The sequence below is a fragment of the Mobula birostris genome, chromosome 2 (genome assembly GCF_030028105.1).
Source record: "Mobula birostris isolate sMobBir1 chromosome 2, sMobBir1.hap1, whole genome shotgun sequence".
NCBI lineage: Eukaryota > Metazoa > Chordata > Chondrichthyes > Myliobatiformes > Myliobatidae > Mobula > Mobula birostris.
In genome coordinates, this window is record NC_092371.1 from 7,484,109 (window position 1) to 7,545,056 (window position 60,948).

The window sequence follows — 60,948 nt, forward strand, 5'->3', positions numbered from 1 at the left end:
CGTTTCAGGCCGAGACCCTTCGTCAAGACTAACTGAAGGAAGAGTGAGTAAGGGATTTGAAAGTTGGAGGGGGAGGGGGAGATCCAAAATGATAGGAGAAGACAGGGGGGGGAGGGATGGAGCCAAGAGCTGGACAGGTGATTGGCAAAGGGGATACGAGAGGGTCATGGGACAGGAGGCCCAGGAAGAAAGACAAGGGGGGAGGGGACCCAGAGGATGGGCAAGGGGTATATTCAGAGGGACAGAGGGAGAAAAAGGAGAGTGAGAGAAAGAATGTGTGTATAAAAATAAGTAACAGATGGGGTACGAGGGGGAGGTGGGGCATTAGCGGAAGTTAGAGAAGTCGATGTTCATGCCATCAGGTTGGAGGCTACCCAGACGGAATATAAGGTGTTGTTCCTCCAACCTGAGTGTGGCTTCATCTTACAGTAGAGGAGGCCGTGGATCGACATGTCAGAATGGGAATGGGATGTGGAATTAAAATATGTGGCCACTGATTGTGGATGATCAGCCATGATCACAGTGAATGGCGGTGCTGGCTCAAAGGGCCGAATGGCCTACTCCTGCACCTATTGTCTGTTGCCCACAACTCACTGACCCTAACAGTACGTTTTTGGTGGGGAAGGGTTCGGGAACATCGGGAGAAAACCCACACTACCATGGGGAGGATGTACAACTCCAAACTCCTTACAGACAGCCGCAGGAACTGAACCTCCATCATCGGCACTGTAAACCACTACACTCTCGTGTAACCCTGTGCCGGGAAGCTCGGTAACTGGGGGACAAGGGTTTTAAAGGACAAGTACAGTATTTGACAACTGCCTAGAAAGATGATATAGGGCAGGCAGTTTGGGATCCATAGATACAGGAGCAAAATTAGACCTGTTGGCCATTGAGTGTGCTCCACCATTCAACAGCTGCCATTTTTTTCTCCACTTCATTCACCCACCTTCGCTCCTAACCCAATCTCAACCCATCAACCTCTGCTCCAATACACCGAGTGACTTGCCCTCTGCAGCCATCTCCAGCAATGAATTCCACAGATTCACCACCCTCACCTCCCCTTTACTCTGAGCCTGTGTTTGCAGATCCTAGACTCACTTACAGATGGAAACCTCCTCACTATATCCACTCTAACCAGGCCTTTCGATGTTGTTATGTGTTTTATTCTGCAAGGTGTGTATAATTTATGTTAATAAAATTTATGTCATCATGTTTGTCATGTCTGTAATGTACTGTCAGCTGCTGCAGAAAGCTAACTTTCACAACACTTAATCCTGTGTATATAGCAATATAACCATATAACAATTACAGCACGGAAACAGGCCATCTCGGCCTTTCTAGTCCGTGCCAAACTCTTACTCTCACCTAGTCCCACCGACCTGCACTCAGCCCATAACCCTCCATTCCTTTCCTGTCCATATATCTATCCAATTTAACTTTAAACGACAACATAGAACCTGCCTCAACCACTTCTGCTGGAAGCTCATTCCACACAGCTACCACTCCCTGAGTAAAGAAGTTCCCCCTCATGTTACCCCTAAACTTTTGTCCTCTAATTCTCAACCCATGCCCTCTTGTTTGAATCTCCTCCACTCTCAATGGAAAAAGCCTATCCACGTCAACTCTATCTATCCCCCTCATAATTTTAAATACCTCTATCAAGTCCCCCCTCAATCTTCTACGCTCCAAAGAATAAAGACCCAACTTGTTCAACCTTTCTCTGTAACTTAGGAGATGAAACCCAGGCAACATTTTAGTAAATCTCCTCTGTACTCTCTCAATTTTGTTGACATCTTTCCTATAATTCGGTGACCAGAACTGCACACAATACTCCAAATTTGGCCTCACCAATGCCTTATACAATTTCAGCATTACATCCCAACTCCTATACTCAAAGGTTCAATCGTTAGGCATTAATATCGAAGTAGTAAAATGGATTCAGCAGTGGCTGGATGGGAGACGCCAGAGAGTAGTGGTGGATAACTGTGTGTCAGATTGGAGGACGGTGTGTAGCGGTGTGCCACAGGGATCTGTACAGGGTCCAATGTTGTTTGTCATATATATTATTGATCTGGATGATGGGGTGGTAAATTGGATGAGTAAGTATGCAGATGATACTAAGATAGGTGGCGTTGTGGATAATGAAGTAGGTTTTCAAAGCTTGCAGAGAGATTTAGGCCAGTTAGAAGAGTGTGCTGAAAGATGGCAGATGGAGTTTAATGCTGAAAAATGTGAGGTGCTACATTTCGGTAGGACTAATCAAAATAGGACATACATGGTAAATGGTAGGGCATTGAAGAATGCAGTAGAACAGAGGGATCTAGGAATAATGGTGCATAGTCCCCTGAAGGTGGAATCTCATGTGGATAGGGTGGTGAAGAACTGACTCCACACTCTACGGACTCACTTTCAAGGACTCTTTACAACTCATGCTCTCGATATTATTTTGTTCTCACTTGCACAATTTGCCTTCTTTTGCACATTGGTTCTTTATTGATCTTCACTTGTATAGTTTTTCTGAAGTTCTATTGCATTTTTTTTTAAACTTTCCTCTAAATGCCTGCAAGAAAACAAATCTCAAGGTAGCATATGGTGACATACAGGGCCGAATTAACCTAGTAGCAAAAGTAGCATATGCTACGGGCCCCACCCGCACTAAATGCTTGCAACCTGCAGTCTGGTGAAATCGGCATCTCGCCGTATTCTCACAACTGTTAGAGTGAGTTTTGGGTAGACGATTCATTTACACTTAAATAAATGACTTCAGTCTTCTGTTCTTTGACCAAGTACTGAGGACTGAGTTCATAACAATGCGTTTCCTAAGAGCTCTGAACCCAGTTTCATTTGTAACAATGCATCTCTGGTGCCTCTGAGACAAGAATGCTAAGTTTACAGGTAGTTGCAAAGACACCATATCTATGCTTCTTGAATATGAATTGTCCTCTATGTTAGCACGTAACATACCAAATAATGTATTATGGATTTTAACTTGCATTCCTAAAGGCCATGAACGCCAGCTTAGGCATACTGGCGCTGGTAGAATGAATTTAATCAAAAGATGTGAAAACTTCAAAGAATTTGTCTGTACTTGTAACTGTGAACTGTCCTTTGTGTTTAGGAAATAAATATCGAGCCTCAATCACAAGGAAGTTAGACCTATTCTGCCAGGGGTCTCTGCCCGCTGTAACCTTGTTTTGTCGAATAAAGAAACTGCTTTGTATCTACCGGTAACGCAACGCTCTGTAATTTCATCCACGCCACAACGACGACGATCTGGCAATGCTGTTGTTTTCATGCCGGGGGAGCCGCATGCTGAATGGTACAGCATGTGTGTGCAGGCGTGTGTTGGCTCCTTGCTGTGTCATGGTACAAATGCTCATGCAAACCAAGGAAGGGGACATAAATCGTATCTATCTAAAACAACATGTGAGGAATTCATCAATCTGATTGGATCCAGCATACTGCATCACATTATCAGTGAAGTGAAGAAATACAAGTATTATTCTGTTTCATTGGATTCTAACTCCAGATATATCTAATGTGGACCAGCTGACTTTGACTGTGCACTATGTTTTGCCGTCTGGACCAGTTGAAAGATTTGTGAAGTTTTTGGACATGGAAGGTCATTGTGCTGAACAGCTTGCTCAAAGTTTACTTGACTTTTTAATGGAAAATGACATTGATATAAAAGACTGCCGTGGTCAAAGTTATGATAATGCCAGCAACATGAGTTGCAAGTATAGTGGCTTACAAGCACGAATTAAAAAGCTGAATGAGTTTGCGGATTACATTCCATGTTTTGCACATTCACTAAATTTGGTTGGAAAATGTGCTGCTGAAAGTTGCCAAGAAGCATAAATTTTCTTTCAATTTGTAGAAAGCCTGTACACATTTCTTTCTGCTTCTACTTATCGGTGGGATCTCCTTTCTGCTGCATTATCTGATGGTGGTGCTCATTTGCCCATTGTGAAAAGAATGTCAGATACCAGGTGGTCAGCTCGTGCAGATGCAGCAAAAGCACTTTTACACAGCTTTTCTGCAATAAAACAAGTCTTGGATGACATTTCAAATAACAATGATCATAAGGCAGAGTGTCGACAACAGGCTCGTGGACTACTTTCAACCATGATGAAGTTGGAAACAGGAATAATGGTCATATTGTGGGATCAAGTATTACAGCATTTTCAAATGACCAGTGCTTCTTTGCAATCTTCTGGCCAAGACCTGAACACAGCTTGTGCACTCTATGAATCCGTGCATGGATATATTCAAGCTATGTGGTCTACTTTTTCAGATATTGAGCAAAAAGCCAAGGATCTGACTAAGTGTGAAGATTATCAACAGCAAACTCGAAGAAAACACAAGCAAAATTGCACGTATGATGATTTCAGAGGTTCCAGTACTCTTGATCCACTTGTTGAACCTCAAACACCTTCTCAGAAGTTTAAAAGCCGAACATTTCTTGCCATTATTGACAGCTTGCTTTCTGCCCTGTCAACAAGGCAGAAAGCTTATCTATAGGTGAATGGTGTTTTTGGATTCCTTCATCAGTTACAGTCGTTTACACCTGAAGGGATCGTAAAGAGGTCATCAAATCTTATGAAATCATATCCCGAAGATCAGGAAGAAAGTCTTAATGAAGAATTTGTGCAGTTTACTGAACTCTTGAAAACTGATCTTGCTTCTCATATTGGCGCCAAACAAGACCTCGTAGAGTTACAGTTGTACCGTTTGATAACTGATCATTCTTTGGAGTCATGTTTTCCAAATGTATAAAATGCCTTGCGCATCTGTTTGTCACTCATGGTTACCAACTGCTCATTTTCAAAACAGAAAAGGATTAAAAAAAAAAGAGTACCATGGGTCAAAACAGATTGAACGTGAACTTGAACTTCTGCTTGAAATAGACATTTCCAGTATCATCAACAAATTTGCTCATGCTAAATCTAGAAAATCTAACTTTTAAATTGTAGTTTGTTACTTTTGACATTTGAAATTGATACCTGCACGTAAGTAATACTAGTACTGAAGTGTCAGACATTTGTCGTATTATCTGGCTGTATAGCAAATGAAAAAATTGAATTACTTTACTATGCAAGTAAATTATTTATGTTTTAATACTTCTGTGCATTTTTTAAATTTAGGGCCCCTTTATAACATACGCTACAGACCCCGCGCTAGCTTAATCAGGCCCTGGTGACATATACTGTATGTACTCTGATAACAAATTTACTTCAGCAACAAACTTGAACACTAGGCTCAACCCGAAACTCGGGGCTGTTTTCGAGGGAGAGGGCGAGGCTCTGAGGTTTAGAGAGAGAACTCCAGTGCTCTGAGGTTCAGAGAGGGAACTCCAGTGCTCGGGATCCCTCCAGCTGCAGGCTTGACCACCCACTGCCGGAGTTCAGGGAACGCAGAGATCTGGGATTCATGAAGCAGGAATAGGCTATGGATGCAAAGACAGGAGAGAGGCAGGGAGGAGGGAAATTTGAAAACCAGCCTGAGGATTTTCGGAATTGCTTAGCTGCGTGAATGGGACTCTGGAAGTGTTAGGTTTCCCTGAGCACAAACCCCCCCATCATCTAGGACATCTTCAAAGAGTGATGCCTCGAGAAGGCAACATCTAACATTAAGGACCCCCAGCACCCAGAGCATCACTAACATCAGGGAGGAGGTACAGGAGCCTGAAGACACATACTCAATGCATTAGTTTGAGCTTCTTCCCCTCCATCTGAATCGTCCATGAACCCATGAACACGACTTTAGTCTCCTTTTGCACTAATTTTTTTTATGTTTCTTACCATAGCTTACAGTAACTCTGTCTAGGTATTACACTGTACTACTGCCACAAAGCAGTGATAATAAACGTGATTTTGATTCCGATCCTTAGGACCTCAGGCAGCAGATCTTTGGACGAACAAGAGATTCTTCAGATGCTGGAAATCCAAGAGACAGAAAATGCTGGAGGAACTCAGCAAGTCAGGCAGCATCTATGCAGGAGAATAAACAGTCGGCGTACTGGGCCGAGACCCCTCCTCAGGACTGGAAAGGAAGAGGGAACAAGCCAGGCCTTAGCATGAGCTGGTGTTTACAGAGGGCAGGGAGGGTGCCAGAAAATTGTACTCTAGAATTAACAAAGCCATGGATGAGGGCTTCATCAGTGGGCGGCTCAGGTAGGGATTACGGGGGTGAAAATTGGTCGACCTGATGGCAGAGAGGAGGAGGAGTAGTGAGGTCAACGGCATACAAGGCTGGAAGGGCGGTGCGGCCAAAACCAACACAACGTGCCCAGAACTGATTCACCCTAACTGGTGTCTCTGGAATGAGGGAGGAAACCAAAGCACCCAAGGACACCCACCTGCAAACTCCTTACCGACACCAGCAAGAACTGAACCCCAATCTTACAGTTGGCACTGAGAAGCATTTCACTAACCCCCCATGCCACCGTAAATATTGTCAGCAAAGGAATGGAGGCCAAATTTTTGCCCTGATGCTACTGAGAGGGGAACACAGAGGTGGGACAAGGGGCAGATGATTGAAGGGGGTGGGGGCATCACTGACAATGGTGGACGGGAAGCCAATGGTCAGGTCATGAACAAATGGACAAGTGGTGGTGGGAGATGATTCCATTACTTTGAAACATAAAGAGGAACTGCAATATTCAGTATTGATAAAGGTTCTCAGCTCCCGTAACAATAACTGTTCCCCTTTCCACAGTTGGTATTTCTAACTATCTATGTGTCTGGAGGCTGAAGGCCCAGAGGCAGCCTGTCTTGGGGCTGGGGAGCTGTCTGTGTGGGCGAGTAGTGGAAGGGGTGTGTTTTGCTGTCGCTCTGTTGCTGCTAGTGTTGTTCTGTGAGCGTTGTGGACGCGCTACGTTGGCAACATTTGCAGGCTACCCCCGGCACATCCTTAGATCATGTAAGTTAAAAAAGTTTTAGAGATACAAAGGCTCTCTGCACCATCCAGCAACCCACATATTTAACATTACTAACCTAATCACAGAACGACTTATGATGACCAATTGACCTACTAACCAGTATGCCTTTGACTGTTAATGCAATTAATGCCTTTCACTGTATGTTTCCACATACATGTGATAAGTAAATAAATCTGATCTGACCAGACATATCCATTCCCTTCACAGACAGAGAGAGATTAGCACACCCACAGTATGCACCCAGCCATCTCCGGCCAACAACAAAGGGATGATTCCGTACATTCAGGTGATGCACAACATCTGCGCCTCATACTCCAGATATTTCACGACCACACCCTACAGGATGCAGTGCCCCGAAGGCCACTCCAATAGCAACTGAATAGTCTGACTGCTGTGACAAATGTGAAGCTGTTCACACCAGCAAGTAACCTATATGGCACACCACGGGATCTAGTGGAATAGAATCAAAATTATCTGTATTCCTCTATGAGAAATTAGGGATTTCCGGTGAGATCAGTGGACCACACCCTGATCTCCAGCAGCCAAACCTTGCCCTGATCTCCACTGATACCTAGGACATCTAGACATCTGGTGGTCCAACTCACCTGATCACCAAAGGCCCAGTGGCTCAGTGTCCTGATCTCCAGGGAAATCCAGTAGACCTCCTGATCATCCAATCTCCATGGGCACCCAGTCTCCCGCCAACCCAATCTCCAACAGGCCACTGCCCCGATCTAAACGGACATCCAGCAGCCAACCTTTCTCTGATCTCCACAGAGATCTAGTGGCCCACTGGCCTGACCTCCGTGGAGACCAGAGATGCAGCTGTCCGCCCACAGCTATCCCAGTGGAGAACCAGTGAGCAACTCTGGCCCTGATCTCCATGGAAACCAAGCTGGCTACCTGGCCATCCAGAGGCCCAACAGGCCTGACAACCACTGAGATCTGGTGGCCACTCTGCGTCGAGATTTCAGTGGCCTACCCGGCGCACCAGGGGGATCCAGGATCTGCCTGGAGATCCACTACGACAACTCCCCGAACTCCAGGCAGGCCCGGTCCTCTCGTCGCGGGAATCCAGTGGCCTAACCCGGAGACCCAGTGGCTCACGGCCCGATCGCCTTGGAGATCCGGGAACCCACCGCCCTGTTTTCCATGAAGGCCCGATGTCTGCACGACTACCCCCGACCCACCCACCACCCAGCGCGGCGAGCAGCGGCCTGACCTCCCGGTCCTTGATGCCGAGCAGCAGCACTTCCTCCATGAGCGTCAGCCGCAGCTCCTTGGCGTCGCCCGGATCCTCCTCATCCTCCAGCTGCTCGACCTGCTGCCGCTCCTCGTCGTCCGGCCCGTCCCGCCAGCGCTCGGCGTCCCGGGCCGCCGGCTCGGCCCGTCGCGACCTGCGGGTCAAGACCGACATGGCCTCAGGGCCCCCGATTCCTTGGCCACCCGAACTCGGCCCCCCGCTTTTCCGTCGCCGCCGCCGCCTGCTTCCCCCACCCGCAGCCGCTGATTGCCAACCCCTTCAGCCAATCACCGCCCTCCTCCGTCCATTTACGCCCAATCGCTGTGCGCGCAGCGGGGGGAGGGCCGCCTACGCCAGGTGAGGCCGCTTGGGTCGTCGAGCCAATCGGAAACGGTCTTTCTGCTCCCGTCGGCCGGTCGGCGTGCGTGTTGGGCAGAGGGGCGTAACCAACACTGCTGTCCCGTCCTCGGTATGACAGACAGGCCATATTGCCCAATCAGAGATGAGTATTTCTGTCTTACTGCCAGACGTAAGAGGACATCAGACGTGAGGCAATAGCCTTTGCTTTGATTGACACTTATAATTAGCCAATCGTCACCAAACTCTAGGACAGCGCCGCAAATCACAACGCGGGGTTTCTTACCCTCTCCGCCAATCGTTTTGCGGGATGGACAGGATAAGAGGCGGAGTGTAGACGCTCAGGACACGTCACCGAATTAGTTTTTGCCGGTCCATCGGTGCAAGTGCTGGTGGACTGTAGCAAGAGTTTAGTTTTAAAATGTTGTCTGGCGAAAAATTTTGGAGCACAAACAGAAATGCACAAAGTTATTTTTTAAGTGCTGAAGTAGAGGAGTGGTGATGCCCAGAGTGAAACACAAGTCTTTGAAAGCAATTAGATTCAATTCAGATTAGCAAGGACACCTCGCTGCTGGGCGAACAACACCGGGAGCATTGCCTCCTTATTCATGAGAGAAGAAAAACATCGAATCACAGAATGTTGCTGAACTGCAGGCCATTCAGCCCATTTTGTACTTGCCAGCTCATTCCAGGCACGAAGTTATACCAGAAACTGACAATGGAATCAGGGTGAGGGGTGGGGATGAGTCCGAGAGTGAGCCGTGCGGGTGCAAATGAGAGGGGGACGGTTGATGAACTTTGACCAATAACAGCTCAAATGCCATCTATAAATTTTCAGGGCAATACCGCTGTTGCTGGCGTTAGGGGAGGCGTGTAGGATTTAATGGGTCGGTTGGTTGAGCGGTGTCATAACAACAACCTTGCACTTAATGTTAGCGAGAACAGGAACTGATCCATCATTAAGGACCCGCACCCTCCGGGATATGCCCTCCTCCTCATCACTACCACCAGGAGCTGAAACCCACACTCAACGTTTCAGGGACAGCTTCTTTTCCCCTACCATCAGATTTCTGAATGATCCATACACACACCACCTTGATATTCCTCTCTTGCACTGTTTTTTTATTTATGTACTTGTTGCAAATTATCGTAAATTTTATAATAATCACAGCGCTTCACCGAGCGGCGCCTCTCCATCTGCCAAAAGTGGAACTTCCTGGTGGCCAAACGTTTTAATTCCGATTCCCATTCCAACATGTTGGTCCGTGGCCCTCTCTTGTTCCACAACGTGTTCAGGGTGGAGGAGCAACATCTTCTATTCCATCTGGGTGGCCTCCATCCTGATGGCATGAATATCGATTTCTCCTTCCAGTGAAAAATATTCCCTCCCACTCCCCACTTCTTCTTTTCCCCTCCTACCTCTTCCTTCTCTTTCTCCTTCTCCTCTCCCATCAGATTCCTTCCTCTCCGGCCCTTTACCTTTCCTACCCACCCAGCTTCACGTCTCACCTTCTAGCTAGCCTCCTTCCCCTCCACCCTTCCTTTCCAGACCTGATGAAGGGTCTCGGCCGGAACGTCGACTGTTTATTCATCTCCGTAGACGCGGCCCGACCTGCTGAGTTCCTCCGGCATTCTGTGTGGTGTTGCTCTGGAGGTCCAGCACCCGCAGATCTTCTCATGTTTATGGGCTGCCAGCCATTGCTAAAACCCCGACTGACGATGCTACAAGCTTACTACAATCTGCTTACCAACTGCTGGTGTTGTGTATCTCTGATCTCTTTCCAAAGAGAAATCGTGCAGTGGAAAGTATTGTCAAAGTCAAGTTCACTGTCACGTCCGGAAGCGCAGGTGCGATGCAGCGGCATCACGGGCACCCAGCAGCAGATAAGCAGCATTTACAAAAACAAACCGTAAATGATCATCAATAATACACAATTTTCAAAGTTCCAATTAAGTTTATCTTCTAACTATGGATATATGTCACTATACACTACCATGAAGTTAATTTTCTTCCAGGTTTTTATTGTGAAAAACGGATTTTTTGAGCCCGTGGACTCACTTTTGGAGATTCTGCAGTTCAGGTTCTCAGTATTGCTTGTTTATTTTTGTTATTATTTGCATGATTTGTCCACTTTTGCATGTCAGATGTGTGTGTGTGTGTTTTTTCGTAGATTCTGCTATATTTCTTTGTCTTCCTGTGGGTGCCTGCAAGAAAATTAATCTCGGGGTCGTATATAATGTACTTTTTCCGTAGCCCATCAGCACTACTAGACAGCAAGACCATTCCTCTTCCTGGATGAGACTTTTGGGCTTCTGCAGCTGTTTTTGTAGTGGGGGGGGGGGTTGCTCGGCTCCAGCCCAACTCTCCCCATCTCACAGCCGGGCTTGGGACCATCCATGGCGGAGTTTTATCATATAGATTATTAGAGTGACGGAGGATGAGAGGTGACCTCATAGGGTGTACAAGATAATAGTCATAGTCATATTTTATTGATCCTGGGGGAAATTGGTTTTCGTTACAGTTGCACCATAAATAATAAATAGTAATAGAACCATAAATAGTTATATAGTAATATGTAAATTATGCCAGTAAATTATGAAATAAGTCCAGGACCAGCCTATTGGCTCAGGGTGTCTGACCCTCCAAGGGAGGAGTTGTAAAGTTTGATGGCCACAGGCAGGAATGACTTCCTATGACGCTCTGTGTTGCATCTCGGTGGAATGAGTCTCTGGCTGAATGTACTCCTGTGCCCAACCAGTACATTATGTAGTGGATGGGAGACATTGACCAAGAGAGCATGCAACTTAGAGAGCAGAGGTTTTGATCATGTGGATAGTCAGAGGTTTTTCACCAGGGCTGAAATGGCTAACATGAGAGGGATAGTTGTAAGGTGCTTGGAAGTAGGTACAGAGGAGATGTCGGGGGTAAGTTTTTTTACGCAGAAAGTGATGAGGGCATGAAATGGGCTGCCGGTGGTGGAGGTGGAAACACTAAGGTCTTTTAAGAGACTCCTGGATAGGTACATGGAGCTTAGAAAAATAGAGGGCTATGGGTAACCCCAGGTAGTCCTAAGGCAGGGACATGTTGGGCACAGCTTTGTGGGCCGAAGGGCCTGTATTGTGCTGTAGGTTTTCTATGTTTCTTTGTATGTATATAATGTATGATAAACGTTAGATTAAAAAAATGTACTTTGAACTTTGAATTTCACGATACATAAAGTGACAAATAACCAATGTGCCAATGAAAAACATAATACTCATGAGAACATGAGCAATGTTTTCTTTAAGGTGTCCACGTGCGCACAAACATCTTTTGCTACCAGCACACAAAGGAATTTAAACTGTGCACAAAAAGTTGTCACCCTCTACCTCGTTGGCATGTTAATTACATTTCATGATCGTACACAATTGCATTTCCTTTTCAGTTTCTGATGCAGATGCTGTTGACAACATGCAGTTCGTGATGATTTGTCTGCAGATTTTCAAACTGGCTTATTTATACTGTTTTTATTGAAGAAACCATTCAGCTGCGCACATATAAAAGTTGCTGGTGAACGCAGCAGGCCAGGCAGCATCTCTAGGAAGAGGTGTGCACATGTTGTTGTCACTGGGCAAAAAATTGCACAGCACAAGATTTTTGTGCACACTGAACATTACAAATTAGAGGGAATGTTGGACATGAGTTGGAAAGGCTTCTTGAAAGAAAGTCAGTGGGTCGTACAGTCAGCTCAGAGTCGTGGTGTTTGAGAGTACCCAGGCAATTCAGCAGCTTTTTAAAAAAACAATAAAGTTGTATTTTTACAGAAAAGAATACAATTAGAGGAAAAATTCCTCAAAGTCCATTGTAATGCAAAGTGGTCACAGTGTTGCTGTACTGAGATGGTGATCAGGGTTGTGCCGGTTGGTTCAGGAACCGAATGGTTGAAGGGAAGTCGCTGTTCCTGAACCTGGTGGGGTGGGGCTTCAGGCTTCTGTACCTCCTGCCCGACGGGAGCTGTGAGAAGATGGCCTGGCCCGGATGGTGGGGATCTCTGATGATGGACGTTGCCTTCTTCAGGCAGCGACTCCTGTAGGTACGACCAATGGTGGGGAGGGATGTGCCCGTGATGTACTGGGCAGAGTACACTAGTCCCTGCCACTTCTTCATGGTAGTATAGTGGTTAGCGCAAGCTGTAAGACTGGGGATCGATTCCTGCTGCTCTTTGGAAGGAGTTTGAACATCCCCCACACTCTGCTCATGACCTCGCGGGTTTCCTCACACATTCCAAAGTCGTCTGGGTTCAGGTAAGTAAAGTGTGGGCATGCCAAGTTGGCACTGGAAGCATGCCAACACTTGCAAGCTGTCCCCAGCACAACCTTCGGTCTGCGTTGGTTGTTGACACAAATGATGCATTTCACTGTATGTTTCGAAGTACTGTACACATGACAAATAAATCTAATCTTTAATCTTTATCTTTTGTTTCATTCCTGTACATTCTGATTGCCATACCAGACCATGATACAACCATTCAGGACATTTTCAAAATTACCCCCATCGAAGATACACCCAGTGGCCACCTTTACACCTGCTCATTAATCAAATATCCAAACAGCCAATCACGTGGCAGCATAAAAGCATTCAGACATGGTATTGTTGTTCAGATCAAACATCAGAATGGAGAAGAATAGTGATCTAAATGACTTTGGAATGATAGTTGGTGCCAGATGGGGTGGATCGAGTATCTCAGAAATTACTGATCTCCTGGGATTTTCAAGCACAACAGTCTCTAGAGTTTATAGAGAATGGTGTGAAAAATGGCAGGAGGAGAAGATGGCGGCGCGCCTGTGCAGCCCTCTGGTGAAAAATGATATCGTATCTGTTAAATAGGGGCCGTGGACAATTCTGATTTGATGGAGAATGGACGTGAAAGCACAGAGGAACATCTGGAGAAATTTCTGAAACGCTCGTTCACTGCTGTCGTTTCTGCGTGGTCGTGAATCTTTCAGAGGGTAGGCCTCAAAATCCCCGGCCTTGCCTGCTTTTGGCAACCGAGATGGAGGTCGAATAGTTCGGACAGAGATGGCGCTCAGTACTCGGTGTCGGAGAGGTGATCAGAGCTCGAAGTTTTCGGATGACTCAGAGTCGGACTGTGGTCAGCATGGCAGGGAGAGTTTTTCTTCCTTCTCCCATCTGTGTGAGAAGTGGGACATTTGAGAGACTTTGAACTTTACTGTGCTCATGGACTGTTCTTCATCAAGTTATGGTATTGTTGCACTGTTGTAACTATATGTTATAATTATGTGGTTTTGTTAGTTTTTTCAGTCTTGGTCTGTCCTGTGTTTTGTGATATCACACCGGAGGAAACATTGTATGATTTCTTAATGCATGCATTACTAAATGACAATAAAAGAGGACTGCGTGTCCTCATAACCTAAAAACATCCAGTGAGCAGCAGTTATGCAGGTGAAAAAACCTTGTTAATGAGAGAGGACAGAGGAGAATGGCCGGAATGGTTCAAGCTGACAGGGAGGTGACAGTAACTCAAATAAAGAAGTGTTACAACTGCGGTGTGCGGAAGAGAATGACAACACACCGAACTTTGAAGTGGATGGGCTACAGCAGCAGATGTCCATGACCCCGTACACTCAATGGCCACTTTATTAGGTACAGGTGTATGATTCATGAACCACCTTGAAATAGAACAAATCTCAGGTGAACTCTGTGGGGGAAAATTCCCTTGATGTATCAGAGCCCATTTTCCCCTCCCGAAGTGCTGATATGTTCCATACAAGGGTTGCCTTAGTTGGGGCGGTGTTGAATCAGTTGAGGTTGGGTGAGGGCCAGCCAGCATGGTAACGGGATATTTCCCTTTCGGATGAGCACTTTCCAATTCTGGGATGGCAGTCATCAAAGCCGGCAGTGTGTGGGAGCAAGCTATCCAGGCTCCACCAAGAGCCAACAGATCGGAGCAGGAAACCTTCATGTTCTGATGAAAAGATTTATTTATTGATTGGTCCAGAGATAAAGATTTGAATGTGCATTTTTCCTGTCTAAACTTGGGAGTTAATTTAGTTTAAGAGTTAATATATGTTAATATATGTGTCAGAGGTTTCTGTGAAACTTAATTCTGCATTGTGTCAATGTAAATGTAATTTTTCAGATATACAGTAAAAAGAGTCTCGAAATGGAAGGATGTCCCTTTAGTATGAAGATTAAGAGGAATTTTTTTAGCCAGAGGCTAAAGCCACAGTTGGCTGTAGCAACAAATTCCACAGATTCATCACCCTATGGCTAAAGAAATTCCTCCTCATCTCCGTTCTAAATTGACTTTCCTCTATCCTGAGGTTGTGCCCTCTGGTCCTAGGCTCCCCCACCACAGAAAACATTCTCTCCACATCCTTTCCATCTGGGGCATTCATCGTTCGATGGGTTTCAATGAGATTGCCCTGCCATTTATCTAAACTGCAGACAGTGAAGGCCCAGCACCACCAATTGATTATGGGAAGCCTTTCATTCCCATAATCATTCCTGTTAACCTCCTCGGGACCCTATCCAGTGGCAGCACATCCTTTCTTAAATAAGAGCCCCCAAACTGCTCAGAATACTCCAAGTGAGACTTCACAGTGTCTTACAAAGCCTCAGCATTACATTCTTGCTTTTATATTCTATTCCTGTCGAAGTGAATGCTAACATTGCATTTGCCTTCCACACCACTGACTCAGCCTGAAAATGAACCTTTAGGGAATCCTGCATGAGGTCCTCCAACTCCCTTTGCACCTCAGATTTTTTAATTTTCTCCGTTTAGAAATAGTCTATGCTTCTATTCCTTCTACCAAAGTACATGACCATACACTTCCCAACACTGTATTCCATTTAAGCAACACACATCAGAGTTGCTGGTGAACGCAGCAGGCCAGGCAGCACCTCTAGGAAGAGGTACAGTCGACGTTTCAGGCCGAGACCCTTCATCAGGACTAACTGAAGGAAGAGTGAGTAAGAGATTTGGAAGTGGGAGGGGGAGGGGGAGATCCGAAATGATAGGAGAACAGGAGGGGGAGGGATGGAGCCAAGAGCTGGGCAGGTGATAGACAAAAGGGATATGAGAGGATCATGGGACAGGAGGCTCAGGGAGAAGGAAAACGGGGAGGGGGGAGAAAACCCAGAGGATGGGCAAGGGGTATAGTCAGAGGGACAGAGGGAGAAAAAGGAGAGTGAGAGAAAGAATGTGTGTATATACATAAATAACGGATGGGGTATGAGGGGGAGGTGGGGCATTAGCAGAAGTTGGAGAAGTCGATGTTCATGCCATCAGGTTGGAGGCTACCCAGACAGAATATAAGGTGTTGTTCCTCCAACTTGAGTGTGGCTTCATCTTTACAGTAGAGGAGGCCGTGGATAGACATATCAGAATGGGAATGGGACGTGGAATTAAAATGTGTGGCCACTGGGAGATCCTGCTTTTTCTGGTGGACAGAGCGTAGGTGTTCAGCAAAGCGGTCTCCCAGTCTGCGTCGGGTCTCACCAACATATAGAAGGCCTCATCGGGAGCACCAGACGCAGTATATCACCCCAGCCGACTCACAGGTGAAGTGTCGACTCACCTGGAAGGACTGTCTGGGGTCCTGAATGGTGGTAAGGGAGGAAGTGTAAGGGCATGTGTAGCACTTGTTCCGCTTACAAGGATAAGTGCCAGGAGGGAGATCGGTGGGAGGGGATGGGGGGGAAGAATGAACAAGGGAGTCGCATAGGGAGCGATCCCTGCGGAAAGCGGTGGGGGAAGGGAAAGATGTGCTTAGTGGTGGGATCCCGTTGGAGGTGACGGAAGTTACGGAGAATAATATGTTGGACCTGGAGGCTGGTGGGGTGGTAGGTGAGGTCAAGGGGAACCCTATTCCCAGTGGGGTGGCGGGAGGATGGAGTGAGAGCAGATGTGCGTGAAATGGGGGAGATGCGTTTGAGAGCAGAGTTGATAGTGGAGGAAGGGAAGCCCCTTTCTTTAAAAAAAGAGGACATCTCCCTCGTCCTGGAATGAAAAGCCTCATCCTGAGAGCAGATCCGGCAGAGACAGAGGAATTGCGAGAAGTGGATGGCATTTTAGCAAGAGACAGGGTGAGAAGAGGAATAGTCCAGATAGTGTGAGAGTCAGTAGGCTTATAGTAGACATCAGTGGATAAGCTGTCTCCAGAGACACAGACAGAAAGATCTAGAAAGGGGAGGGAGGTGTCGGAAATGGACCAGATAAACTTGAGGGCAGGGTGAAAGTTGGGGGCAAAGTTAATGAAGTCAACGAGCTCAGCATGCGTGCAGGAAGCAGCGCCAATGCAGTCATCGATGTAGCGAAGTCAATGTTTCTTCAACTTTTTGACCACATTTTGACTCAGACTCGCTATCACAGCCATATAGGGAGATGTCCTCCTATTTAAAAGAAAGGGGCTTCCCTTCCTCCACCATCAACTCTGCTCTCAAACGCATCTCCCCCATTTCACACACATCTGCTGTCACTCCATCCTCCCACCACCCCACTAGGAATAGGGTTCCCCTGGTCCTCACCTACCACCCCACCAGCCTCCGGGTCCAACATATTATTCTCCGTAACTTCCGCCACCTCCAACGGGATCCCACCACTAAGCACATCTTTCCCTCCCCCGCCTCTGCTTTCCGCAGGGATCTCTCCCTACATGACTCCCTTGTCCATTCATCCCCTCCCCCATCCCTCCCCACTGATCTCCCTCCTGGCACTTATCCTTGTAAGCAGAACAAGTGCTGCACATGCCCTTACACTTCCTCCCTTACCACCATTCAGGGCCCCAGACAGTCCTTCCAGGTGAGGCGACACTTCACCTGTGAGTCGGCTGGGGTGATATACTGCGTCCGGTGCTCCCGATGTGGCCTTCTATATATTGGCGAGACCTGACACAGACTGGGAGACCGCTTTGCTGAACACCTACGCTCTGTCCACCAGAGTAAGCAGGGTCTTCCAGTGGCCACACATTTTAATTCCATGTCCCATTCCCATTCTGATAAGTCTATCCACGGCCTCCTCTACTGTAAGGATGAAGCCACACTCAGGTTGGAGGAACAACACCTTATATTCCGTCTGGGTAGCCTCCAACCTGATGGCATGAACATTGACTTCTCTAACTTCCGCTAATGCCCCACCTCCCCCTCGTACCCCATCCGTTATTTATTTATATACACACATTCTTTCACTCTCTCTCCTTTTTCTCCCTCTGTCCCTCTGACTATACCCCTTGCCCATCCTCTGGGTTTCCCCCCCGCCCCATTTTCTTTCCCCCTGGGCCTCCTGTCCCATGATCCTCTCTTATCCCCTTTGCCAATCACCTGTCCAGCTCTTGGCTCCATCCCTCCCCCTCCTGTCTTCTCCTATCAATTTGGATCTCCCCCTCCCCCTCCCACTTTCAACTCTCTTACTAGCTCTTCCTTCAGTTAGTCCTGACGAAGGGTCTCGGCCTGAAACGTCGACTGTACCTCTTCCTAGAGGCGCTGCCTGGCCTGCTGTGTTCACCAGCAACTTTGATGTGTGTTGCTTGAATTTCCAGCATCTGCAGATTTCCTCGTGTTTGTTGTGTTCCATTTGCCACTTCTTTGCCCATTCTCCCAATCTGTCCATCCTTCTGCAGCCTCCCTGCTTCCACAACGCTATCTGCCCCTCCACCTACCTTTGTATTGTCTGCAAACTTGGCCACAAAGCCATCAATTCAAATCATTGACATACCATGTAAAAAGCAGTCCCAGAACTAACCCCTGTGGAACACCACCAGTCACAGGCAACCAGTCAGAAAAGGCTCCTTTTATTCCCACTCTTTGCTTCCTTCCAATCAGCCAATGCTCTATCCATGCCAGTATCTCTCCTGTAATACCATGGGCTCTTTTTGTGTTCAGGAACTTCATGAGTGGCACATTGTCAAAGGCCTTCTGAAAATCCAAGTACACAACATCCACCAACTCTCCTTTGTCTACGCTGCTTGTTATTTCTTCAAAGTATTCCAACAGATTTGTCAGGGAAGATTTTCCTTTAAGGAAACCATGCTGACTTTGACCCATTTTATAATGTGCCTCCAAGTACCTATACTGAACAATCGACTCCAACATCTTCCCGGCCACTGAGGCCAGACTAACTGGCCTGTAGTTTCCTTTCTTCTGCCCCCCCTCCCTTCTTGAAGTGTGGAGTGACATTTGCAATTTAGCAGTCCTCCAGAACCATTCCGCAACCTCGTGATTCTTGAGAGGTCATTGCTAATGCCTTCAGCCACCTCATTCAGACCCCTGGGGGTTCTGCTCCTGTGTCTTATGGCCCCAGGACCTTCGGGCCCACTCAGCCCTCGCCGCCCAATTTCACCTATGTGACCAATCAACCTCCTAACCGGTCCGTCTTTGTGATGTGGGAGGAAACCAGAGCACCCGGAGGAAACCCATGTGGCCATGGGGAGAAAGTTCAAACTCCTTGCAGGCGGCAGTGGGTCACTGGGACTGCAGTAGCTTTATGCTAACCACCACGCTACCATGCTGTCTATTTGTTATGAGTCTATGTGGAGCAAGGAGGCCCCTCACCCATCGAACCATTCCCTTAAAAATATCCACCCCCATTGCAGAATCCCCCCCACCATTTTCTCTAAAAACCCCTCCAGCCCTCTTAAATCTCGACCAGAGGTGGTGGTGGAGGCTGATACACCAGGGACATTTAAGAAACTCATAGATAGGCACATGGATGAAAGAAAAATAGAGGGCGATGTACGGGGATCCTGAGGGTAGATCAAAAGTTCAGCAGAATATTGTGGGCTGAAGGGCCTGTACTGTGCTGTAATGTTCGATAGTCCCCCAGTCACAGAAAATAAACAGTATGGAAAAAGGCCCTTCGGCCCACAATGCCTGTGCTGAACATGATGCCAAATTAAATTCTATCCCGTCTGCCTGCAAACAAACTATATCCCCGTGATTCCATTGAATATCTATGTTCAGTATAAATAGTATGTGTACTGGTCGTGGTTTAATATTGGTACGTGTAACGAGATAGCGAAAAGCTTATCCTGCACAGATCACAGTGCATTGAGCTAGAATAAGGTTAAACAAGAACAATGCAGAATCAAGTGTAAAAGCCACAGAAAGAGTGCAGTACAGGTAAATGATAAAGTGGAAGATCATAATGAGGTAGATTGTGAGGCCAAGAGTCCAGCTTGTTGTACAAAAGATCCATTCAATAGTCTGATTATAGTTGGAAAGAAGCTGTCCTTGAGCCTGGTCTATTAGGAGAGGGGAGAAGAGAGAATGTCTCCGGTGTGGGTTTTTGATTATGCTGGCTGCTTTACTGAGGCATCAAGAAGCGTAGGCAAGACTCTATTGAGTCTAAATGCTATTATCAGATCTGCTGTCATCAGTACCCACTACTCTCTGGGTGGGAAAACCTCCCTGCACAAAAACATCTCCCCTCTCAGCTTCAATGCATGCCCTCTCCTGTTTGACATTTTAACCCTGGGAAAAAGATACCAGCTGCTTACTCTACCTATTACCCCTGTTATAAGACCATTAAATGGTTCCTTAGATCGACTTTTGGCCTCACAATCGGCCTTGTTATAATCTTGTACTTTAATGTTTACCCGCACTGCACTTTCTCTGCAGCTGTTACACTTTATTCTGCATTCTCTTATTGTTTTATCTTCTTCTACCTCTTGTTGTTGGGCACGTAGCCAAGTGGTTACCTAGTGGTCTAGTTACCTCAAGGTTGCTAGTTCGAGCCTCAGCTGTGGCAGCGTATTTGTGCCCTTGAGCAAGGCACTTAATCACACATTGCTCTCATGTCTGTGCGAGGAGTGGCGCCCCACACAGACTTCCAATCTGCGCCTTGTAAGGCATGAAAATGACCGATGCAGGCCTCTCATGGTCTGAGTCGACGTTCCCTCCCCTCCCCTACCTCAATACACACTTTAATGGTCTGATCTGTAGGAAGGTTTTTCCAATTCTTTGCTTCTCAGATCTCTATCAGCCTCTCCTTGTACGACATACTGTCTAATCCAGGCAGCACCCTGGTGAACCTTTCCAAAGCCTTCACGTCCTTCCCATAACGGAGCGATTAGAACTGCACACAATCCCTCCAGTGCGACCTGTCCAGTTTTATACATTCTCCTGACTCTTGTACTCAATTCCCCAACCAATGAAGGCAAGAGAAGTGCACCTTCAATAACTCCAAAAGACTGAAGTTGGGTAAAATACTGAAAGGCTTTTATTCGCTGTCCAATACGACCTCCATATTAATATCTGCCCCCGGACTGAGGGGGAGGGGCAAGGCGAAACACCTTTATTCAGGGTCTGTGGGAGGAGCCACAGGGGCAGTCAGCAGAGAGGCGTGTCCAGACAGGTAACCCAGTTACAACATATTTCTAGTTTCCCACAGCAAGCCTCCTTTACCATCTTTTCAGGGAGCTTTGGACTTGGAGCCCGAGATCCCTCTGTACATCGACAGTTAAGTGTCTGGCCGTTAACTGCGTACGTTACCCTTACATTTCATTTTCCTAAGTGCAGTACAGATTTGCCCAGATTAAATTCCATGCACCATTTCTCCGCCAATATCTGTAACAGTTCTTTATTCTAACCCCCCCCTCCCTCCCCACGATTCCTGTTGTTCTATCATTGTCTGCCTCTTCTTCTGCTCCCTGGGCTCCGATCTCTGGAATCCTCCCTCTCACACTCAGCTGCTCCAATATATTTTGTGGCTCAGGGTCAGATAGCACTCCACCGAAGCATCTTGGGAGGTTATCCTGCAGTGCAGGCACTCTGTAAATAAAGGTGGTTGTTTAAAAGTTATTGGCAAGTAACCATCGCGTTAAACGTGGGGACAGCGTGGCTCCTGGTGCTGGCCTGTCCCCTGGTGATGATAGTCAGTGCGTAGCTCCAACTTTTCACACACGCCCTCTAGTGGGAAATCGCATATCAACAACCCTGAGGGCTGGTGGGGGGGGGGGGGGGGAGTGGAATTGGTGACAAGGACGGGAGGTTCTTGCGCGTCTCTTAATCTCTCTCCTACGTGGGTGGTGTGTTTGCGTGCCTCTCTCGTGTGTTCTGTATGTGCACAAGGATGTATGTACAGTATCTCCTGCGCACGTGTTTTTGTGCGAATGTATCTCCTACTGTGTTTTCTTCTTCTGTATTATGTATCGCATTGAACTGCTGCTGCTAAGTTAACAAATTTCACGACACATGCCGATGATAACAAACCTGATTCTGATATCTCCTATCAGCGTCTCTCTCTCTACAGCAGATTCCAGTTATTTGGGACATAGCAGGGCCAGTACATTTCGGCCCAATTAAACGGCTGCCCCAATTAGCCCGTTTCATAGGAATAGTTAAAAGGTATAAAAAAGACAAACTTCCTTTAACTGAGTTAATAAGTTAGTACCTCTACAGTACTATAAGTAGTCCTAATAGTTATCAATGGAGGAAGTTATGTGTTCTTTTGATAACTATAACTGAACAAAGTCAGCACAGACATTAGTGCAGACAATGGACTGCTGTCGTACAATGCTTTTGACGATTGCATCTTCCAAATCTTCATTTTCGTTGTAACATTTAAGGTGATTGTCAATACCTTCAAATTCTTCATAACTCCTAACTTGAAGCAGTGAAATTGTTTAATTGTCACTCCCAGTTGTCTGTGACATCCCCAAGCCTGAATGCTTGAAACCACAATGAGCAAAAGTTCTGAATTGTCTTACTGCTTATTTTTTGCCAACTCTCAGTGACAAAAATCTCTGCTTTATGAACACAAACATGTTACGTGACACTAGTTAAAAATTGTTCGCTCTGAGCATGGTGTAGTATCTAATGGCAACACAAGTACATGCAACTGACACTACGTAGAAATTGTTCGGCAAGTCTCCTGTCCAAATTACGTATCCCACGTAAATGAAGGGAATCCCGACTTTTTTCTCAATTAGTTTTTTTTTGAGTTGTCCCAAACGAGTGGCTGTCCCAATTATTCAGAATTCACTGTATCCTTGTGTGTGACTGTATGTCTCGTGCGAGTGTATCACCTGTGTGTGACGTTAATATCTCCCGTGTTGTATCACTTTATAGATTATGAGGACCCACAGTCCTCTTTTATTGTCATTTAGTAATGCATGCATTAAGAAATCATACAATGTTTTTCCAGAATGATATCACAGAAAACACATGACAAACCAAGACTGAAAAACTGACAAAAACCACATAATTATAACAACTAGTTACAACAGTGCAAAGCAATACCATAATTTGATAAGACCAGACCATGGGCATGGTAAAGTCTCAGTGTCTCTTGAAAGTCTCATCATCTCATGCAGACAGTAAACATCCAGCGTTGCAAACTTGCCGATGCAGCATCCTGGAAGCCTCCGACCAGCTCTCCGACACCGATGCAACATCTCTGCTGAGCGCTTTGACCCCGGCCCCGGCAACAGGCAAGGCCGAGGATTTGGGGCCTTCCCTCCGGAGATTCTCGATCGCGCAGTAGCAGCAGCAGCGAAGCAGGCATTCCAGAAGTTTCTCCAGATGTTCCTCCGTGCTTCTTCACATCTGTCTCTATCAAATCAGGATTGTGCACAGCATCCTACTTCACAGATACAATATCAGTTTGGAAGGGCCGCGCACGCTGCCATCTTCTCCCTGTGCACCTCTGCTCTATATCTATGTGTGTGTGTGTGTGTGTGTGTGCATCTCCCCCTCTGTATCTATCTCCTGTGTCTGTCTCTCCTGTTTTCTGGTTTTCTCCCACATTGCAAAGTTGTATGGATTGAGGTTAGTGAATTGAGACCGTGCCATGTTGGTGCTGGGTGAGTCAGTTGATAACACAAGCAACACATTTCACTGCATGTTTCAATGTACATGTGATAAATGAGTCTGAATCCAATCGTGAACGAGGTACTGCATGTTGGCAACAAGCCAGACTGAAGGGTGGGGAACACGCACAGAACGTTGGAGGAACTCGGCAAGTCAAGCTCCAGGTGCTTTCTCGAGGCTGGGACATTAAACCCAAGGTGCGGTGGGATATTATTTTCAGGAGTTAACAGGTCAGTCCTGGGCCAACACTTATCACCGGCCAATGCCAGAAATCCTGTTTAACTTAAACACGAAATACTGCAGATCCTGACCAACACACATAAAATGCTGGAGGAACTCAGCAGGTCAGGCAGCATCCATGGAGAGGAATAAACAGTTGACATTTCGGGCTGAGACCTTTCATTGGGACTGGAAATTAAGGGAGAACATGCCAGAATAAGAAAGTGGAAGGAGTACAGTTACGTGAGAGGTGGGACAGAAGCCAGAGTAACAAGGTGAGGGCGGAGGGGCAGGAGTACGAGCTGGCAGGTGAGAGGTGAGTCCAGATGAGGGGAAGGGCTTGCAGTAAGCTGGGAGGTGATAAAGATGAAAGAGGTAAAGGACTGTAGAAGGAATCTGACAGGAGAAAACAACAGACCATGAGAGAAAGGGAAGGCGGAGGGGGAACTATGGAAAGAAGGAATGAGAGAGGAACCAAAATGGGGAAGGGTGGGAGAAGCTATCTGATGTGTAGTGAGATTTTTTCTTTGTGAGGGTGTGGGATTGTGGGACCTGGGCAAGAATGCAACAGGGTTTCACATTTGGATTAGCAGTAGTCCAATGTTTCTCTGGCCAAAGGATCTGGGGCACTGGGGATGAATAACGAATAAGACAGCTGAGGAAAGCCCTGCAAAACAACACACATTCACTTTAGAAAAAAAAAATCAATCTTTATTATGAAACTCCAGGCTGTCTGCTTATACAGCAATAAATGTCTGAGCAGTACCCACACTCAACAAAACTGTTTCTCCAGGCTCTTCACACTGAAGGGTTCTTTCTTAATGACTGGCTCTTGATGTTGACGAGGTTGACTTTGTAGATAGAGTGAATGACCACACCAGTAATAAAGCACTTCCCAGCGTCTGAGCATCTAATATACAATGTGTCCAACTCAGAACAATTTTCTATGTCAAAGTCCAGTTGAAAAAAAAAGGTTTCCATAACAGTGCTGCATCACATACAAACAAAATGGGGACAGCAAAGACTATACACAGAGTGAAACTCCCTCCACACCGTCCCATCACACACTCCCGGGGTCAGACACAGAGTGAAACTCCCTCTACACTGTCCCATCACACACTGCCGGGGTCAGACACAGAGTGAAACTCCCTCTACACCGTTCCACCACACACTCCCAGGGTCAGACACAGAGTGAAACTCCCTCTACACCGTCCCATCACACACTCCCGGGATCGGACACAGAGTGAAACTCCTTCTACACCGTCCCATCACACACTCTCGGGGTCAGACACAGAGTGAAGCTCCCTCTACACCGTCCCATCACACACTCCCGGGGTCAGACACAGAGTGAAACTCCCTCTACACCGTTCCACCACACACTCCCAGGGTCAGACACAGAGTGAAACTCCCTCTACACTGTCCCATCACACACTCCCGGGGTCAGACACAGAGTGAAACTCTCTCTGTCCCATCACACACTCCCAGGGTCAGACACAGAGTGAAGCTCCCTCTACGCCATCCCATCACACACTCCCGGGGTCAGACACAGAGTGAAGCTCCCTCTACACCATCCCATCATGACACAGTTCCAGCGAATTTCCTTAGCCACCACATCCCTTTCCTCTGACATGTTCTGCACTGATGAGCTGCCAGGCAGCCGGGGGTGGGGGGGTGCCAGGCAGTATACTCCTCCCCCCCGCCCCCCACCTGAGCAGTAGCATCACTAACCCGAGTAGCAACCACAGCCAGTCTGCTAGCAAGCAACAAGCAGCAAGGATTTAGCAATGGGCGGGGAAAGATGGGGGCCATGAAGGGGAGGAGGAGGGGGGGTGTGACGGGGAGGCGGGATGGGGAGGGGGATGTGACGGGGAGGAGGAGGGGAGGGGGACGTGACGAGGAGGAGGAGGGGAGGGAGGAGGAGGAGGGGAGGGGGGACAGGGAGGGGGAGGGGAGGGAGACGTGACGGGGAGAGGGGCCGTGAAGGGAGGAGGAGGGGAGGGGCGCCGTGAAGGGAGGAGGAGGGGAGGGCGACGTGATGGGGAGGAGGAGGGGAGGGGGGCCATGAAGGGGAGGAGGTGGGGGAGGGGGGCCGTGACGGGGTGGGTAGGGGCTGTTCCAAATGTCCCTTTAACACAAGGCCCGTTTCCTGGGATGGTTCTGTATGCCAGATGTGCAGACGCAGAAAACCCACTCGTTCGACGCACAGAGCACAGTGTCACGCTGGCAGACGTTTAAATGCAGAGCAGGTGGTCGGTGCAAGGCTTGCGTTATGCACCTCAAACGTGATCGACTGGAGGCTTGCCTTACACACCCAAACACACTACACATCAGTGCAAGGCTTGAAACGCAACCCATGCAATGCCTGCATTACGCAGCCCAAACACAATCAGCACGAGACTTGAGTTACACAGCCCCTACGCGGGCAGCGCGAGCCTCGCCGAAGATATCCTGATGAACCTTCATTAGCGGCAACAACCCCTTCCTCGCCAGAATGGATCGCGACTTAAAATAAAAGGAACTCAGGCAGAGTTTATTTGGAGAGAGGGGAGGGGAGGGGAGGGACAAGGGTGAGGCGGAGGAACACGGTAGGATGCAGGGAAATTAACGTAAGTTTTAACAACTGGATCTGCCATGATCAGTGACCAGACATCGAGCTGGTGAGAAGACTGGGCTGCAGTGTTGGCAAACCAGTCCTGGAGCACGTGTACTCCACTTTCCTGACGCAGTCAGCGGGCTCTCCCTCCTGCCGGACCTCCGCAGACAGCCTGCTTTCCTTTCAACACGTACCTTCCCGGCATGCGGGAAACCTTCGTCCAGCGCGAGCGGCGTCCACCGGTGGGGAGAGCGCTGAGCTCTGTGGGCTGCTGCTCCTGCTCCATTTGAAAGCCGCCTCCCGCTGAGAATTGTCCGCATCCCCTCAGAGCCCCCCCCAGCAAACCCGCGGCAGGTGCGATGGTGCCGGGCAGCCCCCTCAGTCCTCGGTGACCTCCAGCACCGACTCGCTGATGGCCAGGTCCCAGTACTGCTCCACGCCGTGCTTTTTGAAGTGCTCGCGTGCCATGCTCTCTGTGGGGCACTGTTTAAACTTCATCTCCCCAAAGCTCCTCTCCTTCGCCGTTCCCTGGGTCACAAGTTCGGGGGAGGGTGGAGAGAGGTTTACCTGAATTAGAATCAAGGTTCCTGCGTCTCTAGAGACCACCCTCCCCCCACCCCACCACCTCAGACACCCCTCCCTACCCTTGGCATGGTCTGATTGCCCTAGGATCCCAGGGAGGAGGTGACAATGCCTAGTCTCTGCCACAGAGGCCGGGACTGCTGCCCAAGTGGAGATGGAGGATATGGGGCAGAGGGAGGAGATGGAGGCTTGTTGGAGTGAATGAACGGAGAGGGAGGGAGCTCGATAGGAGTTGGAGGGGTGGGAGAGAGGGAGGGAGACTGAGAGGAGTGGACGGGATACGGTGGGAGGAGGGTGGAGGGAGGGAGATGGAAAGCGGACAAGCATTCCAGGGTTACTTTTTGGAGTGGGGGGGAAGAGATGACAACGAAATCACTTCTTACCTCCCAGACCAGCACACACTTGTTCACCCTCTTCACCGCATCGTCATCAGACCCTTCCTCGTCTGTGAGGGAGAGACAGTAGCAGAGTCAGTGTACCAGCAGCACCTCCCCACTGCCTAGGTGAGGGGGCGATGAAGTACAAAGCTGGGATTTCTCAGCATTCCTTCCCCTCTCCCCGTTTCCATGAAGGGTCTCAGCCCAGAACTGTTCATTCTCCTCCACAGATGCTGCCTGGCCTGCATCTTGTGTGCGTTACTCAGGATCGCCAGCGTCTGCTGAACCTTGTGTTCGTGGATAAGCTGGGACTGTTTTCCCTGGAGTGGAAGGGGCTGAGGAATGACCCTGGAGAGGGGCATAATTAGTCTAACCTTTTCCCCCAGAGTAGAGAAGCTAAAACCAACAGGCACAGGTTTAAGCAAAAGGGGAGAGATTTAAAGGGGATCTGAGGGTGGTGGGTCTGTGGAACAAGCAGCCAGAGAAACTGTTTGAGCCAAAGATCAAAGAGTCCACGGCACTACAGCACAGACACAGGCCCTTCGGCCCATTTAGTCCATGCTCAACTGTTACTCTGGCTAGTCCCATCAACCATGACCCTCCATACCCCTGCCAATCATTTACTTACCCAAATTTGCCTCAAATGTTGAAATCAAACCTGCCTCCACCACTTCCGCTGGCAGCTCGTTCCACACTCTCACCATCCTCTGAGAGATCGTTTGAACAGATTGCAAAGGTGTTGATGGATTTTGGCAAATGGGGATTAGACAGGCATTTTTCTCAGTATGGCGGAGTTGGGCCAAAGGGCCTATTTCTGTGATGTACTGAATTTTATTTAGAGACAGCACAGCACAGGCCCACCCCGCCCACTGAGCTGCACCACCTACTGAACCCCAGCCTAATCACAGGACAGTTCACAATGACCAATTAACCTAGTGGTCCCCAACCACCGGGCCGGGAGGAAACGAAATGATTTGGGGATATGAGTCAGCTGCATCTTTCCTCATTCCCTGTCACAGCCACTGTTGAGCGTGAACGCACGCGAGGTCATTACCCGCGCGTCATCCATGTCAGCGCGGGAAGAAGATCAACCCCTCGAGCTTGCAAATGACAGCAGGCTGAAAAGTATGTTTGACATAACATCTCTGCCGGCATTCCGGATCAAAGTCAAGGCTAAATATCCTGAGATAGCCACGAAAGCACGGAAAACATTGCTTCCATTTCCAACATGTCTCTGCAATGAATGCAACAAAAACTAAATTGCGGAATAGACTGGACATAAGGAACCCTCTTCAAGTATCGTTGTCTCCCATCACCCCTTGATGGCACCGTCTTGTTGCAGGGAAACAAGCCCAGGGTTCCCACTGATTCAGCGATATTGGTGTGTTGCAATGATTTTATATGTTCATACGGGGAAAATACGTGCTGTGTGTTTAATATCCAAACGTTACTTAAAATGTTATGATGCTATTGACTTATATAACCATATAACAATTACAGCACGGAAACAGGCCATCTCTCCCCTTCTAGTCCGTCCCGAACACTACCCTCACCTAGTCCCACCGACCTGCACTCAGCCCATAACCCTCCATTCCTTTCCTGCCCATATACCTATCCAATTTTTCTTTAAATGATAATATCGAACCTGCCTCTACCACTTCTACTGGAAGTTCGTTCAACACTTACTTCAAGCTCCCCTGTCCTCCCCTGATAATTGACTTATCACTATATTCATGCCAGGAAAATATGCGCTGTGTGTTTAATATTAAATTCATTAGATAAACCCTTTTAGAAACGAAATTGAGTGTATTAGCCATTTATCACCTATACTCCGGTCGTGATTAACACACCCCCCCCAAAACAGAATCGCCAAAAATGATTTGAAGGAAAAAATCGGCAGGTACACGCATGTGCACTGGTGCCCGCGCAAGGCTTCATGGTCATTGTAGTCTTTTTCTGGGTAAACACAACGTATTTGACTGCTACTCTTGTCCGTTGGCAACAACCCCCCCACCCCCCCCCCCCCGCCCGGGTTGGTTAGTCCGCAAGAATATTGTCAATATGAAACCGGTCTGCGTTGCAAAAAAGATTGGTGGACCTCTGAATTAACCTACTAAATGGAACGTCTTTGGACTGTGGGATGATATTGGAGCACCCGGAGGAAACCCATGTGCTTACGGGAAGGACGCACAAACAGATGGAGTCAGAATTGAATGCCGATGCCCCGAGCTGGAAGGCCGTAAGAGACAGTTGCAGAATGAGGGCATTCAGCTCATTGAGTCAGCTCAGCCATCTCATCATGGCTGATATCTCTCTCTCTCTCAAGCACATTCTCCTGTCTTCTCTCTGTAACCGTTCACACTTGACTAATCAACAACCTATCAACCTCCGCCAAATGACCTGGCCTCCACAGCCCCCTGCGGCAACAAGTTCCACAGATTCGGCAGCCTCTGGCAAAAGCAATTTCTCATTTCTATCCTAAATGGATGTCCATCTATTCTGAGGCTGTGCCCTCTGGTTTTAGACTCCCCTACGGTAGGAAACATCCATTCTATCTAGGCTTTCCAACATTTGATAGGCTTCAATGAGATACCCCCCCCACCCCCCCATTCATTTACATTCCAGCGAGTAAAGGCCCAGAGCCATCGCGCTAACCGCTAAGCTACCGGGGTGTCCCAATGTCTCTGTGAATCACACCCCTGATTACATGCTTCCTGTGATCAATCTTCCAAACTCGGCCCAAAGTAACCTGGAGCCATCCCGGTCAGACCTGGGGAGTTACTTCTGTTCAATCTGACCGTTTAATTCTTAGACTGTTTAATCAGTGTTTTCTTTACAGTTAAACCTGTTTAAGCATTATATGCTTGTACTTTAAGCAATTCTTATATGCATAATAATTTAATATGCTTCCTAGTGGTCACAATATGTACAAGCAAATTTAGCGTGGCCCCAGCAGCTCTACCAAGTGTGACTCTGGAATTTTCTCTTGGTACTGCATTATTTCAATAATACCAATCTCATTGGTTGACTCTTATCGACAAATTTGAATGAAATGTTCTTTATCTATGGGCATAAGATAGCTGACCACAAACTAGTCCCATCTTAGTTCCTTAGTCTCTCTCTCTCTCTTTGCTTAGACCTCTATCACTGCTCGTTTCAATTTCTTGATGTTCTCTCATGGCTGAATAAAACCATCATGAAGCAACAGGTATTGTGCCTCATTGCTGACTTCTGAATGACCCTTGGATTAAAACACAAGAATCGAAAACCTTGTGAAATTGCATTGATCTAGAATCAATCCAAAAGAGTCCGGATACCACACTGGTGCTGTAACAGTGCGAGGCATCAACAGCACTGACACTCACCCAAACAGACATCCGCGCCTGGACCCTGGACACCCGCCGACCAAAACTCACCATCATCACGGGAACTGGCTGTCTGCTCCGACCACTTTATACGGTGCAGCATCAGACGCTTGAACTTCTTCTGTGCTTTCGGACCTGAGTGGACAGGAGGGGCAGCAGCTGAAACCATAACCTGGACATTCGGAACGCACAGCATCCAGATCAGTGGTAATCTCCCAGCCCAGTGAGGATTGGGGAAGGCCCACCATCCCATTACACACTCCCGAGATTCGACTCAGAGTGAAGCTCCCTGTCCACCATCCCATCACACACTCCCAGGGTCAGACACAGAGTGAAGCTCCCTTTACACCGTCCCATCACACACTCCCGGGGTCAGACACAGAGTGAAGCTCCCTCTACACCATCCCATCACACACTCCCAGGGTCACACACAGAGTGAAACTCCCTCTACACCGTCCCATCACACACTCGCGGGGTCAGACACAGAGTGAAACTCCCTCCACACCGTCCCATCACACACTCCCGGGGTCAGACACAGAGTGAAACTCCCTCTACACAGTCCCATCACACACTCCTGGGGTCAGACACAGAGTGAAGCTCCCTCTACACCGTCCCATCACACATTCCCAGGGTCAGACACAGAGTGAAACTCCCTCTACACCGTCCCATCACACACTCCCGGGGTCAGACATGGAGTGAAACCTCCCTCTACACTGTCCCATCACACACTCCTGAGGTCAGACACAGAGAGGAGCTGTGCTGACTGAGCTGGGAGAAATCGAAGGAAAACTACTGGATAAAGTTCGTGGAATACTTTGGAGGTGGCTCTAAAAGTCTCTTGGACAACTGAGTGAGTGACGGCGCTGGTGTGGAAACTCGGTGTGGAGTTTTACTGCCGGTTTGGACTGAGTTTGTTGGCGGCTGCTAACTGTGTAGCTCCCAGCTGCGGCCGCTGGCAACTCGCCAGGAAGCCGGTTCGCTCCAAAACCGGAGGCAAACGCCATCGTTCCCCCCCATTGACAGCGGGGCAACGTTCCTCCTCCATTGTTTTCCTGATTTTCGTCCGGTGTCGGTGCCGGAGCATCTGGAAGGACGTTTCGACCTCTCCCGGCCTGGGTCTCTGCAAGTCCGACGGAGCCTTTCCTGGCGCCGAGCCAGCGAGGAACTGTCGACTGCAAACTTTCCCGGCCAGTTATTCGACTCGTTCCAGGACTTCTAAACGGCACCGCTGTAGGATCCTCGGACTGGAAAAAGCGCCAGTATGCTGGACCGGTCTCCAGGGAGTCGCAGGCCTTCGGGGAGTTACGCAAGGGCGGCTGCCTCCCCGGCCTCGGATAACGCCCTGTTTCGGTCGGTGAAGGTGGAACGTGGGGTGCAATGTATTTTGCGCCCTGGAATGACACTAGAAAAGTGTGCGGAGGCAATGGAGGACCTTGTGGGGAGAGGTGGTATTCTGGCCACCGAAAAGGAGTTCGGAAAGGCGGTGTTCTATCCGGTGAATGAAGAGCTAGTGCACCGGGCCTAAGCAGGGGAGTCACAGTAGACAACATCTTTTTACCGATGGAGCTGGTGACGGCCCCCACGCAACGTATCGTGCTTGGGCGTGTTAAGCCTTTCATTCCAAATGAGGACCTGCTTCCCCCACTGGCCCGTTTAGGGCAAGTAAGGTCGAAGATTACTGCCATCCGACACAAATTTAAGAGACGCACCCTCCGCACCGTAATCTCTTTCCGGCGTCAGGTATTCATGCAGCTGGAAAGGGAGGACGATGTTGAGGGCCGGTTTACTGTCTGGCACGAGGGAGTAGATTATCAGGTGTACTGGAGCTCCGAGCGCCCGCGGTGCCATGCGTGCAGGGAGGTGGGGCACTTTCGGAGGGACTGTCCTACCACCCGGAACCCAAGGGAGCCCACTTCGGGCACCAGTGCCCCAGCTACCTCTGCCCCTGATCCTACTCCTGCGCGTGCGCTTGCGCCTGCATCTGACCCTGCCCCCGCCCCTCACCCTGCCCCTGCCCCTGTCCCTACTCCTACGGTTGGGTCGGTCCCTGCTCCTCTCCCTGTGGTTCAGGTGGGGGACGGGGTGGAGTCTGTGCGGAGTAAGAAGGCAAAGAAGAAATCCAAGCACGCTAAGAAGTTGACCTCTGAGGCTGCAGAGCTCACGCCCATTTCGCCTGAAGTGGAGCGTGGGGCTCGGGGAGGTGCGCAAGCAGACAGGGCGATGGAAACAGAAAGCGCCGCCCCATCGGTGAAGCCTGCACCTGTGTGCTCCTCCGGCGTGAAGAGGAGAAGGGAACATTCCCACAAGAGGGCAGGGGATGTAGATGCGGGGGAGTCCCAGGAAGGGGTGGGAATCCGATTAGGGGTTGGTTCTAAACCTGAGTCCCCAGATGTAGGCACCAGTCCTGGGGTAGATGGTGTGGTTGTGCAAATAGCTTGTGATAACCCTGTTTGCACAAATGAGGCAGCCCTGGAGGCCTCCACCCAGGACCTACAAGTCAGCGCCTCCCTGGAGGCAAGCGTACCGAATAGTGTAAGAGGAGACGAGACAAAGCTCTCTCATTCTCAGCACCAGGCTGCTTGTGAATCCCTTGGACCAAAGGTGCCGGGTTCCCCTCTATACCTGCCCCCTGGGGAGGACGATATTCTATGCACGTCGACCCCAGCAATAAATGACTTGCAGGGAGTCCCTGGGGATTGTCCCTCCACTGTCGCAAATGTGGATGAGGCTGATGCGACGGTGGAGGGGGCAGGTAAGAGCGAGGTGCCCGCTGCGCGGTATGGGTCACAAGCGCAGCCATCTATTGGAACATGCGGGGAGGCCGATGGGGATTCTGTCTGCAGTGACGGGTTGGAGGGGGACTCTTTCGATAGTGAAACAATGAACATCCTCACCCCTCCTGAGAAATCCCCATTGATACCTGTAGAGGAAATTAAGCATTTCATTCTCACCTCTGAGGGTGCCAAGCACCGGCCTCAACTAGCCTCGCTTCGCTGGCCCAGCATGCCGAGGTTGGTGAAGTCCCTGCGAGTCATCCTCAGATGTAAGGGAAAGGGAAAGAGGAATGCGGTGTCGGAGAACGACAGACGGCAACTAAAATCTTTCCTAGGTGACCTAGTAAGGGACATCAGAGGGAGAAGCAGCCTCGCTCCAACGGGGGATGGCGGGTCACAGGGTGTCGCTGGTACCGCTCGAGCCCGGAAGGCAAAAAGTATCCTTGCTTTCTTTCCGGGCAGTGTGGTGGAGGGTGCCTCCGCTCTCACCGAAATGGGCACAGCTGCTGAGACCTAGTGTGCTCCCGCCATGAAGCTTACCATAGCTAGTCTCAACGTAAACGGCAGCAGGGGTCCTCTTCGCAGGCATAACAATCTCTCAGCCCTCAGGGATGGGCGGTATACGGTGAGTTTCCTGCAGGAAACCCATACCATCCCTGGGGACGAGTCTGCTTGGCTCCTGGAGTGGCGGGGCGGGGTCTACATGAGCCACCTCAGCTCCATTTCTAGCGGGGTGGCGATCCTGTTGGCCCCGACCTTCCAGCCAGTAATTGAAAGAGTCCAAGACGTTGTGCCCGGCCGCCTGCTCCACCTGGTTGTGCGCCTGGATGGCGTACCATTGCATTTTATCAATGTGTATGCTCCCAGGCGCGGTGTGATGCAGACGCACCTATTCTGCCAGCTGTCCACCCTGCTGAGCTCCATCGATCCTGGGGACTGCGTCATCCTCGGGGGAGACTTCAATTGCACCCTCGAGGCGGAGAACCGCTCGGGCCCCCAACGCGACCCAGCATCGGCAAAAAGGTTAAAGGAGCTAGTCGGCTCCTTTGACTTGGTGGACAGCTGGCGGAATCTTCACCCCAACTCTAGCGCCTTCTCGAGAAGGTCTAGAGAAGGAGGTTCCAGGATAGACCGCATGTACATCTCTCGGGCCTACGTCTCCCGCGTGTCGGCGTCCTCCATGCGGGCGGTGTCGTGCTCGGATCATCACCTTGTGTGGATGGAATTTATTCCACTACACCCTCGGGTGGGATCCGGGTATTGGCATTTTAACAACCGGCTGCTGGAGGACAGCCGATTCCGGGATTCGTTCTGAGCGTTCTGGGTCTCCTGGCAGGAGAGGCGGAGAGAGTTCTGCTCCCTACGGCTATGGTGGGATGTGGGCAAAGCCCACATCCGGTTTTTATGTCGGGAGTACACTAGGGGGTCGACAAAGAGGCGGAGCTCTGAGGTTGAGCGGCTTGAGAGAGCGTTGCTTGACCTGGAGTCCCGCCTCGGTCCGACCGCTGGAGACCAGCAGCTGTGGCAGGAATACCAGGAGAAGAAGGACACACTAAGGAACCTGCAGCTTCAGCAGTCCCGAGGTGCGTACATGAGGTCACGGATCCAAATGCTGCAGGATTTGGACCGTGGCTCACCCTTCTTCTACTCGTTGGAGAGGTGGCGGGGAGTTCAAAAGCAGCTAGTGGAGCTGCTGGCTGCCGATGGCTCCTCCATCACGGACCCTGATGGAATTAACAACGAAGTCCGTTCATTCTATCGGTCCTTATTCTCGCCTGATCCGTCAAATGCGGAGGCGTGTAATGAGGTCTGGAAGGATTTGCCTAAGGTCAGCCCAGAGGACGCAGTGCGCCTGGACGCCCCCCTAACTCGGGAGAAGCTGTCCACTGCCCTTCGGCAACTCCGGAGGGGCAAGTCCCCTGGTTTGGATGGACTGAGAGTTGAGTTTTATCAGGCTTTTTGGGATGTCCTGGGGGATGATTACAGCCTTGTCCTAGGGGAGAGCCTAGCCACCAGAGAAATGCCCCTCTCATGGCGAAGAGCTGTTGTGGTCCTACTGCCCAAGAAGGGAGACCTCCGCCTGCTAAAGAACTGGCGGCCGGTCTCCCTCTTGTGCGCGGACTACAAGATCTTCGCCCGGGCAATGGCCAACCGTCTGGGTTCGGTAATTGGACAGGTGGTCCATCCTGACCAATCTTACACAGTCCCGGGCCGCTCCATCCAGGACAATGTCCACCTAGTACGGGACCTGATCCACCTACTCCAGGAGACTGGGACCCCGGCAGCGTTTCTTTCTCTTGACCAGGAGAAGGCGTTTGACCGGGTGGACCACAGTTTCCTGGTGGGCACCCTGCAGGCTTTTGGGCTCGGACCACACTTTGTGGCCCGAGTTCGGCTCCTGTACTCTGCCGCAGAGTGCCTAGTTAAGATTAACATATCATTGACAGGACCTATCCACTTCCGAAGAGGAGTGCGTCAAGGGTGCCCCATGTCCGGTCAACTGTATGCAATCTGTGTCGAGCCATTCCTCAGCCTTCTTCGGAGAAGGCTGACAGGTCTGGTTCTGCGCGAACCGGACATGGAGGTCATCCTCTCGGCCTACGCCGATGATGTACTCCTCATGATGACAGACCCCCGTGACCTGCGGAGGATGCGCGAGTGCCAAGATGTTTTCTCGGCGGCATCCTCCACGAGGATCAACTGGGCAAAATGTTCCGGACTCTTAGTGGGCCAGTGGCAGGTGGACTCCCTGCCGGAGGAGATGAGAGCTTTTGAGTGGAGCACCAGACGCCTTCTCTATCTGGGGGTCTACCTGAGTCCTTCTGGGGAGACCTGGCTGGCGAACTGGCAGGACCTGGAGACAAAGGTCATGGCCCGGCTAGGGCGCTGGTCAGGCCTTCTCAGGGTGCTTTCCTATCGGGGCAGGGTGGTGGTCATAAACCAGCTGGTGGCCTCCATGTTGTGGTACCGGATGGTCACCTTGGCCCCCCACTGCCCCTTCTGTCGCGAGAATGCAGAGGAAGCTAGTGGACTTCTTCTGGGGAAACAGGAAACACTGGGTCTCTGCAGCGGTTCTGAGTCTCCCAGAAGGAGAGGACGGACAGTCGCTGGTGTGTGTACGCACACGACTGGCGGCTCTTCGCCTCAGGACTCTGCAGAGATTCCTGTACGCCGAGCACCCTCCCAGGTGGCACGTGTTGGCGACTTTCTTCCTCCAGAGGGGCCGCTGTCTTCACAAAGATATGCAGCTACCACTGGCGGGCGTCAGCCGTGCTGCTTTGCAGAGGCTGCCCGGCTTCTATCAGGACCTACTGAGAGTCTGGAACATGGTTGCCTCAGGCCGGGAATCCCCTCCTCTGGCAGAGGGCAGAGTCCTGGCCGACCCTTGCCCTGTCTCAACGGATGTCAGTGCGGTTCAGGTGTGTGGAACGACTCGGGCTGAGCTGCTCGTCGGGCCCAGGCCCCACAGCCTTGCCCAGGAGCTGAATCCACACAACTTGAGCCGTCTTTCATCGACACCCACAATCCCATTCAGGGATGCAGGCAGGAGGTACCTTTATGGGCTGCTGCTCCACATCCTCCACTTCCTAGCATTTGTCCACCATCCCGACACGCCATGGCGGTCGGTCTTTCCACCTGGAGGTGAGGGGGGTCCCCAATGGAAGTCCCTCTACAAGGGAGTCCTTCCCATGCACCTTGGGGATCTCGGCTGGAGGGTGCTGCATAAAGCGGTGCCCTGCAATAAGTTCTTTAGTTTGTACACGGATCTCCCAGCCGCGTGTCACTCCTGCAGGCTGGAGGAGACCGTGTACCATATGTACGTGGAGTGTGTGAGGCTGCAGCCCCCTTTCGCGTATTTGCGTGGGCTGCTTCTCGTCTTCTGGTTGCAGTTCAGTCCCACCCTATTCATAAATGGTCATTCAGTAAGGAGGGGGGCACAGAGGGATGAGGATGTCCTTGTCAACTTGCACCTGGGGCTGGCAAAAATTGCCATCCGTGGCTCCTGGAAAAGGGTGGTAGGAGGTTCTCCCCGTGCAGACTGCCTGGCTATGTTTAGGGGGTATGTTCGTGCCCGGGTGAACATTGAAAAGGAATATGCACAGTCCACGGCGACCATAGAGGTGTTCCGGGACCGTTGGGCTCCGCGGGGTGTAAATGCCATCATTGATGAGGATGGAAATATATTGGTTTAACATGTATTGGGTCTGTTTGTAGTGTAGTAAATGTGTTAGTCACTGGTTTTGTACATATTGTATAGCACCGACATTTGTAATAAAGAATTTGTCTAAAAAAATTAAAAATAAATAAATAAATAAATAAAGGGGTCAGACATGGGAGTGAAACTCCCTCTACACTGTCCCATCACACACTCCCGGGGTCAGACACAGAGTGACTCCTTCTACACTGTCCCATCACACACTCCTGGGGTCAGACATGGAGTGAAACTCCCTCTACACTGTCCCATCACACACTCCCGGGGTCAGACATGGAGTGAAACCCCCCTCTACACTGTCCCATCACAAGGCTGCTAAGACCCTGCTTCTCACTTCATCATTATGAAACTGGGGCCACCGGGCAGCGAGTTTCTGCTGAGATGGAGAACCCCAAGTTCAGCTTTGCCTAAGTTACGACGGCGAGAAGGGACAGGATGACTGCTCACCTCCCTCCACCACCACCACGTTGACATCCTTGTGCAGGACTACCGTCCCCGTGAGGTACAGCTGTGCTGCATTCGTCTCGACTTTGAACTTCTTGGCAGAGTTGCTCAGGTTTCGGATCCTGCGAGAGAGAGGGATCTGTCAGTCCACCTGCAGGGAAGAGGCTCAGCACAAGAATAGTCCCCCGACCAACTCTCCCACCCTTCCTCCTCACAATGGGCTGCTTTATCAACCCTCAGACCGATAGGGGTATCACGCTGTGGGAGGGGCAATGCCGAGGGAGGTCCATCCTGAGGGAGGGACAGTATGACTGCAGGTCGCACTATGGGAGGAGTGACCTGGGGGTGGGGGGAGCCTGCACCATGAGCAGAAGCCCACTGTCCCACTACACATTCCTGGGGTTGGACCAGAGGAAGCTTCCTTTGCACCATCCCAGGGGCACACACCGTGGGAGGGGTGACCGGGTTGGGGGGTCCTCCCACACTGTGGGAAGTACGTTTGTTTGGGGGGGGGGGGCACCATGGGACAGGCGGCCACACAGTTTAACCCTGAACTCTGCTATCAAGTGATGCTGCTGGAGAAAAGCCGAGTGGCGGGAGGCTGCTTATGACAGGGCCGCTCGAAGCGCGAGACGGGCACGTGGACTCACCGGTAGACGGCGATGTGGGCCCCCTGGGACAGGTCCTCCTTCAGTTTCTTCATCTTCTTCTCGCGTCGCTGGTCTGCTGTCAGTTTCCGGGCGCTGTTGGCATCCTGGTGAGCCCTGGCGAGGAGCAGTCATTTAGGGCCCTTCCTGGCACCTGTACCCTCCCTTTCCGCGGTGACCCTGGGTCACTGAACCCCAACGTGCCTCTGTCAGGCAAGACTGCCCTTCTCCTTGCACCTCCAAAGCCACCAGCAAATAAAAGGGGGTGGGGTGGTACAGTAGCGTAACACTGTCACAGCGCCAGTGACCTGGGTTCGATTCCGCCAATGAATACAATACAGGGGCTTCGACCCACTTTAACCCTTCCGTCCTACATAGCCCTCCATTTTTCTATCATAAGGAGGTTCAAACTTCTCCCTGTGACCGTGTGGGAGCTGCAGCCTCCTCCCACAATCCAGAGACGTATCGATTTGTAGGTTAATTGGTCACATGGGTGTAACTGGACGGCGCAGGCTCGTCGGTCTGTTACCGTGCTGTATCAGTAAATGGTCATACAAATTAAATCTCGCCTCCGCAAATGATCCCCAGCACCCAAGAAGTTCATGACGGAGTATTCTGTCCCGAATAGAGGGGTGGGGAGGGGCAACACTGGATTCCCTGTTGGGACATGACGCAGGGCAAATGATTGAGGTGTCGAGGGGGAAGCACTTTCAGACCATGACCCATGATGGTTCACAAAACTACTCCTTTCACTTCTTTTACAGCCTTTATTGTCTTTCGAGTGTGGCTCTGCTACTGTTGGAGCCTGTGACCTCCATTTCGATGATGTGCACTCGAGTGATCCCCTCTCTCGGCGGTGAGTGAGAACCTCAGGGAAGTGACGCGATAGATTGCAACATCGAAGCAGCAAGCTATTGGTCTCCCACTCTAATCTGTTGCAGGAACAACCTGACAGCCTGTCTGAGATACCAGAGTGTTGAGATGGACTCTAATCAAGGTCTCTCTCTTTAGGGAGCTTTGCTATTGCTTGCATGGGGGGGGGGGGGGGAGGGCTTTTGCTGGTGCAGGAGGTGGGGGGGGGGCAAGGAAGAGGGTTGATGGTTTTCCTGCTGCTTGTGGGTGGGAGAGGACTTTGGGGTTCTGACATTTCTGTCATTCATTCTTTAGGGATTTTTCTGTTTCGTGGATGTCTGTGAAGAATAAGAATTTCAGGTTGTATATTGTATTAATTTTTTGATATTAAATTGAATGGGGTGAAAAAAATTAGACATGATTGAATGCAAGGGAAGATTTGATGGGCTGAATGTCCTGATTCTGCTCCTATATCTTCCGGTCACAATCTAAAAGAATTTCACAAGAGCTCCATTATTGGAGCAACAAAGAAACTTCTTGGAACGTGTAAAGGTTGACCCCCATGTCCTCAGCAGCCCCACACACTCCCACACATATACACCACCCTCATGAGTCCGACAGTAATTTCATTGAGGAAATGCTGGTTCAATTCAGCCCCTCCAGGTCCTTCTGCCCCCCCGGCCCGTTCTGACCAGTGTTTGGCCCTCCACTCATAGTCCCATCTGAGTGCCCTTCAGACGTTGTAAACAATGGGCCGGTTCCATTGTACCTCTCTCTGCAACTGGGCCCTTTACTTCCCCAGCAGGACACCAGTCCGTGCGGATCAGCAATCCTCCCTGCTGCCAACCAACACCGGTGCACCTCAAGGATGTGTGCTTAGCCCATTGCTCTATTCTCTCTACACTCACAACTGAGTGGCTGGGCACAGCTCAAACGGGGCCTGTAAATTCGCCACCGACACCGGCAGAGCCTCAGGTGGCGACGAGGTGGTGTGCGGGAGTGAGACAGGTCAGCTGGTTGAGTGGTGTCACAGCAACTACCTCGCACTCAATGTCAGCAAGGCCAAGGAACTGATTATGGACTTCAAGGAGGGGAGGTCAGGTCACCCACCCATCCTTTTTGAGGGATCAGTGGTGGAAAGGGTGAAAAGCTTCATGTTCCAGTGTCAGCAACCCAGACGTTGTAGACTCAGTCACCTCCATCACAGGCACGAGCTTCGCAGCATCAAGTACATCCCCGAAAGGGGATTCCTCAAGAACGCAGCATCCAGGATTCCGAACCCACACCAGCCAGGACACGGTCTCGTCTCATTGCTACCATCAGGCAAGAGGTACAGGAGCGTGAAGACCCACACTTAACCCTTCTGCTTCTTCCCCTCCATCAGATTTCTGAATGGTCCATGAACACATGAACCCTGTCAGTCAGGGAGGTCTGTTAAGTGTGTCAAGGGGACAAGTGGTTTAGTGTGCTGTGTCGTTCATCTCTTGGTTACCCACTCTCAGAGGTTCTATTTATTTTTCTATTACTTCTGGATACACCACGGTAACAGGTCCTTCAGCCCATAATGCTGTGCCGAACCAAATAAGTTAGCTATCACATGGCCAACGGAACGAATCCCTTATCTCTACACAATACACAACCCACCCAGCCAACACACTTTTCGTCCCTCTTCCCTCCGGGAGAAGGCTCAGGAGCTTGAAGACTCGTACAGCCAGATTTGGGAACAGCTTCTTTCCAACTGTGATAAGACTGCTGAACGGATCCTGACCCGGATCTGGGCCGTAACCTCCAAATATCCAGACCTGCCTCTCGGTTTTTTTGCACTACCTTACTTTCCATTTTTCTATTTTCTATTTACGATTTATAATTTAAATTTTTAATATTTACTATCGATTTGTAATCCAGGGAGCGGGAAGTGCAGAATCAAATATCACTATGATGATTGTACACTCTAGTATCAATTGTTTGGCGACAGAAGTATAAAGTACGATATCCCTAACCTTCCCAACCTCAATTGTGCGCCTAACTCTTAAAACTCTCTAACGTATCTGCCTTTACCACTTCAGACAGTGCATTCCAGGCACCCACCACTCTGCGTCAAAAAACTGCTCCTCATGTCTCCTTTGAACCTGACCCCTCTCACCTTAAATGCATGCTCTCTGGTATTAGACATTTCAACACTGGGAAAAGTCTGTCTACTCTATTTATGAAGCTATTTTAGATCGCCTCCTCAGCCTCTGCCGCTCCAGAGAACAACCCAACTGTGTCCAGCCTTTCGTTATAGCAAATGCCCTCTAATCCAGGCAGCGTCTGGTGAACATCGTCTGCACCCTCATTTTTATCAATTGCACCATACTGCTGCTGCAAGACAAATTTCACGATGACAAACTCTATTCCGATTCTGAAGGTTGGCCTGCTCCCAACCCGACCACCCCACCTCAACCTCTCCCCACCCCACTCTGGGAACCCTCCCAAAGAACCCCTGCCCATCCACACTTACTTCAGCCTCTTGGCCATCTGGGCCCTGACATGCGCCTCGACCTTGGTGGGGTCCTGCACAGCCTCTGTACCGAGTACTCGCATCAGGTTGGAGATTCGCACTGCGGGCAGAGAGAGGAGAGAGGTGAGGGGCTGAGGTGGGCAACAGCGGGGAGGGGAGGATGGAGACGAGGTTTCTCCTTACCCTTCGGCTCGGGAGGAGGTACCAGCCCCAATCGGATCTTCTCCTGTAGCTCCTTCAGCCCCTCCCTCCGGGTCTGCCGCCGTAATTTCTTCTGCTCCTTCTTGGTCAGGTAGACCCCAAGGGTTACAGGCTTGTCGGTGTCGACTGTGTGAGAGAAACGAGAGCGCGTCGGTCAGCACATTGCAGCAGCAGGCCGCTCGGCTTCCTGATACTACCCCCCCAACGCCAGTAACGGAATCATTCCACGTAGAGGCAGGCCTCATACCACTCACTTTACATCAAACATACTTACTAATGCCTCCATGTTGCCATTAACTCCCTCACCCACACACCAGGGAGCAATTTACTTCATTTTTTATATATTCAGAGACATGCCTTTCTGGCCCAACAACGTGCACCCCATATTCAACCCTAGACTAATCATGGGACAGCTTTGGACTGTGGGGGGGGGGGGGGGGGGCGGGACGGAGCACCCGGAGGAAACCCAGCCATTCACGGGAAGGACGTACAAACTCCTTGCCTATCAACCTTTGCTTTAAGTACACCCAATGACTTGGCCTCCACAGCCATCTGTGGCAATGAATTCCACAGAATAACCAACATCTAGTTAAAGAAAGTTTTCCTCATCTCCGTCCTAAATGCACGTCCCTCTTTTCTGAGGCTGTACCCCGGTTCTAGGCTCTCCCACTATAGGAAACATCCTGTCCACATCCATTCTGTCAAGGCCTTTCAATATTCGGTACGTTTCAATGAGATCTCCTGTCCCATTCTTCTTAGCTCCAGTGAGTACAGGCCTAGACTGATCAAATGCTCCTCCCTGTCATTCGAGGCACTGCCCCGATGGGGTATACGCACGCACACCTCGTTCCCCACACGTACCTGGAGGGCTGATCTGGGTCGGATGCTCCACGAGGTTAGTGATTCCATGAAAGGTGTGTTCGCTGGCCAAGTTCTCTGCAGTCCTGGGTGGAGGCAGACACAAATACACTTAGACATCATGCAGTGAGATGGAACAATGTCAGCTTTCATAACGAGAGGACTAGCATATAAAAGCCAGGATGCAATGCTGAGGCTTTAGAAGGCATTGTCAGACTACATTTGGAGCATCATGAGCAGCTTTGTGCCCCTTATCTAAGGAAGATGTACTGGCACTGGTGAGCATCCAGAAGAGGTTCACCAAGAATGATCCTGGAAATGAAAGGGTTAACTTTTGAGGTGCGTTTGAGGGCTCTTGGGGCTTAGAAGAGTGAGAAAGATCTCAATGAAACTTACAGAACACGGCAAGGTCTAAATAGAGTGGATGTGGAGATGCTTCCAATAGTGGAGTTTAGGACTAGAGGGCACAGCCTCAGAATACAAGAATGTCCCTTTAGAATCAAGATGAGGGTGGTGAATCTGTGGAATTCATTGCCATAGATGGCCATGGAGGCCAAGTCATTGGGTCTAACACAGGCCGACTGCCACAAGCTGAAGATGGAACCCCAGGGCCTCATTATGTTCTCCCACATGTCAACTGGGGCCGGCTAAGAAAAAGAGACTTGGGAGAGCTAGATACACATAGACTAAGTGTAACACATCCCATGTCAGACACCCATCAGAAAATCAGGCTAGCAGGGACTAGTTGGGCCAAAGGGCCTATTTCCGTGCCTAGAGCTGTATAAATGACATTTGTTGTGGAGGTATTAGTAGTGATCTTCCAAAAATCACTAGATTCTGGAACAGTTCCAACAGGGGGAGAACCTAGGACCAGAGGGCACAAACTCAGAACAGAAGAATGTCCCTTTAGAACAGAGATGAGAAGGAAATTCTTTCGCCAGAGAGTGGCAAATCTGTGGAGGCCAGGTCACGGGCATATTACAAGTGGAGGTTGATAGGTTCTTGATTAGTAATGGTGTCAGAGGTTACGGGGAGATGGCAGGAGAATGGAGTTGGGAGAGATGATAAATCAGCCGTGATGGAATGGTGGAACAGACTCGATGGGCCAAACAGCCTAATTCTGCTCCTATGTCTTATTGTTTTATGAACATTGTGTAAGAAAGGATTAGTTTCGCTGGGCGTTGAAATATAGTTCAACTAGTTCTGCACAACATTGGCGGAATACTGCTTATGTTTTAAACAGAAAGAGGTCATGAGCTGGCGCCGAGCAGTTGAAGATTCAGCCTGTGTGGAGAGAGCCTTACAGTTCAACACCACTGTGGATGATGTACGAGTCCCACCACTCGATCTCCGGCACGTCGCCTTCCCTCAGCTCCTTCTTGGGGGCGATCAGGGCCAGCTTGGTCGACGCCTGGATCCCTGTCTTCTTGGCTGCCTGGGCGATCTCGGTCTGTAGTTTCTCCAGCTGAGCCTGTGGAGAGATGGGAAAGGTGAGATGGTTCCAGGGTCTTGGTGTCAGACCCACCCCCACCACTCCTCCCACCATACCCCTACCAAGGCTCACAAACTGAAACACCGCAGATGCCTAAAGTCTGAGAATGTCAGGGGCACCCGGTGGGTCAGGCAGGGGTGTGGCGAGAGAGCAAGCGCGAGGTGGGGTGGCGAGAAAGAGCGCACGCAAACTGGAGGGGGACAGTGTGCACGAAATAGGGGGGGTGCAGACGGTTTGGGAGGGCAAGTGAGGTCAAGGACACGAATTCAGGGTTCAGGTCAAGGGTCCTGAACTCAGACAAAAGACAGCAATTGCATTTTGGGAATTTAAACCAGGACAGGCCTGACACAGTGAATAGGAAAGGCTTAGAGGGTTATGGCCAAGCACTCGTGGGGAGTGTTAATAGAACAAAGAGACCCAATCTACAACATTCAGGTATATGGCTCCTTGAGATTGGTGGAGACGGCATTAACCCGCATCACGATAAGCTGTGTAGCGAGACCACATGTTGAGTATTGCCTGTAGTCAACATTGGCACTGCTTCGTAACTCCAGTGACTCAGTTTAACACTCAGATTTACCCTCATGGTTTCCTGAGCTGTTTTAGAACTAAGATTGATTCAGCATGGAAGTGGCCCTTCAGCCCAACTGCTCCATGCTGACCAAGGTATCCCCACCTGAGCTAGCCCCATTTCCCTTTTAACCTTTCCCTAGCTATGTACAGTACCTGTCCAAGCACCTTTTAAAGGTAACTGTACCCATCTCTACCACTTCCTCTGACAGCTCATATCACATCCCTGCCACTCTCTGGGTGGAAAAAGCTGTCATCCAGGTCCCCTTTAAATTTCTCCCCTCTCACCTAGAACGTTTGCCTTGCAGTCTTAGACTCCCCTTTCCTGGGGTAAAAGACTAACCGATCACCTTATCTTGGCCCCTCATGATTTTATAAATCCAAAATCACCCCCTCAACCGCCTTCGCTCCAGAGAAAACAGTCCCAGCCCATCCAGTCTCTCCTTAAAACTCAAACTCTCCAGTCCCGGTAACATCTTTGCAAATAGCTTTTGTACGCTTTCCAGCTTAATGTATCACCCGCGTTCCAGAGACACGTTCACACGTGTGCCAACATGCCCATGTGTAAGTGGCACACGTCACAATGTTACAGCCCACAAGCACATGCTAATAACACATTAACAGCCATGTGCTTGAGATAAGCTACATGTTAACAACACATGATACAGGACAGAACCACACGTGTGCTGGGACTGAGCCGGCAGAGCTCACTCCCTGTGCCCAGCACTACCTTTGTCCGTATCCGCTGGGCGATCTTCTCGAACTTGCCCCTCTCATGGAACCGGAAGAGCCTCTTCTGCCGCTGGGCGGGCACCATGGCCACACGGGGATCGTAGAAGTTGTTGGACTCCAGGTCGTCGGAAGGCTTCTCCTTCAGCAGTAGCTGTTTGAACTGCTCCCGCTTCACCGCCCGGATGTTGGCCTTCAACGTGGGCATGCGGTGCGTCAGCTCCACCTCCTTGCCCGTGGCGTCCACCGTCCGGCCCTGGTCATCCAGGATCAGCGGCGTCGGCTTCAGGTGCTCCTTCGACTCCACCTTCCTGTCGGGAGCAGGAGAAGAAGAGGCATGTTCAACCAGGGCACCTCACACATTGCCCTACCCTACCCACCCACATTGTGCGTGTGCATCTCTCTGCCCTGTACACACACACGCACACGTGTACTCGAGTGTGTGTATATGCCAGCACGTCTCTCCTGAGCGTAGGGGGTGCGTGTCCTGAGTAAAGAAGTGTTTGTACCTGGGTCTTTGCTGAGTGCGTGCGCAGACGGGTTTTCTCCCGTGTCCCAGTAACACCACGAGTCGGTGGGTGAATTGGTGTACGAGGTGAGGGAGGGAAATTGTGGAGTGAGCATCCGGATTTGATGTCTCGATGGAGGTCAGGAGGATGAGGGACAGGGAAACTCGCTGAATACTGGAAGGCCAGGAGAGAGCACCCATGGAGAGGCAGGATCTGAGAGCACAACCTCAGAATAAAGGGCGCCCCTCTAGGACTGAGATGAAGAGGTATTTCTTCAGCCAGGAGGTGGGGAATCTGTGGGATTTGACACCATAGGAGACTGCGGAGGCCAAATCACAGAGTAACAGAGCACAGAAACAGTCCCTTCAGCCCATCTGGTCCATGCTGGCTTGGTCCCATCTACCTGTGCCCAGACAATATCTCTCTCCCTCTCATCCACGTACACACAATTGAACCCACAACCAATTCTGCTCACAGCTTGTTCCACACTCACACCATCCTGAGCGAGGAGGGTCCTCCTCAGAGTCTTGTCATGTGTTTCACCCTTAACCTATGACCTCCAGTTCTAGTCTCACAGAGCCTGAGAGGGAAAAGCCGGGAAGCACTCACCCCATCTTTACCTCTCATAATTATGTATACCTCAGTAAGATCTCCCCTCGTTCTCCTGCGGAGGGGGAATCAAGTCTGAGGGCACTGGCTGTATTTAGGGCAGAGATTCGCAGGTTCTTGACTGGTAAGGTGTTGGGAAGGGGGAGGTTAAAGGTAGCAATAAACCAGACAGGATTAAGGGGCAGATTGGCCAAAGGGCCTGATTCTGTTCCATTTGGGCCAGGGTTGGTGAGTCGTGCACCTGCTATGTTGGCGCCAGAAAAGTGGCCGCTGCCCCCAGAACATCTTCGCATCCTGTTGGTCGTTGACATAAACAACGAATTTCACATACAGCGATGTACATGTGACAAATAAAGCTCATCTACTTCAATCTCTCGTGCTGGGACGGTGGATATCGGGCCCCAGGGTGGGGAGAGGCAGACCCGTGGACGGTGGTGAGTGGGTCAAGGGTCAGAGGTACTCACGGAGGATGGGGACGGTGGTGAGTGGGTCAAGGGTCAGAGGTACTCACGGAGGACGGGGACGGTGGTGAGTGGGTCAAGGGTCAGAGGTACTCACGGAGGACGGGGACGGTGGTGAGTGGGTCAAGGGTCAGAGGTACTCACGGAGGACGGGGACGGTGGTGAGTGGGTCAAGGGTCAGAGGTACTCACGGAGGACGGGGACGGTGGTGAGTGGGTCAAGGGTCAGAGGTACTCACGGAGGACGGGGACGGTGGTGAGTGGGTCAAGGGTCAGAGGTACTCACGGAGGGGCGATGCCCATGGCGTGCAGGTTGGCCAGTCCCACCAGGTTGGTGCTCTGCAGCAGGCCGGGCTTCAGCGAGAGCTGCGTCTGGATGCGTGCCTGCAGTTCCGCCGCCTTCTTCGCCTTCTCGATGGCGTCGTTCATGAACGAGGCAGCCTGGGACGGCTGAATAGTCTGCCCCATTGGGGGGAGGTCGGCCGAGAGGGCTGGAGCCGAGACCCGCTGGCAGAGAGACGTTACCCAGATCAGACCACATGGTACAACTCCAAGCACCTCACCCCCCCGCCACATCCCCTCGGGGAGACAGTCCCAGCACCCCAGAGATCCTCCCCCATCTGCACTTCAGGGAGACACCAGAACACCTAAAAGACCTCCTTCTCTCTAAACCCCCCCTCCAATTCAGGAAGACATTTCCTCCACCTCAGGGAGACAGTCCCAGAACCCACGGGACTTCATGACTCCACCCAACTCAGGGAGACGGACGCAGCACCCACGGGACCTTCCAATGCATCATATTTTCAGGGGGACAGTCCCAGGACCCAGGGCCCCAAACCCCACCACAAAGAGGCAGTCACATGCACCCAAAGGATCCTGGCCAAATTCAGGGAGGCTATGTCGCAGCACCCAATGACCCTGTCACCCACCCCATCACCTCGGGCAGTATGTGGCCCAGCACACAAGGGCACTCTCCCCAACACCTGCCCCCATTTCAGGGAGACTAAATCCCAGCAGCCACCAGGCCGATGACAACCAAGGGTGTTCCAAGCAGCCCCCAAGGGCCACAAGGAGGGTCAGCAGCCCTACCTGAGGAAAGGAGGGAGTAATCAGACTCAGCTGCCTCTTCCGCTCCTCAATCTGTTTCGTTGCAGCTTCCATCATCTGCTTGATCTGTAAACAACAAACAGGAACAGTCAGTGACAGGAGACACCACAATCAACCAGTGGAAGATCAGATAGGAATACGCCCGAGGCAAAATCAAGCCAGACTCAGAGTGACGCTCCCTTTACACCATCCCATCACACACTTCCGTGGAAAGACACAGAGTAAAGCTTCCTCTACACCGTCCCATCACATGTTCCTGGGTCAGACAGGAGGTGAAACTCCTCTACGCTCTCCCATCACTAACTCCCAAGGTCAGACATGAGGAGAAGCTCCCTCCACATTGTCCCATCACATAGTCCTGGGGTCAAATATGAGATGAAGCTCTAGACGTTGGAGATGCAAAAAGCTAAAAGTTTAATTTTAGGTTATTTTCTTTCTTAGCAGACAAACTCATTTCCAGCAAACTTCCTGAGGGGCGTTTGAGTAGACTGGACTGTTTGCTGTGGTGCAAGATGAAGTAGACTCTGTGGACTGTTTGCTGTGGTGCAAGATGAAGTAGACTCTGTGGACTATTTGCTGTGGTGCAAGATGAAGTAGACTCTGTGGACTGTTTGCTTTGGCGCACCAAATCAGATGTTATGGACTGTTTGCTTTTAAGCGCTGTTAAGTTCTCAATGGATTGTATGCTGTGCTGTGTTATGTTAGTAGAATTATTTGATCAGCAGTCTGAGTTGTACAACTGCCCATCAGCTGTGTTTCCCACTGTGCACCGTGTCCATCCCAAGAGGAGGAATGTTCTGGAGTTAAGAAGGTCCTACCTGAATCTTTGTGAGCATCCCAGGGCTCTCAGTGGGGGGACCTGGGATGATTTCGTTCTCCTCCACCTCCTCGAACCTCGGGATCCGTTTCCTCTTGGCCGACAATTCCCGGGTGACTTCCGAGTCTTCGCCGAAGACTTCCTGCCAGCAGCAGCGAGATGGGTGAGCCGAAGTTACGCCCCACACAAGAACCCGCATTCGCACAGTGCCTGAAAAATCCCACACACTACACAGCGGCACACACCAGCTAATCCAACCAACCAAAAGCTCGGTTAATTAGGTCAACTTTAAGGAGAATTGTAAAGGAACAGCGGTCAGAAATAATCAGGACAAACCGCAGAGGGTGAAAGGAGAGCGCCAGGCGTGGACAACTGACCTTCAGTTCCCGCTTCCTGTGTTTCTCGCTGCTGGATTTGGAGTGCCTGGAGTTACGGCCTTCCTCCACTGCCTCGAACAGCTTGTCCACGAACCGCACTGTTGAATCATCCAGGAACGGCTTCAGGTGCTCTGTGGGGACAGCAGAGGGGGAACGGCAAGGTAGGGGGGGGAGACAGGGGTGAGGTGAGGGGGAGGTGGGGGCCCAAGGTGGGGGAGGGAGAGAGGGTGAGTTAGGGGGGAGGGAGGGAGGGCGAGGCAGAGGAGTAAGGGTGGGCGAGACAGTGGGGAGGTCAGCCTCATAAAATAAAACCAACAGCCCTCCATCCATCGATCTTCGCCTGATAATCCACCCTATACCAGACTCTGCCCAACTCAAGTCGCCATGGTAACAGTGTTACTGGGTGTAAATGAAATCATTTTGGGAGGAGGACAGTCTCGGTGCTGAGAGTTCCAGCTCAATCCCGTCCTATGGCTGTACCTGTGTGGATTTCACCTGCCCGTCTGCCAATCTCATGACATTCTCCTGCAAGAACAGCCTGAGCTGTTGCAGTCACCCTGTCTCAGGAAATGAGAATGTGGGGGTGGTGTAAGCAGAAGTGAAGGTGATGGCTACAGTTCCCCTGATCTCCCCCCAACCTGGGGGCATCAAAATAGTGCAACAGTTCCAGAGATTCCAGGTTCTACATCTGTGTTGGTGAGCATACTTGATTGTGAACGAGCATGCAGGCGCACGTCTGTGGAGTTTGCACGTTTCCCCTCTGATCGAAGGCAGAGTGCAGTCTAACAGATTGTCTCAGTCGTTTTTCTTGTGATCGCAATTCGCCGCTGGACATTGGTAATGTGAAATGGTTTCCTGGTGGGACCGACGGTCGGGGAGCTGCGTGACCTCAGTCATAGCGAGGACTAGGCCTCAAGCCTCAGTGTTGCCTGTTTGCAGCCGCCCAGGAGAAGTGTGCTGGAGTTGGGACGGTGTCCATGCTGCTGGCAGAAGACAAGCGGTGTTGTGTTCAACTGCTGCAACATTCATTGGCTCAGGGACTTGGACTGTATTTTTGTGTGACTGTATGCTTACTGCTACCTTATACATGCCATATGTGCTTTGTGCTGTGTATGACTATTGGTACTGTGTTTTGTACCTTGACCCCAGAGGAACACGGGTTTGCCCTGAGTGCTCTGGCTTCCTCCCACATCCTCATGATGTGTGGGGTCGATGTGTTAATTGCCCACTGTAAACTATACCCAAACAGGAATTGATGAGAACATGGGAGATGCAAGTAAAACAATCAATCAGCAGGAAATAGGCATCAATTCAATGACAGAGGCCGGAAAACCCTCAGAAGGTCGGGCAGCATCTGTGGGGAGAGAAGCCACCCGCTGGCAAAGGGATTGCTCAGTGTACTGACGGGCTGAAGGGCCCCTGCCCATATGGAACAAGATTGTACAAAGCACACGAACGTCGGAGGAACTCAGCAGGTCCGGCAGCATCGATAAACAGTCGACACTCCAGGCCAACATCCTTCAGCAACACCTCGAGTTGACCTTTCCCTTGCCCACGATGCTCAAGAGGTTGAAGATAGAGTACATCTGAAGATGGTGCCAGATTCCATCCACAGGAATGTCTGTGGTGAACACAAGCCTCGTCCCACCCTGTTTGAGGGTCATTTTCACTGGAGTGGCGGAGGGAAGACCTGATAGAGGTTTATAAAGTGAGAGGCAGAGACAAGGGAGATGTGTGCAGCTTGTTTTTCTTTACATAGTGTGGGGTGGGAGGAATGCACTGCCAGAGTGGTTATGTGGGCAGATACAATAGAAGCATTTAAGAGGCTATTAGATACCCAGGAATGGTGGCATATGGATTAGACTGAATTATAAAATGTCTATTTATTTAGATATTCAGCAAGGTAACGGGGCCTCCTCACCATGTCAACAATTAACCTACTAACCAGGATGTCATTGGGCTGTGGAAGGGAACCAGAGCGCCCAGGGAGAACATACAAAATCCTTACAAACAGCACAAGAAATGAACCCCAGTTGCTGGTGTCACAGACTGCCCCACTCCACGTTCCCTGTGCCTGTCAGCCCACCCTGGAGGTTATCCCTCGCCGCAGCCCTCTTACCCACGGTTTTCTTCTTGTCCATCCCCTTGCCTACGCAGTTGAGGGCAGCAGTCACCACCGTCTGCTCCGAGAAGCCCAGCACCCTCTTCACGGTCTTCTCCACCCATGGCTTCAGCTCATCCAGATCCCGCTTGGTCAGTGAGAGCGACATCTCTGCCCAGGGAAAGGAAACAGGCAACATGAGTAATCATTCAAACTATTCAGGGTGGATGACAAAATCAGAATATCACTGCATGTCAAAAGGGCAATGTTACGATAATCATCAGAGATTTCAATATGCAGGTAGATTGGGAGAATCAGGTTGGAGCTGGATCCCAAGACAGAGTATTTGTAGGATGCCTAGGAGATGGCTTTTTAGAGCAGCCTGTGGTAGAGCCCACTAGGGGATCAGCTACTCTGGACTGGGGATTGTGCAATGAACCAGAATTGGTAAAGGAACCCTAGGGGTCAGTAATAATAATATGATAGGATTCATCCTGCAATTCGAAAAAAGTCATCAGGTGTATTAGTGTTACAGTGGAGTAAGGGGAATTACAGAGGCATGAGAGAGGAGCCAGACAAAATTAATTGGAAGGGAACACTAGCAAGGATGATGGTAGAGCAGCAATGGCTAGATTCTGGGAGCAAATCGGAAGGCACAGGATAGATACATCCCAAAGAAGAGGTAGTCTAAATGCAGGATGACACAACTATGGCTGAAAAGAGAACTCAAAACCAACATAACAGCCAAAGAGAGGGCATATAATAGAGAAACAAATTAGTGGATTGGGAAGCTTTTAAAAACCAACAGAAGGGAACTTAAAAAGTCATACAGAGGAAAAGATTCAATATGAAGCTAGGCTAGCCAATAATATTAAACAGGACACCCAAAGTTTCTTCAAGACACAAAATGTAAAAGACCATAAGACAAAGGAGCAGAAATCGGCCATTCGGCCCATCGAGTCTGCTCTGCCATTTTGCATGAGCTGATCCATTCTCCCATTTAGCCCCACTCCCCAGCATTCTCACCATAACCTTTGATGCCCTGGCTACTCAGATACCTATCAATCTCTGCCTTAAATACACCCAGTGACTTGGCCTCCACTGCCGCCCGTGGCAACAAATTCCACAGATTCACCACCCTCTGGCTAAAAAAATGTCTTCGCATCTCTGTTCTCAATGGGCACCCTTCAAACCTTAAGTCATGCCCTCTCGTACTAGACTCCCCCATCATGGGAAACAACTTTGCCAGATCCACTCTGTCCGTGCCTTTCAACATTAAAAATGTTTCTATGAGATCCTCCCTCATTCTTCTAAACTCCAAGGAATACAGTCCAAGAGCAGACAAACATTCCTCATATGTTAACCCTCTCATTCCTGGAATCATTCTAGTGAATCTTCTCTGAACCCTCTCCAACGTCAGCACATCCTTTCTTAAATAAGACGACCAAAACTGCCCACAGTACTCCAAGTGAGGTCTCACCAGTGCCTTATAGAGCCTCAACATAACAGCCCTGCTCCTATACTCTATACCTCTAGAAATGAATGCCAACATTGCATTCGCCTTCTTCACCACCGACTCAACCTGGAGGTTAACCTTAAGGGTATCCTGCACGAGGACTCCCAAGTCCCGTTGTATCTCAGAACTTTGAATTCTCTCCCCATTTAAATAATAGTCAGCCCGTTTATTTCTTCTGCCAAAGTGCATAACCATACACCTTCCAACATTGTATTTCATTTGCCACTTCTTTGCCCATTCTCCCAATCTATCCAAGTCTCTCTGCAGACTCTCTGTTTCCTCAGCACTACCAGCCCCTCCACCTATCTTTGTATCATCAGCAAACTTAGCCACAAAGCCATCTATTCCATAATCCAAATCATTGATGTACAATGTAAAAAGAAGCAGCCCCAACACGGACCCCTGTGGAACACCACTGGTAACTGGCAGCCAACCAGAATGGGATCCCTTTATTCCCACTCTCTGTTTCCTGCCGATCAGCCAACGCTCTATCCACGTATGTAACTTTCCCGTAATTTCATGGGCTCTTATCTTAAGTAGCCTCATGTGTGGCACCTTGTCAAAGGTCTTCTGAAAATCCAAATATACAATATCCACTGCATCTCCCTTGTCTAGCCTACTTGTAATTTCCTCAAAAAGAGAGGCAAGAGTAGATATTGGACTACTGGAAAAGTATGCTGAAGTAGTAATAACGGGAGACAAGGAAATGGCGGACAAACTGAATAAGTGTTTTGTATCAGTCTTCACTGTGGAAGACACCAGCAGTATGCCATAAGTTCAAGAGTGTCAGGAGGCAGAAGTGAGTGAAGATGTCATTACTAGGGGAGGTGCTTGGGAAACTGAAAGCCTGAAGGTAGCTCAGTCACCCAGACTGGATGGTGTACACCCCAGGATTCTCAAAGAGGTGGCTGATAAGATTGTGGAGGCATTAATAATGGTCTTTCAAGAATCGATAGATTCTGGCATGGTTCTAGAGGACTGAAAAACTGTAAGTATCACTCCACTCTTCAAGGAGGGAGAAAGGCAGAAGAAAGGAAATGGTGGGCCAGTTAGCCTGACCTCACCGGTTGGGAAAATGCTGGAGTCAATTGGTGGATTGACCAATTGACTCAATCAAGTACCTGAGTAGCCAGGGTATCAAAGGTTATGGTGAGAAGGCAGGGGAGTGGGACTAAATGGGAGAATGGATCAGCTCATGCAAAATGGCAGAGCAGACTCGATGGGGTACTTGGAACCACATGATAAAATAGGCAAAAGTCAGCATGGTTTCCTTCAGGGAAATATCTTGCCCGACAAATCTGTTGGAATTCTCTGACAAAGGAGAATTGGTGGATATTGTATATTTGGATTTTCACAAGGCCTTTGACAAGGTGCCACACGTGAGGCTGCTTGACAAGTTATGAGCCCATGGTATTACAGGAAAGATGCTAGCACAGACAGAGCACTGGTTGATTGACAGGATGCAAAGAGTGGGAGTAAAGGGAGTCTTTCCTGGCTGGCTGCTGGTGACCTGCGGTGTTCCACTGCTTCCTTTTATGTTATATGTCAATGATCTGGATTATGGACGTGTTGATGAAGCAGAGAGGCTACAGAAAGACTTAAGTCAGGTTAGGAGAATGGACAAAGAAGTGGCAGGTGGAATACAGTGTGGGGAAGTGCACGATCATGCACTTCGGTAGAAGAAATAAAAGCTTAGACTGTTTTCTAAACGGAGAGGAAATTCAAAACTCTGAGGTGCAAAGGGACTTGGGAGTCATAGAAACATGGAAAATAGGTGCAGAAGTAGGCCGTTCAGCCCTTCGAGCCTGCACCGCCATTCAGTATGATCATGGCTGATCATCCAACTCAGAACCCTGTACCTGCCTTCTCTCCATACCCCCGATCTCTTTAGCCACAAGAGCCATATCTAACTCCCTCACAGAACTCCGAGTCTTTGTGCAGGATTCCCTAAGAGTTAATTTGCAGGTTGAGTCGGAGGTGAGGAAGGCAAATGTAATGTTAGCATTTGCTTTGAGAGGACTAGAATATAAAAGCAAGGATGTACTGGTGAGGCTTTATAAGGCACTGGTGAGGGGTCACTTGGGAGTATTGTCAGCAGTTCTGGAACCCCTATCTAAGGAAGGAATTTCTTTAGTCAGAATGGTGAATCTGTGGAATTCTTTGCCACAGGCAGCTGTGGAGGCCAAGTCTTTATGTATATTTAAGGCAGAGGTTGATAAATTCTTGATTGGTCAGGGCATGACGGGATACAGAGAGAAAGCAGGAGATTGGGGTTGAGGAGTAACTGGATCAGCCATGATTGAATGGTGGAGCAGACTCGATGGGCCAAATGGCCTACTTCTGCTCCTATATCTTAAGGTCTTTAATGTGAAATTTGTTTTGTGGCAGCAGTACAATGCAATATATAATTTTGAAAAAAGATAAATTACAAAAATAAATATGTATTATATTTAAAAAATCAATTAAGTAAATTACGCAAGTAGCGCAAAGGGAGCCAAAAAATAGTGAGGTGGTGTTGATGGGTTCATTGTCCATTCGGAAATCTGATGGCGGAGGGGAAGAAGCTGTTCCTGAATCGCTGAGTGTGTGTCTGTGTGGTGAAAAAGCACAACAGCGCCTCTTTTACTTCAGCTGGCTGAAGAAGTTTGGCACGAGTCCCCAAATCCTCAGGACTTTTACAGGGGCACCATCGAGAGCATCCTGTCTGCGTCATCGCCTATACTACCCTCAATCACAGGGCCCAGTGCATCTGCGGACGTGAACTCTCCTCTATTCCGGACATTTACAGCAGCAGGTGCGTAAAAAAGGCCCTGGAGGCCATCACCCAGGACATCAGGAACTCCAGTCACCCCAACCACAAACTGCTTCAACTGCTACCAGCCGGCAAACGGTATCGCAGTGTTAAGGGCTCCGAGACAGCTTCTTTCACCAGCACAACTAATTTATTAATACACATTAATCTGATTGTACACACATGTATACAAAACAATCGCAAATACAATCAGTGTTTGTGCAATATCCTCCCACGTTTCCCTTCCTTATTGCTTGTATGTAGCAACGGAGACACAACATAAAGATTTTTACTCCCTTGGAGATAAATAATACCATTATAATTATCCATGCTCCGTGATGGTAGCAATGAGAAGACAGCATGTCCTGGGTGATGGGGATCCTTAAAGACGGGTGCTGACTTTCTGAAGCATCACATTTTGAAGGTGTCCTCGATGTGGCGGAGGCCAGTGCCCGTGATGGAGCTGGCCGAGTTGACAGCTTTCTCCAATCCTTTGCAGTGGCCCTCCCCCCCACCCCCGTACCAGACAGTTAGAATACGGGGCAGATTGAGTTCAGTGGCCCATCGTTGTTTGGCGGAGGGGGAGGATGTTACAGCTGGAGTACTGTTTATAGTTCTGGTCAGCCCGCTCTAGGAAGGACACTATTCCATTGGTGAGATTCACCGGGACGCAGCCTGCATCGGAGGGTTTCTGCGGTGAGGATGGGGTTATTTTCTGTTGTGGCTGAACAACCAGGCACACTGGAGTATGTCCACAGTGTGACTGACCAGATGGAGGACACCACAACACAGCAGGATCCCAGAATCATCCCTCATCCAGAGGGCAGTGCTTACATCAGTTGTTTAACTCCGCTGCCCACGGTTTCGAGTCAGGCTGTGGGGGGGGGGGGGGTTGGCCGTGGGGCTAGAAACCCCACCCCATAAAAACCCAGAGCTACAGAAACGCCAACAGGAGCTCTAAATAGCTCATCCTTGGCAGAGGCTCCACCTCGAAAGACCAAAAGCCTGGTCCCGGACAGAGGACTCTGGTGAGCTGCTGTTGGCAGTCTATGTCCCAGTAGGTGCAACCCCCGAAAGAACACCAGGGGTTTGAGGCTCAATATTGAGACGCCTCCTGAAATTGGTTCATTAACAACAGTGAAATCCTGCACATTGTTCATCCCGATCGATTCATCGCACAATGCACTGAGGACCATAACGGAACCCAGAACAAAGCAACAGCCACAGAGTGCAGTGCAGGTAAACAATGCGATAGTTCTGACAAAGCGATCGGAGGAAAGCACAGGGGACGTCAGAGGGAAGTTCTTTATACAGAGAGTGGGGGGTGCGTGGAGCATGCTGCCAGGGGTCGCAGTACACACACTAGGGGCATTTAGGACACATGAAAGAGAAATGGAGGGTGCGGGGTGGGGAAGGGTTAGGTTAATCTTTGAGGAGTTTAATCTTAAAGGTCGGCATAACATCGTGGGCCAAAGGGCCTTTGCTGTGCTGTGGTTTTCTATGTTCCAATAAGGTGCAAGATCATAATGAGGTAGGTTGTGAAGCCAACAGACCTTCTTATCGTACTAGGGAACCATTCAAGTGTCTGATAACAGCGGAGCAGAAGCCGTCCTTCAGCCTGGTGGTACGTGCTTTCAGGTTTTGATGTCGTCTGCCTGATGGGAGAGGGGAGACGAGAGACAAGAGAATCCCCAGGGTGGGTGGGGTTCTTGATTCTGCTGGCCGCTGTACTGAGGCGGTGAGAAGTGTGTACAGAGAGGAGGCTGGTTCCTGTGACGTGCTGCGCTGCGTCCACAACCCTCTGCAGATTCTTGCAGCACGGTCAGGGCAGCCGCCGTACCAAACTGTGAGGCATCCGGACAGGATTCTGTCTGCGGTGCGTTGACTAACATTGGTGCAGGCTGACAGTGATGTACCAAACTTCTTTAGCCTACTGAGGAAGTAGAGGCATTGGTGAGCTCTCTGGGCAGCGGTGCCTATGTATCTGGACCAGGACCAGCTGCCGGTGATGTGTACGGTGGGTCAGCACAGTGTATACATGAGAAGGACCACACAGAACCCTGCTTGCTGCAACGTGTCAATATGGCACATCTGTCCTGGTCATCAATACCCTCCGATACCAATCCCAATTTCTTCTCTTTACCCTGTCACCCTCTACTGGGGCATCGGCTGCCAACAGCAGCTCAGAGTCCTCCGTCCTGGGCCAGACTTTCAAATTGTCCCCGGGAGTAGCCCGTCTTCAAACATCCTTCCTCTCCCAGGGATCAGGTTGATCGGTTTGTGAAGCTCTGGGCTTTTATGGGATGGGCTTGCCACCGTCCATGGCAGAGTTAAAAACTCAATTTACTCCTTATAAAATATGAGCGCTCCCCCCTACAACTACATCTTTGTGAACTGCCCCGGCCCACCATTTGGTCGTGTTGGCTCTTAATGCCAATGACAGACCCACTGTCCGTTTCGATCTACGTTGATAAATAAATGAATGAAATCTGAGTTCTAAGACAGATTTCCACCATGCACTGAAATTTAAAAAGAATTCCTACTCAAAGCTCCAAACCTTTTACCTAAAGCCTATCGCCTCTGGTCAGAATCTGCTGCTGAGAACTGATTTCTTGCTATTCCTCTCCCCTTCTGCAAGGATAACATCCCTGAACTCTCCAGGGCAGGCTATGCTCCAGTGAATCTCCTCTGCACCCTCAAGTAGAACAGTGTCCTTCCAGATTGCTAAACGTTCCTCCAGCTGTGACATCATCGATGTTTTACGACGTGTGGCCATAACCTCCCTGTACTTATATTCACTGTCTCAGCCAACAACAGACCTCACATCACCCGCAGAGTTTCAGTCTGCATCACTGCCTGCTCTGATGGCTCTGGTGCACAGGACTGCAAGAGGCTGTTCAACCATGGGCACAGCACTCCTCTCAACATCTTCATAACGTGGTTCCTCCACCACCCAATACAAGCCTTCTCATTATAACCATCCGGGGCGAGGTACAGGAGCCTGAAGGACAGGCTCAATGATTCAAGAACAGCTTCTTCCCCTCCACCATCAGATTTCCTTTAGAACGGAGACGAGGAGGAGCTTCCTTAGCCAGAGGTGGTGAATCTGTGGAATTCGTTGCCAAGCATGGCTTTGAAGCCGAGTCATTGGTATATTTAAAGCAGAGGTCGATAGGTTCTTGATTAGTAAAGGTGTCAAAAGTTACAGGGGGAAGGCAGGAGAATGGGGTTGAGAGGGATAATAAATCAGCCACGATGGACCAGATGGAGCAGAACTGGTGGGCTGAGAGGCCTAATTATTCTATCTCTTAGGGTCTTATGGTCTATTTCTAAATGGTTCACGAACCCATGAAAACGACCTCACTAATCCTTCCTTTGCATTCCTTATTTACTTTTAATATTTACAGTAACTTTTGCATTTTTGTACTGTACTGCAACCATGAAACAACTTTCACATCAGCAAGTCTATGATAATAAACCTGATTGTTTTCTACAATCTACAGTTTATACAGTTCTTTTAATGCATTCTAGAAAGGCTGAGCAGAAATAATTTCTCTACCAGTCACCCTTAATATCCTACAGATTTCAAATCAAACCACCTCATAGCTTTCTTAAAAATTCAGGAAAAATAAATGTCAGGAAAAGTGAGGGAACAACGGGGCTTTACATTCAGACGCAGCGAATCTGAAATTGAAATAAAGTTCTGGAAATATTCAAACTCAAGAGACTCTGGAGATGCTGGAAGTCCAGAGTAACACAGACAAAATGCCGGAGGAACGCAGCAGCATCTACGGAAGGAAATAAACCATCAATGGAGACCATTTCACCAGATACAATGCTACTCTCTCTGATCCACCGGGTGCTTCTAGATTTATTTCAACGTCCCCTCATTGCATGAAGCTAAAACACACATAATAATCCCTGGGGTAAGAAAAGGTTCCATCACTTTCTCTTCTCATATTATCACCTGTAGCTCCAGTGCCTGCTTCTCCTTGACGTTCCTGGCTTTTGCACCTACCCGACCTGTGCGGCTGGCAGGGGGCAGCGCAATCAGGGTGTCTGTCCAGGAAGAGGGGCAAATAAGAGGAGGGTGATAATGGTTGAAAGGGGGACTAGGGGTGGTGGAAGGGAGAGATGGAGTAGGGAGGTGAGGGCAGGGATGAGGTGGAGGAGTTGGGAGGGAGTAGGGTGGAGGACGAAGGGGGAATGCAGGGGGAAGGTGTGGAGGAGGGGAGGTGGGATGAGGAGGGAGGGGAGGTGAGGGGATTGAGGAAGGGAAGGTGGGGTGAAACAGTGAGGGAAGGTATATGGGGGCGGAAGGGAAGAGGCTCCCAGGACCAGGCCAGGCCTCCAACCCAGGAGCCGTACAGTGGGACCCTCCCTCCGCCGAGGCCCAGCACGGGGCCAACGGACCCGGAGCCAAGGCCTCGGGCCCGGGGCCACGGCCCCACTTCCCACCCTCTATTCTCCCGTCCCGCTGTCCAACCCGATCCCTCTCATCTCTTCCGACCGTCCCGTCCCTCGCATCCGGCCTGACCGCGTCCCCCAAGGTCCCTCCTCACCCGCCGCTGCTCCGTAGTCCTCCCGCCGCCGGAAGTTAGTGTCGCCGCCTCAGTCGTCCCCGCGTCGCCGGAAGTCAGCGTCACCGCCTCAGCCGTCCCCCGTCGTCGGAAGTCAGTGTCACCGCCTCAGCCGTCCCCCACACTGGAAGTCGTGGGCCGCCCGTTCGGTCTGTCCTGAGACCCGGGCGGATGCAGATGTCCGTTCCTCCCCACAGAGGCTGGCCGACCCGTTGGGTCTTTCCTCTCCCTCCTCCTCTTCCATTTGCCAGCCGGTCGCAGCGTGTTTTACGAACTTCCAAATCAAGGGGAATGCTGGTAGTCCGCACCTGTG

The 60,948-nt window shown here is 50.0% G+C and overlaps 2 protein-coding genes across 5 annotated transcripts in view; both read right to left on the reverse strand.

Annotated features, from left to right (window-relative positions):
* Positions 1–8,455, reverse strand: part of LOC140211817 (Golgi phosphoprotein 3-like) — a 24,358-nt gene extending 15,903 nt beyond the window's left edge. The window contains exon 1 of the mRNA XM_072281968.1: positions 8,166–8,455. Coding sequence (XP_072138069.1) covers positions 8,166–8,360 — 195 coding nt within the window. The 5' untranslated portion in view covers positions 8,361–8,455. The remainder of the gene's footprint in view (positions 1–8,165) is intronic.
* A 15,805-nt stretch (positions 8,456–24,260) lies between these two features.
* On the reverse strand, positions 24,261–60,714 carry prpf3 (PRP3 pre-mRNA processing factor 3 homolog (yeast)). Of its 4 annotated transcripts, XM_072282007.1 has the most exons (17): positions 60,618–60,634; positions 60,023–60,114; positions 51,767–51,919; positions 49,648–49,778; positions 49,272–49,412; positions 48,436–48,519; positions 47,633–47,853; positions 45,770–46,079; positions 44,282–44,448; positions 42,981–43,063; positions 42,102–42,245; positions 41,919–42,018; positions 38,570–38,683; positions 37,923–38,041; positions 30,540–30,623; positions 27,130–27,191; positions 24,389–26,692 (listed from the first exon to the last, which is right to left on the reverse strand). In XM_072282007.1, the coding sequence occupies exons 3-17, from the start codon at positions 51,915–51,917 to the stop codon at positions 26,543–26,545; spliced, it is 2,061 nt and encodes a 686-aa protein (XP_072138108.1). In that variant the 5' UTR covers positions 51,918–51,919; positions 60,023–60,114; positions 60,618–60,634; the 3' UTR covers positions 24,389–26,542. The 4 variants fall into 4 exon arrangements, with proteins under 4 accessions (XP_072138093.1, XP_072138108.1, XP_072138100.1 ...); XM_072281992.1 differs by lacking the exons at positions 60,023–60,114; positions 60,618–60,634 and adding an exon at positions 56,370–59,971 and having other exon boundaries at positions 24,261–24,481; XM_072281999.1 differs by lacking the exon at positions 60,023–60,114 and having other exon boundaries at positions 60,618–60,714.
* Between the last annotated feature and the right edge of the window lie 234 nt (positions 60,715–60,948).

Bases quoted from the DNA above. Each gene is read 5' to 3' on its own strand.
- prpf3 (XM_072281984.1), bottom strand. The intron at 49,413-49,647 runs GTCAGTTGTCCA...TGCTGCTGGCAG, and splicing joins ACAGGAAGCGGGAACTGAAG to GAAGTCTTCGGCGAAGACTC. The intron at 38,042-38,569 runs GTGAGTCCACGT...TCTCTCTCGCAG, and splicing joins GCCCACATCGCCGTCTACCG to GATCCGAAACCTGAGCAACT.